Here is a 72,089-nt window from a genome sequence, read left to right as displayed (position 1 = left end):
ACAGTCACCCAAAGTGCTGTTTTACATCTGCAAGAAAAAAAAGAAAGATAAGAAGGAACGAGGATGTGGCTTGAGGGTGTTCTTCCCGATGAAGAGCTGCCTCCCTCATTCAACGTTTAGGCCCGAGGCAATTTTCTTACCCTGTGACTTTCATTTTCTTGTTGTTTTTTAAACAATATTTTTATTAATTCTTAATTTCACACAACACATTTTAAATAATTCACTCTTCCCCGCAACCCCCACCGCTCCCATAACCATCCTCTCCACCCTCCCATCCCTTCCTACCCAGCTTTGAGTCTTCCTCCAAGTCCACTTCAAGGCAGTTGTTAGATCTAGAACCCACTGCCCACCAAAAATGAGATGTCCAGAACCCTAGGCCACCCCCACTCCCCTGCCAGTCCCTCAAAGGATCTGAGGCTTTAACTACTGCCCTTAATATATCATGGGGATAAAGAATTTCTAGACTTTTTGAGAACTATTGAACACAGAATCTAAGTAAAATTGATATCTACAGACCTAAAACATCATGGTGGCCCTTGTGTTATCTAATTTGAAGACCAAGAAATAGGTCCTAAGGTTTTGGGCCTGTGTGGCAGGAGCTACCACAGTAAAGAAGGCCACATAGGAACTCTGAGATTTATCCTGTGAGCTAAGATAGTAAATCAAAGCAACATATACTTAAATGTGGGTGTGTGTAGAGTAATTCCATCTAGAGACCTAAAAGTTACAAGACCTATCACATGTCCATCCAATTCTCTAGTCTGGCCCCTGCAGAACCTGGATAGACCCCAAAGGATGCCCACAGATGACCATACCCTTGCCAAGCAGTGGTCCTCATTGCTGTGCTGTGCACAGTAGGAATGCCACCCAGCCTAATCAGGTCTTGGAGACGGGATATGTGGATAAGAATTTGGAAAATGCATCCTGTTCCATTCTGCATTCGCATGAGACCAATGCAATGTTCATCTATCTACACGGAAGGTGGCTGTGTGCCAGAGGCTTTGGTAAGACACACAGGGCAGGGTGTGGAAAATCAATTGCCACTCCATCCATCTCTCCAACAAATCAAACAGTCCTGGTGAGCCCCTTTGGAGCTTGTGGTCAACCAACTCCACGCCTGAGAGGACTGCTCTAGCCCTTGTCAGGTGACCTGAAAGCTGCCAACTGTGACCAGAGCCCAGAGCAGGAAAAGGCTGCTCATCATCTACAACAGAACTGTCCAGCTGCTTGTGTTAAACAACCCAGCCAACTCTATGATATAGGCATATCAGGGATGGACAAAAGATGAAATGTGGAGCCTGTGTCGTCATGCCCCAGAGGAGAGTCTTAATACCAGCCCTTGGGATCCTGGAGTAAGTCAGTGCCCCTACAGAGAACTGCATGCTCTTTGGAAAGTAGTCCTTTAGAGTTGGAGTACTTGCCTCTGAAGCAAGTGAGTAACCACACCTGCCCATTAAAAGCTGGATTCTGTTGAACATGCCAAGTGAAAAATATGTGACAGCCCCAGCAACATGCCATCACAAGACAGAAATCATACACCTGTGACCCAGCCTGAGCAGGAACAAGGCACAGGATGTAGCATGAACAGATTGCCCAGACTCTAGATCTCCATCACAGCATGCCAGCGCTTCCCTCTCAGCTCACACCCGTGGCCATTCAGGAAGTCCTACAAAACCCATTGGCAAGGTGGGAAACGGCCTAGGTCTGGCTTGCAAATGGCTAACAAAATGGTATGTGAATTATATGCTAGTTCTGTCTTGGTCAGAAGCCATATGTGGTTACATGTTGCAATGGCTAGAAACTGCGTTACAGCCACATTCAGAATCAGGCTTGAAGGAAGACAGAGCAGAGGGAAAGTCTTCCCAGTGGGTAGGTTCAAGCAACTCACTGGGTCATGCACCTTGTGAAGAAGTAAAAGTAGCCTTGGCCTGAAGTGAAACCATTTAAAGGTTTCTAAGCCACGGCCAAATTGCCTGACCATTACTCGGGAGTCTGGAAAGAGGTGTGGGGTGGTCCTCCTGGTCCTCCCGGCAAGGGGGTGACTGTCATCAGCTAGAGGGGTATGATTGTCAAGGGTTCAGAACCCTCAGAGGGAAAGCCTGAGTCACACAACCAGTAAGTTACTAAAACCTACCAAGGTGATGGTCAAGGCGGAGAGGGGCTTAGAATGGACAGTAGAGAAGAGAAAGAATGGGTACCAGTTATGACCCTCACCCAGTCACAGAAAGGGGGCCCATAGTTATCCCACCCACCTCTTTTAATTTTCCCCTTAGAAAAAGAGGCTTAGGGGAACTGTGAACACTCTCCGAGAAAGGTGGATTCGTGCATTGCAAGGAGTGGACACTGGCGGCCACAAAGAATGGATGGTCCATATCTCCTCCTTAAGAGTATGTGGCTGACGGACAGCCCCACCCAATGATTAGGTCTGTGGGATATCCCCACAGGCTCATTTGGGTAAGACATGGAACTCCTCTCAAAGGATGCTGACTGAACTCTCCCCACAGGCCAGGCTGAACCTCATCTGGAAATGCGTTGCAGGCTAGGACACTTTGTACCCAATCCTGTTTCCTTCCTTTCCTCACCCCACAGATGTCAGGCCTGCATCGAGGGCTGTGTCTCCAGTTCTCTCCCTTAAGGAATATCGAGCACGTCTAATCCCATCTTGGGATCTGCTTCCTGGTCGACTCCGAGTAACACGGGAGCTCTGTAGTCGGGCTAGTATCAAGTGAAGAATCGCTATGTTGAACGAGGCACTTTTGTGGCTAGAGAGAATTTTTATCATTACCCACTCTGCCCAAAATAGGTGTCATTATTACCTCCTGCCTGGAGTTGAGTGATTGAGTGAAGTGCGCTAGCTCCCATCTGAAGCACTAGAAATGATGAATGGGCTAAATCTGAAAGCTGTGTGTTATCAGCTCCCTTTATCCACTCAATTGCTACTGGGTAGACAGCGTGAATACCCGCACACTTCCTAGCGCACATCGCCAGGAGTGCTGGGACTTGGAAACCTCTTCTGTGTTTCATTGAAATTAGCAGAGCTGAATAAAGCATTGGTGGTTTGGGGCCTAACCAGAAAAACTAGGCAAGCACCCTAGTTACAGTAGGAAAGCTCCATGCTGCAAATCAGAGCAGGCCAATAAGTGACAGACCACTCATCTTAACTCCCTACCCAGTGAGGCAAGCGGTGCTGGGCGAGCCACACTAGGCAGCTTATTTTTAATAGCCTTCCTGGGACCCCTTGGTCACACCTGGAGGCTTCTCTGATGTGCCCTAGAGTGTGGATGAGTGATGGAAACCAAACAGGCTGTCTCTCTCAGGGACTGAACACTCCGAAGTGTTTAAGCGGGAACTCCATCACCTGGCCCTTGTTAACCGACACCTCCAGTATCCTGGAGGCGGGGCTGGGCGGCTGCAGCTTCTCAATCAGGGCTCGGTTTTCTCTCATCTAATGACTAAGGAGAGCCTCAAAGTGACAGACAAGAAGCAGGACAGGGATTGCCACTCCATTATCTAGAGAAAGAGGATTCATGGAGCACGTGCAGTCAGGCCCTGTTTTTCTCATTCCTTGCTTGTTTGCCTAACCGTCAAAAGCGTTCAGTCTTCGGGTCTTTTATTTACTCTTTAGTATTAAGATGAACACAGCTGGCTGTGGATGTAGCTCAGTGCTAGTGTGGGCAAGACCCTGGATTTGATCCCCAGTGCTACAAAAGAGAAAAAAAAAATAAGATGCTGACATCTACTTTTACATGTGTATGGCCATATATGTGGGGGCAGCCCACGGCTGATGTTCAATCTTCCTTGACCGCTTTCCATTTTATTCATTGAAGTGGGGTCTCTCCCTTGAACCCAGAGCTCTCTGGGACAGGTAGCTAGTCTAACTAGCCAGCTTGCACCAGGAATCCCATCTCTGCCTTCTGAAAACTGGAATGACAGGCAGGCTATCATGCCCACCCTGCATTTGCATGGGTGCTAGGTATCTGAGTTCTCACACTGTGTGGCAAGTATTTACCAATCTTGCCATCTCTCCAGTCCCTGATCACATCTATTTTATCAGCCAAAGCAGAGAAGTCAGCTGGTATTGGGTATTTCTACCCTTCACCTAATCTCCCTTTAAAAACCAATCACTGCCAGGCGGTGGTGGCGCGTGCCTTTAATCCCAGCACTCGGGAGGCAGAGGCAGGAGGATCTCTGTGAGTTCGAGGCCAGCCTGGGCTACCAAGTGAGTTCCAGGAAAGGCGCAAAGCTACACAGAGAAACCCTGTCTCGAAAAACCAAAAAAAAAAACCAATCACTTCTGACTTACTATCCCTAAAGGAGTGGGTTATAGCATCTTGACAAAGGCAAACACCCAAGACATGGGAGTTTAAGCTAAGCTCTCTTTCTCCAACTTCAGGTAATCAATCGCCAGGGGTCATCCCTTCATAGATTCTGAACTCCCCACTGGGCCAACTGAGGCCTCCACTGAGATTGTTTTTTGTCCCCAAAGCAATGTCTAATAACACCTACCACTAATCTTCACCTGGAGCCAGCAGCCTGAGAACAGCAGCCTGAGGTTAGGATTTTATACCCAGCTGGCAATGAAGCGCCCACAGCGGTGTGGGTGGCACAAAGAAACCCAGGTGAAGTGGATTGAATGCAGCAATGGAAAGTAAGGCACTGGCTGGCATGGCAGGTCAAGCATTAAGAGAAATATGGACGACACCATAACAATATGAAATCCAGTGGCTATATGACTAAACATAGTTGCCCTGTGGAAAAGGCAATGGAAAAGTGAGATGATTAACAACAAAGCAAAGCTAAGCGTGAAAACTGAACAGCCTCTTTCATGGCATGAAGAGGAGAGTTGGACTGACCAGATGGCTCAATGAGTAGAACTGACACACAGGCCTGACAACCTGAATCTGACTCCTGGATCCCACAGGCGGCAGGAGAGAATGGGCTCCCTGGAGTCGTACTCTGACAGGCATGCCATGTCTCTCTCTCTCTCTCTCTCTCTCTCTCTCTCTCTCTCTCTCTCTCTCTCTCTCTCTCTCACACACACACACACACACACACACACACACACACACACACACACACTAAATATTTCTTTTTTTTTTTTTAAGAAAAAAACAGGTCGGGCGGGGTGGCTCACGCCTTTAATCCCAGCACTCAGGAGGCAGAGCCAGGCAGATCTCTGTGAGTTCAAGGCCAGCCTGGTCTATAGGACAGGCGAAACCCTGTCTCAAAAACAAACAAACAGCCGGGCGGTGGTGGCGCACGCCTTTAATCCCAGCACTCGGGAGGCAGAGCCAGGCGGATCTTTGTGAGTTCGAGGCCAGCCTGGGCTACCAAGTGAGTTCCAGGAAAGGCGCAAAGCTACACAGAGAAACCCTGTCTCGAAAAACCAAAAAAACAAACAAACAAACAAACAAACAAACAAAAAACCAGAGTAAACCTAGCTCTTAATAAGAGCAGTTGAATTTCAAAGAGTGGAACCCTGGTCAGTGTCTTAGAGTTTCTTTCTATGGCTATGAAGAAACACCATGACCAAATGCAGCTTAGAGAGGAAAAGGTTTATTCCACTTATAATTTCAGATAACCATTCATCATTGAAAGCTTTGAGGACAGGAATTCAAAACAGAGCAGGAACTTGAAGACAGGAGCTGATTCAGAGACAGTGGAGGGGTGCTGCTTAATGGCTTGCTCCTCATGGCTTGCTCAGCCTGCTTTCTTATAGAACCCAGGACTACCAGCCCAGGGATGGCACCACCCACAGTGGGCTGGGCCCTCCCACATCAATCACTAAGAAAATGCCCTACAGTTTTACTTACAGCCAGATCTTACAAAGGCAGTTTCCTTTATTACAAAGGAAACAAAGAAATATTTATTCCTCAATTCCCTCCTCTCAGAAGAATCTAGTTTATGTCAAGTATACATAAACTAGCCAAAACAGTAGGTTTGCTTTGCCAAGGTCAAACTCGGGTAGAAAAGGATGGGGCAGTTACATGCAGGAAACATGAGTTCTTAAAAATGTTGAGGCAGCCTACTGCTCCCTACAGGACAATGCCTGCTTCTTCCAGGAAAACAACGTGTGTGTGTGTGTGTGTGTGTGTGTGTGTGTGTGTGTGTGTGTGTGTGTGTGTACATGCGCAAGCGCACACACGCACACCCCTCAACATGCGCTCTCATCCTCCCTCCTGGCCGCCATGTTGATATGGTTTAAGTCACAGCATAATCCAGCAACAAGTAAATATAAACACTGAAGGTTCCTTATGTGGAAGCAGCCCTCAGGGAAGTGTTAAGACAGGAGCAGACGCTTTGGGGTGCTGGGGTAGGGGATGGACACTCCACACAGGAGCTGTAGGACCTAGCCAGCACCTCCTGGCAAGAGTGCAGAGAGGCTGCAGGGGACTGGGTTCCAAGGGTGCTGGATCAAGAAAGGGAAACATAAGGATGAAGAATGGAGAGCTTATTGCTTCAGGAATACTCTCTGGGGATCCATGATATAAGTCCCTGGCAAGCATCCCAGGCAATGGGCCGCATTACGTGAAGCAGGCATACAAATATTGCCACGACAGAAGATGGAAAGGGGAATTAAAAGCCTGGGAGGTGGAATATCTACTACACGAGACTAGAAAACCTACCTAAGACTGTTTCTTGGGAGAACTCAGAGAGGCTGCACTGCTTCCCATGAATCACTGAGAAGTTAGAGGTGGCCTTCCCTGTGGGCCGGGGCCAAGAGCAGAGACTCCTCTCCCCTGTGGGCCGGGGCTGACTGCAGGAACTCCATTGCAGAATGGAGCTCATTGGCAGAAATGAAGAAAGAGATGAGGGGACCTTTCTCCTAGAACCCTACCCTGTCCTCAACAACAACAAAAAAGGCCAGGTGGTGGGCAATGCTTAATTATTAGAGACCCCATGAGTGTAATAATCATAGTGAGTGCTGAGCTTGGAGAGATGTGCTGGCAAGGGGTGGGCATGGGGGCTGTGAGACACAAAGTTATAGAAACTATTACTAGAACATGGGATCCCTAGGAACAAAGTAAGAAGAAAGCCAACAAGGATTTTTCTCAAGCTGTAAAACCCAAAGAAATCAAGACTAGATAATCAAGAGGCTGAGGGCCATGGCCCTCAACAGGAGGTCATGGCCCCCTTACCCAGTTTCTGAACCTGACAAGAGAAGACTGTCCCCATAAATGGAAGTATCCTGTAGCATCTTGACACTTGCACAGAGCAATGTTTTCAAATGAGCCTGTGGCCACTTACTCAGGTAACCTCATGCTCAAGAAAGAACATGTCAGCCGGGTGGTGGTGGTGCACACCTTTAATCCCAGCACTCGGGAGGCAGAGGCAGGAGGATCTCTGTGAGTTTGAGGCCAGCCTGGTCGACCAAGTGAGATCCAGGAAAGGCACAAAGCTACACAGAGAAACCCTGTCTCGAAAAACAAAAGAGAGAGAGAGAAAGAAAGAGAAAGAGAAAGGACGAAAGAAAGCAAGAAAGAAAGGAAGGAAGGAAGGAAGGAAGGAAGAAGGAAGGAAGGAAGGAAGGAAGGAAGGAAGGAAGGAAGGAAGGAAGAAAGAAAGAAAGAAAGAAAGAAAGAAAGAAAGAAAGAAAGAAAGAAAGAAAGAAAGAAAGAAAATGTAGTAAAAAGACAACCAGACACAGGGTCCAAGATGACATTCATTTCCAGAGTCCTAAAATAGCACCAAGCGCCCCTCGACACCCTCAACACACTCAGTGGGTGACAGGACATGTAGACAGGACATGCAGTTCTGGCCCAAGCCCAGGTCCCAGGAGGTCAAGTGAGTTTGCAATCCACACAATAGTCAGCTCTCTGATCCCCAAACGTGTTACCAGACAGGCATATTTAGTACTTAGAACAGCTACATTGTCCATTTGGCCTGTGGGGCAGAAGGTGGAAGGCCCTGGACACTTCCCACTCTTTATCATACATAGAGGCCAAGTTTGGGAGCCCAGATCAATACTGCCTCCGGGAGAAGTAATGAAAACGAGTGAACACAGATCAAAGGGGTGCAGAGGTCCTGGTCTATCCTTGACTTCACTTAACTCACCAGCCTGGTTTCTTCAAAAATGAAAACTGAGGCAGATCCTAAAGCTTCAACGTGGACTACTATAAAGTCAGCCGATTGGTTACCCCGACCGATTGCAACTGCTATGCCTGGAGTAACTTTGCTGGTGGGGCAGACTGAGAGGGCCTCGGGTATGTGGTAAGAGCTGGTCATTTCAGTGTCTTTCTCTTACAGAAGTGACAGTCAGAAACAGTTCAAGACCGCTTAGAACAAAGAACAGTATTCATAACCTTGTCTATGGTATACGTTTACAATCTTGACCCTCAGCCGTACAACTCGCCTACCAGCCTACCAGCCTCTCAGCCAGACCAGCCTGAAAATCCCACAAAGCATCATGCCGATTACTGTGTGTTTAACTAACTGCCCTGCCAGACTGGCCGGCTGGACAATTGCCTAGCACATTAAGACCTTAAGCAAGTTAAGTCCTCCAGAGGGAAGGGAGACACGTACTACAAATACTTGAATCTGCCTGCCAGTAAAATCAATTACTTTTGGTATGCCAACGTGTATCCATGTTAAGGACAAATGACTGTATCTTGTACCTCCCACTAAAAATAAAAAAGGAAATTTAAGTTTAAAAGAAAGAAACCATGCTCAGTAGGCTTCTTTAGGTTTGAAAAAACCATACTGCATACCATCGATGCTACTGTAACCCCTGTGCCGAGTGATGTGATTACTAGTTTTGAAGAATCCAGCACAGGCAACAGTCCTGTGGCAGGTCCAGGCTGCAACAGAAGTAGCTCTTCCTCTCTGTCCATACACCACAGCAAACTGAAAAGCCATCGGAAGGAGTTTAGGAAATTCACAGTGGGGAATTCACAACAGAAGAGCTTCAAGTTCTAGAACAAGGCGACACCCTCTGCTGCAGAGCTGCGTCCACTTTTTCAAAACCTGTTTCTGGGATGGTAGAGACGAAGCATCCAGGGGTGCTGCTCTAAGTGGAATTCTATCTAGAATCTGGTATGAATGGAGTTCTGTGAGACCCGTCCAATTAGAAGGTTACAGGTCCAGTGGGAATCCACTGAAGGATAGTAGTGCGTCTGAGAACGGATGCAAGCAGGACCAGAAATTATAGGCAAGCTGCGTCAGCAAGCACAGCAGAGCCTCCTCAGACTGTCCTGCTGCGCCAGGGGCCTGGCCCTCTGATCTCCAGTTTCTCATGCAGGGCTTTTCTTTTATGATCAGGGAAAGTCCAGCTCTGGTTATTGGTCAGCTTGTGATTCAAATGCAGGGTCTGGGTGTAATGGACACGGAGGGCAAAGACGAGCCAGCGAGACCCTCTCTCAAAAGGAAAGAAAAATAGGTGAATGAAAGTTTTTAAAAGGCTATATGTGCATCTCATTCACAGTAAGAAGATGGTAATATACAATGGCAAGTGTTCCAAGGTTAGACTAGGATACATACCTTGGTCCAAGGCCAGACTAAGATACCTTGGTCAGTGGCCAAGAATGGGGATGAAGACAAAAGTCTGCAACTAACCCTCAAAGATGAGGAGGCTGCTGACAATGTGTATAGACTTCATCATCTTCAGCTACGGTGTGCTGAGAGGCAAGTCCCATACCCACCCAACCTTGTACAAAACGTTAGCCCAGAGTAAATTAGAATGACCTCAAATTTTACCTGATAAAAAAATAATTGCACTGTGACATTTTAAAGAGAAAACAAGCCTGTTAAAACACAGCCACTGATTCAACATGACTGAGTCTATATTAAATTTAACCTGCTAAGAAGCATACAAAATCTTATTGAGGCCATATGATTCCTTTTTTTCTCTTATTTATTTTATACACCCATGAGGAAGGACATGCGTGTGCCACAGTGCTGGTGTGGAGGCCAGAGGACCCTGGCAGAAGTCTGTTCTCTCCTTCCACAATGTGGGCTCTGGGGATTGATCTCAGAGTTGGTGACAAGCTGACCCCCTGAGCCATCTCCCCGGCCCAAGGCCAGGTGATTCTTATCTGTCACTCTCATTGTCTCCTCCCCTTGATTTCCTTTTCGGACCCCTGGCTGAATGGGCCTGGATGCTAATCACATTACCCAGGGTCCCGTATCAAGCAGCAACTCCTGACATGCTCTGAGTAAGGAAGAAGGCATGAGAATAACTCACACCTCAACTCCAGGCCTCCAGGTTTTCTTTAGGACTAATGTTATAGATGAAGAGATATAGGGATATAAAGGAAAGAATTCTGCCAGAAATGATAAATGTTTGAAGAAAGAGAAATGCCAGTCATCCTAATGAAATCATTACATGTTGTGTACATGTGTGAGTTATCAGTCCAAATCCCTATAAATATGTACAAATAGTAAATGTCAATTAAAGTATGCAAATGAAAAAATTTAAATAGAAAGACGACTTTAAAACAAAAATTGTTCTGGACAAGAAATAAGGTCAGTTTGAGGTCCAGTGTTTACAAACTGGACTCTTAAGCGTATTATTTTGTCTATATTTCCCCTAAAGTAAGAACAGCAGCTCTCCCACCCAACAGTGTTCTCTGAGGACCAAGTAAGATGGTATATGGGGAAACACTTTGTAAATTAGAATGTATTAATACTTCCCAAAGTGGTTTTTGTTGTTGGTTTCTTTTGGAGACAGAGTTGTTGGGGGAGGATTTTGTTTGGATTTGGTTTTGGGTTTTCTTACTCAGAATCTTTCCATGTAGCCCAGGCTGGCCCTGAACTTGCAGCATCCTGACAAAGCTTTCCAAGTACCAGGCTTATAAGCCTGTACCACACATATGGCTAGGTTCTATTTTTATTATTGAAGGGTATTTCTCCTTCACCATTTCCCTGTGTCTTAGAGTTTCTATTGCTGTGAAAAGACCCTATGACCCCAGCAACTCTTACAAAGGAAAACATTTAATTCGGGCTGGCTTACAGTTTCAGAGGTTTACTCCATTATTGTCATGGTGGAAAGCAAGGTAGCGTTCAGGCAGACGTGGTGCTGGAGAGGTAGCTGAGAGTTCTACACCTTGATCCACAGGCAACAGGAAGTGAGTGAACTGTGTACCACATTGGGTGCTAGGTTGAACATAGGAGACCTCAAAGCCCACCTCCACAGTGACACACTTCCTGTAACAAGGCCACACCTCCTAATAGTGCCACTCCCTGTGCCCAAGCATGCAAACACATGAATCCATGGCGGCCATTCCTATTCAAACCACCACACCCTGTAAGATTTGAAATGTCCCTGACCTCTTCTGCCATCTGTCTCCAGCTGTCCTCTGGGTATCCCCAATATGTCTCATACATTCCACACGGTTCTATATGCACTGCCCTTTCCTGGTCACTGTTTCACACATGCAAGTCTTCTCCACAATTGGAAGGTAGGTTGGTCAGGAACAAAATGATGTCACACTCTGAAACCTCCTTATTTAGCTGAACTAAGGGTAAGTCCCCAGTAAATAAGAACCCAGCTAGCTGATCCTAAGGTATATATGAAAGAGCAACAGCCATAGGCTAGCCACGAGACTCCTGAAAGAGAACAGTATGCAGTGAGGAAGAGGACCTGCTCACCAGAACAGAAGACTTAGAAAGCTGTTGTGGTTAAGGCCATGTTTGTTGGCACACAGACAGACAGCCAATAACCTGCAGGTCAGTCCAAGCCTAGGCAGACATTTAGTTATCTTAAGAGTACCATTGCAGCACATCAGGAAGAGACAGGCTTCCCGGCATCGGTCGTCTACACGGGCCAAGGTTAAACTGGATTCCTATCCCACAGGAGACAGAAAAATCTATCCAGATAGATTAAATTTTCTTAAGACTGGGAAAGACAGAATTAAAACTTTAAAGGAGACTATCCTCATGTATTTGGGACAGAGAGAGTTTAAGGAAAATGGACATACACTAACATTTTTTTTTAAGATTTATTTATTTATTAGGTATACAGTGTTCTGTCTGCATGTATGCCTGCAGGACAGAAGAGGGCACCAGATCTCATTACAGATGGTTGTGAGCCACCGTGTGGTTGCTGGGAATTGAACTCAGGACCTTTGGAAGAGCAGTCAGTGCCCTTAACCGCTGAGCCATCTCTCCAGCCCTAACATTTTTAAACATCTGAAATTTTTTACTGCATAATTCATGGGGCTTAGTGGTAAGAATGCCCAACAAGTGAGAAACCCTGGATTTGATAACCAGCACCACCAAAAAATAAATAAAATTAATGATTTGTATTCACCAAGAGTTCACAAAGAAAGAACAAGCCATAAACTGAGAGAATGCCTTTGCAACATTCTGAAAACAAAGACTTTGTATCCAAAAACATATAAACAACAACAAACAAAAGGCCATTGGTCAGCCTTGACAAGATGTTCAGGGAAGGCAGAGTTGGGGACCTTAAGTTCTGCCAATATAGAGGTGCTGGGGTTGGCTTGCTGAAGGTAGAAGCATTCCACAAAAATGTAGACTACCAAAGCATCCGAGCAACACCAGGACATTAGCCAGAGCTCAGTGGAGCACCGTCATGTTTCTAATATATGGCGGTTAACACAGGGAAATCTACCCCTAAATGATGAAGCATCTAAGAAATCACATGGGATGATGACGTGATGGGAATGTCAGCAACAACAGGCAGCTGTTACCCTCCTTGAGCTTGATGGGTGTCGGCAAATCCTGGCCAAAGCCAGCCTGGCACCAGTTCTTAGAAACACAGACACATCTGTTCAAAGAGTCGAGTACAATGTAACAGAAAAGGTATAACTCACAAAGCCTGAAATTCGTATGCCTTGGCCCTTCCTAGTGCGGACCCTTAGGCTAGAGAGGCAGAGGAGGAAAGCCATGCTATGAAATTGCAAGGACAGTAGTCACGGGCCACCAGCTTGAGTCATGGTAGGGCTGCTCCAGATCTAGCTCGGTCATTGCTGTTTCCAGAGATACTGCTCAAGACAGGGCTGAGGGGTGAGGAGTACCTGGCTGTGCCCTTGAATCTTCCCACAGGCAGCACCTCCCACTTACCAACCCAGCAGAGACAAAAGCCAGAAACACACAGCCTGGGGTGTCAGCCGCCTGCAACACAAAGCAGAGCTGCAGGAAGCGAGCCATAGATCCCAGAACAAACCAAACCACAACGACAAATACCTCGGAGAAACCTTTCCACCTCTGCACTAGAAAACAAAACAAGTGTGTGTTACAGCCTTGTTAGCGCAGGTGGGAATAACGCTGGACACTACCAAAGTCTCCAGCGACAGGACAATGGCTAAAACACTGAGAGCCCCTGTAATGCAGTACCGCACAACAGTGGGAATACATGAATTCAGCGAGATAGAACATTTTAATCGTGTGTATGTGTGTGTGCGAATCAATAGACCCCAAAATGTACTGTATGATAACCAGGCCTACTAGGTAGCACACCTATAAGCCCAGTACTTAGAAGGCAAGAAGATCATGAGTTCCTGGGTTACTTAGTAAGAACTTGCCTTGCCGAGCGGCGGCGGCGGCGGCGGCGGCGGCGGCGGCGGCGGCAGCAGCAGCGGCGCACGCCTTTAATCCCAGCACTCGGGAGGCAGAGCCAGGCGGATCTCTGTGAGTTCGAGGCCAGCCTGGGTTACCAACTGAGTTCTAGGAAAGGTGCAAAGCTACACAGAGAAACCCTGTCTCAAAAAACAAAAAAAAACTAAAGTTCAAAACACACAACTAAATAATACATGATTTGTACAGTTTAAATCTATAAAGAAATGAGGAATAGAAAATCCTAGCTGGGCAGTGGTGATGCACACCTTTAATCTCAGCACTCGAGAGGCAGAGGCAAGTGGATCTTTGTGAGTCCGAGGCCAGCCTGGTCTATGGAGTAAGTTCCAGGACAGCCAGGGCTGTTTCACAGAGAACCTCTGTCTCAAAAAAAAAAAAATAAAAATAAAGAAAAAAAAATTCCAGGCAATAGTTTGGGGGTGGGGGGGGGTGGGGCAGAAGCAGTAGCCTTAACAGCATTGGCTAACTAAAACTTGGTTACTAAGTAGTTATGTACTGAGTCCATCGACATTCATTTTAGTATTAATCTTTACAACGTACCCATTTTTATGCTTTCATACTTACATCTGTAATTCTGTCTTTTCCCATAGGTATTCCAAAGACTGTGCTAAAGGAAAACTATTCCTTTAGGTTTGAAGACATAAAGAGAAGGCTTTATGACAAGACCTTTTGTCACCAAGACACCCAGCAGACTGTCCCCCACCATAATAATGTGGACAAAATGTGTCTTGAGACTCCACTCTCCCTGGGGAGATGAGATCTAGAAAAGCCCAGACACATTTTGGAAGGGAAGTAGGGAAGATTTAAAAAGAGACAAAAGTGTTGCCGTGGGAAGTCCCTGTGTGTAATAGCTGCTGCAGAGGCTGGAGGAGCCAGCAATTCACAATGACAGTGACACACACGAGGGTCTAGGGTCCGAGTGATGTAAGGCAGAGATGGGGAAACCAGGATGTCTGGGAAGAGGAAGCAACATGGAAGAGAAGGTTTTCAGGACCTTGAAGAAGGCATTAGGAACTTTTGCCTATTTTTTTAAGTGTGTGTGTGTGTGTGTGTGTGTGTGTGTGTGTGTGTGTGTGTGTGTGCCTGCAGAGACCAGAAGAGGAAAATGGATCCTCTAAAGCTGGAGTTGCCCATTGTGAGTTGTGAGTCACCCAGTGTGTGTGCTGGGAACTGAACTTGGGTCCTCTGAAAGAGCAGAATGCACTCAGTACATCTCTCTGGCCCCAAGATACCTTCATTTTCTGACACTTGGCATTGCAGTTCTGTCTGTGACTCATTATATGATCTTTTTTTTTTTAAGGTTAATTTATTTATTACATATACAGTGTAATGTCTGCATGTATCCCTGCAGGCCAGAAGAGGGCACCAGATCTCATTACAGATGGTTGTGAGCCACCATGTGGTTGCTGAGAATTAAACTCAGGACCTCTCAAAGAGCAGCCAGTGCTCTTAACTTCTGAGCCATCTCTCCAGTCCTTCACAGCTCTCCTTATTTTCTGCTTTTTCCATACTTTTCTCCCTCTCTTCTTCATTGTCCCTTGAGCCTTAGGATGGTATAGATGACTTGAATAGGACTCAACACCTTATGCAGTCATTAATATCTGCACTCACCACCATTTGCTAGAGAGTATTTTCTCATTAATATCGACAGTAATGTTTACCTATGGGTGTAAACATAAATATCTAGAGGGCTGCTTGGCACACTGAACTTAATTCAGATCCCACCTAGGATCTGATCTTCCCCACCAGGAATTTTGTTTTGTTTTTTGTTTTAACCAGGTTTCCTCCAGAGGTGTTAGCCTCAAATCCAACCAGAAAGCAGTTGGTTACTCCCATACCTGTAGTCCTGCTATAGCACAAGTGAGCACATCTTGCTTGGCACTTTGATCTCTGGAAACCAAATAAACAATAATAACAATAACAAAATATCTTGACTGATTTTTTTTTAATTCTAAAGAATGATCTCTCTTGATACTGCATTTGGGATCAGAGGTTATTTTGTTTTAACACTTGAAATTTTGAAAAATATTGTATCACTTCTCCATGACCTTCATGGTTTCAGAGGTGAAATCTGTTGCCCTTTAAAACTGTTTTTACATGGTTTCTGTGTGTAACAGCCCTGGAACTCACTCTGTAGACCAGGCTGGCCTCAAATTCATAGAGATTTGCCTGCCTCTGCCTCCCAAGTGCTGGGATTAAAGTCATGCGCCGCCACACCTTCATTTAGACTACTTTTAAGATTTTTTTCCTTTCTTGTCTTTTTTCAGAAGTTTAATTATAAGTCTTGATAAATTTCTCTTTGTGTTTATTCTATTGGGGTTTACTGGGTTCTGGAATATGTAGGTTTTCTCTTTCACCAAAATTCTTAGCAAGTAAATTCTTAGCAACTGCTATTACTTATAAATACACTGTCAACAATATTCCCTTCTTTCTCTTCTTATAGGACTCCTATGCACAAATGTTCATTATTTTGTTAATGTTCCATAGATCTCTAAGGCTCTGATAAAAAAGTTTTTCAGTCTATTTCCTTCTGGTTGTTCCGATAACTAAATTCTATTGGTTTATCTTCAAGTACATTGGTTGTATTCTCTGCCATATCCACCCCAGTACTCAATCTGTCCAGCAAAATTTTTATTTTAATTGCTAGATTTTTAAATTTTATGGTTTCTATTTGAATCTTTTTTGTAACTTTCTTTGGGGACATTATTTAATATTTTTGCTTGTTTAAAGAGCATTTGCAATTGATTGTTAAAGCATTTTTATGATGGTGACTAAAATCCTTGCCAAATAATTCCAACAACCGATTCATATCAGTATTGGCATCGATGCATCAGCTGATGGCCTTCTCTTATTGGAATTGTGCTTTTCCTAATTTTGGGGGTAATGCATAATTTTTGTCACTAGATATTTTGTTTCTATTGTCTATTAGATGAGGTTTTTTTTTGTTTTTGTTTTTTCCGTTTTTCGAGACAGGGTTTCTCTGTGTAGCTTTGCGCCTTTCCTGGGACTCGCTTGGTAGCCCAGGCTGGCCTCGAACTCACAGAGATCCGCCTGGCTCTGCCTCCCGAGTGCTGGGATTAAAGGCGTGCGCCACCACCGCCCGGCATTAGATGAGTTTTGATTCTATCTAAATCTTGTGAAATTTAGTCTCAGTGAGAATTTGGTTTTGAGAGGCCTTGCAGCACTGTTCTGGTCTGCTTCGTTCTTCTGATGTAACAGGGTTCCTGCTCAGTTCTTGCTGGTGCCATCTGTAGAAGCAGAACGCAAGTCTTTCAGCCACCTGCCATTGCAGAAGGATCTTCTGAGGCCACGGGGTGGGACGGAAGCCACTGGCATTGAGACTCCTGTGTCGATGGGTAGAAGGCAGGGAAACCCATGGAGAAGTGATACGGAAGGACAGGAGTCTCCAACAGTCACCGTTTTTAAAGTTCCCCATGGAGTTAACCAATCTGTTGTGGGTAATGCCTTCAGTGTATGGCATCTTGGGAAGTGCAAAGAAAAGACATTGTATTTCAGGTCTTGGCCAGGGTGAAGCTTAGAGAATATCCTAAAGTTGATAAGACCTGCGCATGACCTAGGGTTCAGAACAATGATAAGACAGCTCCAGTGTTGATCAGGAGAACATAAGCACACAGAAATCCACAGACCAAAAGGAGGAGAGGAGTCAAGTCAGCCTTCTATGTGTCTCTAAGAACTGTACAACTGCGACAGGTGAGCTGAGGCAATTAGATGGTAAGAGGCAACTGGCCATCTAGGACTGTCATTCTCTTGTATGATGTGGTTGACTACAAGACTATTATGTGAACATTTCTCATGGGTACCGATGATAATAGGAAACATTAGAGATGCAATGTCAACTATTTGGAGAGAAACAACACAGAGGGAGAGAAAAATATAACCCTCTGCAAAGATGCCATACTTGAATTCTGCAGATTGAAGAACAGCAATGTGTTTTGACTGGACCTTCCTTATTGTAATTATTAACATGTATTAATTGTACAAATTATTGAGATTTACTGTGACATTTCCGTACATGCATGTGTCATGTGTCCATCATGTCCACCACCCTTCTTCTACTCCTTCCTCTCCTCCTTTCTCTTCCCCATTTTCTTACTAATAGCTGTTCTAATGGAATGATGGTTAGTTTTATGTCACAAGTTAAAGTCACCTGAGAGACGGGAACCTCAATTAAGAATATGCCTCCATAAGATCAGGCAAGCCTGTAGGGCATTTTCTTAATTAGTGATTGATAAGGAGGGCCTAGCCCATAGTAGGTGGTGCCACCCCTGGGCTGTGGTCCTAGGTTCCATAAGAAAGTAGATTGAACAAACCATGATGAGCAAGCCAATAACCAGCACTCCTCCATGGCCTCTGCATCAGCTCCAGCCTCCAGACTCCTTCCCTGTTTGAGTTCCTGTCCTGACTTCCTTTGAGGATGAACTGTGATATGGAAGAGTAATCTAAATAAACCCTTTTCCTTCCCAAGTTGCTTTGGCCATGGTGGTCCATCACTGTAATAGTAACCCTGAAATAGACAAACAGGCATGAGATGAAATTTCACAAGGTGTCTACTGGATTTTGTTTGTTTTGTTAGTTTGTTTTTAAGTGAAGTGTTATTATGCAGCTGGAATTACAGGCATGAGCTATGATGGTATTTTATTTGTACTGAAATGTGATTTTAATTGTATGTTAATAAATAAAGTTGCCCGGGGGTCAGAGCTATTAGAGCCATAGCAAGAGCGTGGCAGTGGTGGCACACGCCTTTAATCCCAGTACTTGGTAGACAGAGCTAGGTAGATCTCTGTGGGTAAAAGGATACAGCCAGCATTGGAGACACACGCCTTTAATCTCAATCCCAACCATAGAAGACCTGGAAGTCTCTACAGACAGGCAGTGACGAGGCAGTCATGTGTTTAGGTTTACAACCAATGAGAAGGCAGAACAGAAAGACTATAAAGACAAACACACAGGAAGTAGGTCCCTTTCGGAGAGCTCTCTTGGCTGAAGAGGATCGCTGAAGCAGGAAGGGTAAGGTTCTTAGCTCTGACCTCTTGGTTTTCTTCTCTGAATCAGCTCTGTGTTTCTTATTTAATAAGACGGTTGGTTACATCTACACATGAGCTACCATATCTAGCTTTCTTTGTAGTTTTGACTTGCATTTCCCTGATAAAGATACTGAGAGGTTTGGTTTTGTTATGTTCCTTTTCAGAGACAGGTCTCACCATGTAGCTCTGGAATCTACTATATAGACCAGACAGGCCTCAAACTTATGGCAATCCTCCTGCCTCTGCCTCCATAGTACTGAGACTACAGATATATATCACCATGCCCAGCCATTGAGCATGTTTTTCATGTATGAGTTGGTCATTTTTATTTATTCTTTTGAGAAATGTCTGTTTGGATCATTTGCTCACTTGCTGGATTTTATTAATGGTTTTAAGTTTTCATATATTTTTGAATATTAATCTTCTATGAGATGGATAACTGGCAAATTCTCTCATTTTATAGGTTATCCATTCCCTCTGTCATTTCCCTTACTGTGCAAATGCTTTTTAAAGAGATGAAATCGTGTTTATCAATTCTTCATTTGCTAGTTTCAGATGCTCTTAAAGTCCTAGGAAATCCTCAACTGTGCCAAAATCCTCAAGCACTTCCCCTGTTTTTCCTCCACTAGTTTTGGGGTTTGGAGTCTGTCAACTTGTGTTGGTCATCAACTTGGCACACTTGAGAAGAGGAAGTCTCAGTTGAGAAATTGCCTCCATCCGACTGGCCTGTAGTCATGTCTGCAGGGCATTTTCTTGATTTCTAGTTAATATAGGTCAATTAATAAACTGTGGGCAGTGCCAACCCTGGGCAGGTCAGTCTATATGAAAGGTAGCTGAAAAAATATGCAAGCCCCCCTCCAAAGGAGAAAAAATAAAGGTAGATGAGCAAACCATTAAGCAACCTTCTTCATGGTCTCTGCTTCAGTTTCTACCTTGGATTCCCTTGAGGATGGAATGGAAACCCTTCCCCCAAGTTGATTTTTCTCAGTAACAGAGAAGTTTATTAATACAGAGTTTTGCATGAAGGTCTTTGGTCCATTTTGAGTTGGTTTTTGTGTAAAATGAAAGATAGAGCTCTAATTAGGACCTTCTGCATGTGGATATCCAAATTCTCCAGCACCATTTGTTGAAGCTCTAGTCTCTTACAAACAGAGAGACAGAGAGAGAATTTTTAATTTAAAAATCATCTTTAGAGAATAAAAGATCTGCTACAGTCAGCAAGCTATTTGATACACTGGTAAAAATCAAACAGAATTCCAGATTACTGAGCTAAATTCCAAAACCGCCAAGTTACACTCTTTAAAAGAAATGGAAGGTGTCTTCCTGCTCACCCCCAGAGAAAAGGTAGATCCAGCCCCTGTAAAAGTCTGGGGTGGGCCGAACCCATCATAAGGACTGCAGACCATGTTATACAGCAGAAATGGCTCAGGGGTGGCGGTGTGAAGACAATATCAGACAAAATAACTCAAGGGGAAACAAATAAGGAGACACCAATCACCGGCTGTATGGTATACAGGGTGCCCCAGTCTGTTCCATTAGTATGCCTGGATAATGAAAAGAACGGACTCATTTGGAGAATGATAAATAGAACAATCATGAGCATTTGCAAAGTATTGATTTCCTTGGGACCTCCAAGGCTTTCCTGGTAATAATGTAATTTATAATCAAGCCGCTCCCATGATGAGCCTGGTAGGCATTTCCTACACAGGTCTGTGCTATCTATGCTACACATCTCACGGAAAAGGAAACTGGAGAGAGAAGACACAGGCTTCATCGAGCCCACATGGAAATGTTCTAAATGGCTGGCCTCTAGAGGATGCTAGAACAAATGGCTTCAGATTACATGATGGGCCATGGTTAAGGCATTAGCTGCCTCCAATCCACCCTCCAATCTAATTAAGTCTAAATAAGTGTTGCTAATATAATTTAAAATATGGGCACAATTGTCAGATGGTTCTTGAAAGAAATAATACACAATGTAGAACAGTAATTTAATAAGGATAAAAGCAAGCACTTACTTACTATATACCAGGCACTATTCTAAATATTTTACATGTAATTCCTCATTAAGTTTCACAAGTACCACTTGATGACCATTATCTCCATCATTTGCAGAACAAAACTGAGGCAAAGAAGTAACTGAGATAATGGAAAGGCCCAAGAATAAAAGCTGGGCAGTCTAGCCCCAGAATCTTAATCACTGTTCTATGCCACCTCTCAATACACTCCAGTGATACCAGAGTATATCTTTAAAACTGAGATTTTCAGGGGAGTGAGAAAGGAATTCAAGAATACTTTTCCCTCATTTTGATCAAAATAAGATCAATTTCTTTCCCCCCCCCACACCTTCTCCTTCTTTTTTCCCCTTGAGATGGGGTTTGCCCAAGCTGTCCTTCAATTCTTAGTTCAAGAGATTCTCCTGACCTAATATTCCAAGATCTGGGATTGTAGGCATGGCACCATGCCCAAATCATTTCATCTTTGAGTTTGAAAGGGAAAAAAATACATTCAAACCTTAGAGACTTGGAAGTTTTGGGGTGATGGTTGTCTTCATAAGACTGTGAGTTACATGTCAAAACTCAGTGGAAATGAACACTCAGATATGTTCATTTCATTTTATATAAATTTTACACCACAAGGAAAAACAAATATTAAAGTAGTTGGTGCTGTAAAGGTAATACAGTACTGAGGGAAAAGAATATATCTGTAATTGACTTTGAAAAGTATCCAAAACTACCATGGACTAATGATCAGGTAGAGGGAAGGATGGACGCCCACATATGTGATGGAGTACAGTAAGAGCTTCAAAACAGAACTTTGGAAGAATATTATTATAATCACTACCTGAGTCAAGAACTAGTTTTTCCAGCTACATAAGAAACTCTTCCGTGTGCCCCACATCAGGCATAGCCATTTGCTCCCTCTTTTGACAAGTGACTTTTGTGCCATTTTGTTAGTTTACCATCCACGCATACATCCCTAAACACAGTGGTAGCTTGGTTTGATCCCTTTTAAACTGAATACATCTTCATTCAAGTCTTTCTGTTTCTTGCAGTGTATCTGTTTAAGGATCGGGGCCATTGTTACCTGTGATGTTTTCCCACACTATTGACTTTGATGGCTACATCTTTCTGGTACCTTCCAACATTGCCCTCTGTTCTCTATATTGCCTGAAAATGAGCAGCTGAAACCAGATGGACAAGAGTCAGATTCCATCCCTTTGGCAAAATTAGGCGATGGTATGTTCTCACCATCTCACTTCATGTCTGCTTTCCACTTTTTCTAAAAAAATTTTAAAGGTCAGTGCTTTCCCTACGTGAATGCATGTGAACCACATATGTGTCTGGTGTCCACAGAAGTCAGGAAAGGGCATCAGAGCCCCTGTGGCTGGAGTTAAGAGCCTGGGAGCCAGCACTTGGGTGCTGGGAATTGAGCCTGGATCCTCTGCATGAGCAACAAGTGCTCTTAAACCCTGAGTCATCTCTCCAGCCCTCAATTTTTTTTAAAATATTGGCAGTTGTGTTCTGTCAATATTAATTGAAGATGTGTTACATCTGTTTATGCTGTGGAACACTTGTTTAATGATGCAAAGGTGTGTTGCATTCTTTTATGTTGCATTTGTTTAACTCTGTGAAGCTGTATTACTTTGCCTGTCTAAAGCATCTAATTGGCCTAATATAAAGGGCTTAACGGTCAATAGCTAGGCAAAGATAAAAATGGGTGGGGCTGGCAGGCAGAGAGACTAAGGAGGAGGAGAAATCTGGGAAGAGAAGATGGAGGATCAAGAAAAGGAGAAGGAAAGAGGACACCAGGGGCCAGCCATACAGCCACACAGTCAGACACGGAATAAGAAGGAAAGAAAAGATATACAGAAAAAGGTAAAAGCACATAGGTGGTGCTGGAGAGATGGCCCAGGGGTTAAGATCACTGGCTGCTCTTCCAGAGGTCCTTGGTTCAATTCCCAGCAACCACATGGTGGTTCACAGCCATCTATCATGAGATCTGGTGTCCTCTTCTGGCAAACAAGCCTACATGTGGACAGAACACTGTATATGTAATAAATAATTTTTTTTTTAATTTTAAAGCCTAGAGGCAAAAGGTAGATGGGGTAATTTAAATTAATAAAAGTTGGCTAAAAACAAGCCAAGCTAAGGCCGGGCATTTATAAGTAAGAATATCATCTCCATGTGATTATTTGGGAGCTGGGTGGCAGACCCCACAAAGAGTAAAGAGTGAAAACAACCAACTACACAGATTCATTTGAGACAGGGTGATTGCTTTGGATATTGCTCTGTATAAATAAAATGTTGATTGGCCAGTAGCCAGGCAGGAAGTATAGGTGGGACAAGTAGAGAAGAGAATTCTGGGAACAGGAAGGCTGAGTCGAGAGATGCTGCCAGCCGCCACCATGAGAACCAACATGTAAGATACTGGTAAGCCATGAGCCATGTGGCAAGGTATAGATTTATAGAAATGGGTTAATTTAAGATGTAAGAACTAGATAGCTAGAAGCCTGAGCCATTAGGCCAAACAGTTTAAATAATATAAAGAGTCTGTGTGCTTATTTTATAAGTGGGCTGCGGGACTGCCGGGGCTTGACGGGAGCTGGAAAGTTCTCTCCAGCTCCAGGTGATACTATCCTAATTCTATTCCATTGTTTCCCTTTAATAGTCAATTATAAGGTTCAAAAGGGAAAGGGAAACCATGGACTGTTTTTATTTACAGTTTTAGAAAAATAAACTGATATAGGTTATCCAACTAGTCTTTCTTTTAAAATACTGTGAACTCCTGGGAGTTTTGTTTTGTTTTTTTCTGTTTGTTTTGTTTTGGGTGTTTTTTTGTATGTTTGTTTATTTTGTTATTTGAAACAGGGTCTCACTATATAAACTAGGCTGGCCTGGAGCTCTCTATGTACACTAGGCTGGCCTCGAACTCATAGAGATCCTCTTGCCTCTGCTTCTGGGTGCTGGGATTAAACACCTGTGCCACCACACACAGATGAAATCCTGGGTTTAAACATCTTCATTAAAGCTCAACTTGTTGGTTTGTAATCTGCAGGAGCCTCTTTCAATGGCCATAAATCTTCTGCCCACAACTCCAGTCACCTTTGCCAACTTCCCCACTGTGTGATAGTCAGAAAATCCCTTTTTTGTTTTTGTCTTTTGGGTTTTGTGCGTGTGTGTGTGTGTGTGTGTGTGTGTGTGTGTGTGTGTGTGTGTGTGTGTCGTTTTTTGAGACAAGGGCTTGCTATGTAAGACATCATCATTACCATGTAGATGAGATTGGCCTCATTTGCCGTCCGACTGCCTCTGTATCCTCAGTGCTAGGATTATAAGCAAGTTCAGCCATGCCCAGGCAGAACAAGGCATTTTGAAACTCTAAGCTGGGAACTAGGGTTATTTCCTAATGTGTTACTAGGGACTTTGTTACTAGGGACATCCTTGTTCTCCACGATTCAGAAGATGGTGGTTAGAGTGTCTCCTCAGATCTCCTGGAACTGGAGTTACAGACAGTTGTGAACTGCCATGTGGGTACCAGGAACTGAACCCGGTTCCTCTGGGAAAGCAGAGTGCTCTTAACCACTGAGCTGTCTCTCCAGCCCCCTCCAGAAGATTTTTTAAATAAAGGTCCATGAGAACCATTTTCCCAGGTTCTTGCAAGTTGATCAAAATTCATGTCAGTCTTTCTGCATATGAAAGCCCCTCGCTCATATGTTCCTTCCTGGAATATCTTCAGTATGTCATTTCCTTTTATTCTGGCATACAGTCTTGTCATCAAAGGATGATAACCATCCAATTTTCTTTGTTTCATAAGTCACATGCTATTTATGCCTAAAAGCTTTCAAGAAAAAAGTTTGTTTTCTTTAAAACTCAAGAACTACTCTGTAGTTTATCTTGGTGTTGGCATTCTGGGTCGACATGCTCAGGTGCATCGTGGGTTTTTTTGACAGGCAGTTCAAAGCACTCCAGTGAATGCTTGGGAAGTTCTCTCTCTCTCTTTTTTTTTTTTTTTTTTATTAAAACTGTTCGGCCATTAGCTCAGGCCTACCACTGACTACCTCTTGCACTTAAACTCAGCCCATTCCTGTCAATCTATATGTCACCAAGTGTTCCATGGCTTTACCTGTGTACTCTTACATGCTGCTCCCTGGTGGACTGGCATCGGCTGACTCAGCCTTCCTCTTCCCAGAATTCTCCTCTCTGTTTATCCTGCTTATACGTCTTGCGTGGCTACTGGCCAATCAGCATTTTATTTATCAACCAAATCAGAGCAACATACATTCACAGCATACAGAACAAGATTCCCATCATTTCCCCTTTTCTTTCTATTTAAAAGGAAGGTTTTAACTTCAACATAGTAAAATTATATATAACACAACAGTTATCAAGCAAGAATTACAGTTGCAATATCTGGTCTATTTATATTTGGCAAAATTAAAGAAAATATCCTATCTATCCTATATTTGTGAGTCTAAAGTTTCATATCTATCTTATCTCTTATTATAACCATGGAAAATTATAACTATCTAACCTTCAACTACATCAAAGACCCCAGAAGGATATAATATTATCTAAGTAAACAGGAAGAGCATTGTAAGCAAGGGAAGTTCTCTTGACTCTTGAGTTTTCTACTGGTTCTGTTCCCCTCCCTCCATCTTTCCTCTCCAGACTCTTCTACTACTAATGCATAAGTTCTTTTATCTTCTGTATCTGTCACTTCTTGAAAACGTTTTTTAATTGCCTCACTTCCTTTTGGTTTTTAAATTGTATTTCTCGGGCTGTGAGATGCCACGGTGGGTAACGGTACTTGCTGCCAAGCTTGACGACTTAAATTGCATCCCAGGGACCCACGGGGCGGAAGGAGAGAGCCAACTCCTGCCAGTATTTTTGTAGTTTGGATATGAAATGTTCCCTAAGGTTCATGTTTTGAAAGCTTGGTCCTCATCTGCTGGATCCAATCATTGAGAGGTGACCGGACCACTGAGATTGTGACTTAAACAGTGAATTAGTCAGTCCCTGGTGGCACTACTAAGAGGTGGTAGACACTGGGAGATGAGACAGATACTGCGAGCAATGCCCTGGAAGGGCATGTCTCCTCTCTCTTCAGGTCTCTGCCCTCATGAGGTAAACAGTCCTTCTTTGTCACACAATCCTGCCACCACGACCTTCCCTCGTCACCACAACAGCATCACAACGCAACCAGCTGGCTGTGTCCTGAAACCATGAGCCGAGAAGGCGCCCCTCCTTTTGTTTTTCTCTGGTAATTGTCACATAGTCAAAAAGCTGAGCGACATAATATTTTTCCTATCTTTTATCATGTTAATGCTGTTCAGTTCTTTTGAAATACTGGTACTGCACTCTGTCTTTTCAGCATGCATTCCAAAGTATTTTGTCCATGCTGCCTCCTGATGCCTGAAAACGTTGAAACTCTGAGAGCCTGATTGGCTCTTGAGGACTGCTCCACAGAGGGGAGGGGGAGGAGGGCTCCAACTCACCCCGGTACTGTAAGGCCACGTGACAATGCAGGTCGGGGGCCACTATAGACTGTCAACTGACTTCTCAACATCTAAACGTGTACCCAGGGACAGCTCTCTGCCTTAATCAGAGAAACTTCTCCTCACAGTGATCAGCAGTGAGTGCAGAGTCATAGCTGCCCAGGATGCAGAGGGTAAGTGATGGCTGTTGGCCCAGGCCAAACAAGGCATTTATCCCAGCCCCTCTAAGGCTCCGGGAACACTGCAGAAGGGGCAGGAAGTATGCAAGATCTAGGGGAAAGAGCTATGAAATGTCCTTCTCTAGACTTAACACAGCTACTGCAATTGTTCATCACAACACTTGCTTTCCTAAGCTGGGCCCCTATAAGACTGGCCGTGAAGGAGTCTGAGAACGAGAAGAGGCCCGCGAGGCCCTCCCTACCCTTTACCTTGGAACTATTCACGGCTGATAGACTTCGGGAGAGAGGGAGTTGTACCCACTGCTGAGCCTACCAGGTTCCAAACATCCAAACCCATGGTCACACAGAAGGCCCTGCTTAAACTGAGGTTAAACTCAATTAAACAAAACAAAATGAATATTGTGAAAGTGAGAAAGAGATTTGTGGGGAGGAGGGGGAGTTGGTGGGGTAGTAGAAAGGAGGGGACATAGGGAGGTAGTAGGGAGAATAGTTAGTATGTATTATATACATGCATGTAACTGTTTGAAAGCAGATTTAATTAACAAAAAAAATAGTGGTTTACCATTCAAGTCCACTTTTAAAAGTATGAAAAACAACATAATTTCAAAAACAAATCTGCAGGCTATTGTTTCCTTTGGAGAAAAGTAGGGAAAAGAAGTTAAAAAAAACCATCCAGTCAACTTTAGGCCAAAAATTCCAAAGTAGGCCATCCTTGCTCGAGACTGGAAGCTTGTTTTAAGGAACTTTCCCTTTTCACATTTCAAAAGCAAATAAGCTATCAGTGTCAAAAGAAACTGCTCCAAACAACACTCTATGAAAATCACAGTGTCAGCTCAGCCTCCGCTTTGAGGTCCTCCTTACAGATGAGAACTCTCTCTGACTCCTTCATGCAAATCAGAGAGATCATTGACGTTATGAGTTAATACGAAAGGGCATTTCAGAGACAGACACTATTCAGCATCAACACTGAACATACAGCTCTGCTTTTATTGAAATGTTTGATCAATTGTTTGATGTCAAACAATAATATTTAATTAGATATGTCTCTCTTGACATAAAAGGAAATTACAGAAAAATTAATTTAACGACTTCCCATCAATAAAAAAAAAAAAAAGAACTTTGCCCTCAAGCTGTTTTAATCATCTGACTTTTAAAATGCAAACTAGACTTTAATCCCACTCAGGAGGCCCAGGCAAGGAGCGCTCTCTGAGATCAAGGCCAGCCTGGTCTATGCAACAAATTCCAGAACAGCCAGAGCTACAAAGAGAGACCCTGTCTCAAAACTAATAAATAAGTAAAAATAAAGTAAAATGCAAGCCAGAGCTAAGGAAACGTCTCAGCAGATGAAAGCATTTGCCTCTAATTCTGACAGCCTGAGTCAAATCTCAAGAACCCACGGTGGAAGGAAGTACAGACTCCCAAAGTTGTCCTCTGCCCCCCTACACACACACACACACTGAGCACATGCACACCCACACTCACACACACACCAGCCCCCACGCACTAACAATAAATAAAATTAAGAGCATTGATACAAGCATCTCCACAACTATTTTCCACTTTCTTCAGATTAATAATGTACTTAATTGTGATAAACTTAACAACTTACATTAATATACATATTTAAGACAAGTGCCCATGAAAACAATCATCTTGCATAAGATATAGAAAAAGTCCAATCTTTTGATTGGAGGACACAAATCTCTGAACATTTGTATAAACAAATCCTACTATTACAGTAGAATCATAGGCTAGTAGTAGTAGTAGTAATTACAGTATATCATTTGTCGACAATGCTGCTTTCAGCCTTGCCACCTAAATAGAACTTTTGAAAGGTCAGAAAATTCCTCGTGACTTTTTTTTTCTTTTACAATCATTTCCTGTGACTTTCTACTTGTGCCCAAGTTCATTCCCAGAGTTAGCACAGGCTGCAGCACTGTCCTTGGGCGACAAGGCTCTAAACAGGGTTAGAGGAAGCACCAATAACGTGACAGCATGACTTGTGAGGAGGTGTCAAGAAAGAAAGGGACCCAGAGGAAAGAGAAAAACTAGAGAAAGACCCAAGGGGAGTCTGGGAAAAGACAAAATTGGAAGCAAATGTTTGGAGCCATCAAAATGTCACCTCCCCTTGCTGAAGAGACTTCTGCTGTTACTGTGACTATTCTCTGGATATGGAGTCACCATTTACTCTGTCACTGTGTACAAAGCACTGTGGTCCCCAGGAATCCTTTGTTCTCCTCACCACTATCCCAGGGAGCCATTCCACTTAACATCACAGATTTACTTATATGTAAAGTTCAAAGCAGTGTTATCCATAATGTCCAAAAAGTATTGACAATTCTAAGACCCATCAACTAATGGAATTATAAACAAAATTTAGGGTATTGATACAGAAGACTATTATTCAACACTAAATAGACAAGCATTGAAACGTGATAAAACCTGGTTAAATTTCAGAGACTATTCTATGTGAAGAGGGTGTGAAGGAGGATTGCCTATACCACAGGGCGGTTTATGTAAACATTCTAGGGTTGGCACATCTGTAGAGAAAGAAAGGAACTGGGAAATAATTTCTAATAGGTCTGGGATTTCTTTGGAGGTGATGAAACTGTTCTGATATTGATTGTAGGGATGCCTGCCCAATCTGTGAATATACTTAAAAACATTCAATAATACACTTAACTGGGAATATTATAAGGCACATGAATCATACAAGTCATAAACACAGTATTTTTTCAAATCACGGGTTGAATAAAGCCATCACCCTTGAGGAGAGGGGGTTAAGACTGACTTGTTTAAGCTTAAGAACTGGCCTATTCTTGAGACACTTAAAGAGAGCTAAAAATAAGAGAAAGTGTTCGTTTCTCTGCTGGGACTGCCAGCCAGAGATCTGAATGCTAGTAATCTCCATTAGTTAGCTGTACCCTTGAATAAAGAAATCTTGAACTATGGGAGGCACAAAATCCCTTGTTATGAAAATGCCACGGACGATCTTCTGTGCGCATGCCTCCCTGTGCTTCGAGCTCACCTAACCCATCACCAGGGAGCCTAACTCCTCAACTCTTCTCCCACCCGCTTCCTTTTCTGCATGTCCGGCTTCCACCACACACTGTCAGTCAGGTCTCCTGTCTTCATCATGTCTGGATGACTGGAACTGCTCCTGCTAGGTCTTGCTGCATCCATTCTGTGCCCTCTCCAGTCCCCACAACCACATTACCATCAGAATAATCTCCTTGAAACAAGGCTCTGTCAGTCCCCACCCGCTAGCCCTTCTGTGACTCCTTCTATATGCCAGAAATTTCATCCCAGCATGTTTTAAGAGGAAGACTAGGTGGAGGGATCTAGTGAAGAATGATTACGTCACTGAGGACATTGACTTTCGAAGGGTAAAAGTAATACTCCTGGGGCCCATGAGTTATTTCTCACAAGGAGGTGGTTAGAAAACTGTGAGCTTGTCCCTTGAATATTTCTTTATGGCTTCATGTCCCACTGTGTGACATCTCCCTCTTACACACATTCCCTCCATTCTGATGCTGCATACCATGAGATCCTCACTAAAGCCAAGATGATGCCAGGTCCATAGCCTTGAGTCTCTAGCACTCTGAGCCAAATAAACCTCTTCTTTATAAAGTGCTAGGCCTTGGGAATTTTGTTATAGCAACAGAAACACACTAATACACTTCACTTCCATTTTTCTCAAAGGATGAAAGTTAGTCGGTTCATTTTTCTACGCCCTGGTCACCTGGCTCCCAGTCTCATCTCTACCAAATGTCTACCCACCAGTGATGCCCTGCCTTTAGCCCTAGCAACAGGAGATCAGAGGCATGGGGGTCTCATATATATCACCTTTTTCACATATCCACACTGTCCTACACTGTTCTCCTCATGGAACTGCTCTTTCCCCAATTCTTTCTACCTACTAATAATGCCTAGACCAATGGTAGCTCATCTGATTGCCTTTAGGGTGGTAGCTGGGGTGAGGAACTGGCTAGAAAGAAATGCAAAGGAACTTTTTTCGGTGATCAAAACAGTTTGCATCTTGATTGGAGTGGGATTTTCAACATTCATTGAACTACATTACGATTTGCACTTTGTTTAAATTTTTTAAATGTTAAGAAACAACAACAAAAAGACACTTAGAAAGCATCATTTCCTAAAACAAGTTCCGTCAAGGAAGACACCTAACACAGACTGAGTTAGACATCATTCCTCAGTGGCCCCATGGCACCCTATGAATACTTTTATCACAGAGTTAACTTGTGCTACTATAGTGCACAGCTATAGAGTACACAGTATACATAGTACAGAGTGTCCTACAGTAGTACACAGTATATATAATACACAGTATACACAGTACACAGTATACATAGTACACAGTATACATAGTACACAGTATACATAGTACACAGTGTCCTACAACAGTACACAGTATACACAGTACACAGTATACATAGTACACAGTATACATAGTACACAGTATACATAGTACACAGTATACATAGTACACAGTATACATAGTACACAGTGTCCTACAGCAGTACACAGTATACATAGCACACAGTATACATAGTACACAGTATATATAATACACAGTATACATAGTACACAGTGTCCTATAGTAGTATACAGTATACATAGTACACAGTGTCCTATAGTAGTACACAGTATACATAGTACATAGTATACATAGTACACAGTGTCCTACAGCAGTACACAGTATACATAGTACACAGTATATGTAGTACACAGTATACATAGTACACAGTATCCTACAGTAGTACACATTATATATAATACACAGTATATATAGTACACAGTATATATAGTACACAGTATTAGTACATGGCTACTGTGTCTATCTTACCAAACTATGACCTTTAGGGTAAAAAATAAGTCTTAATGGTTGTGTATTACCAACAACTATACCTTTATGGTATCTCCAGCATAACACACACACACACACACACACACACACACACACACACACACACACACACACACTGCTCTCTTTGTCTTCCTTTTAAACAATTTTTTTTTTGTGGTTTTTTTTTTTTTCGAGACAGGGTTTCTCTGTGTAGCTTTGCGCCTTTCCTGGAACTCGCTTTGGAGACCAGGCTGGCCTCGAACTCACAGAGATCCGCCTGGCTCTGCCTCCCGAGTGCTGGGATTAAAGGCGTGCGCCACCACCGCCCGGCCCTTTTAAACAATTTAAACCAATACTTGTGTTGGGGTTGAAGGAGACACCTTCCCAATGAGGTTGAGCTTGCCTGTTTATTGCCCCTTTAGTGCCAATAGAAGTTCTGAACAGAGTCACCTAGAAGTGCAGCTGTGCCCCGTGAATGGCCAGCAGGAATGATAGCAAATCGATTTGCCAGGGGGAAAAAAATTCTGCTTGCTTCTGATTTAGACAATTCACCCTAATCTCCTCAAAACACGTGTCTAAGGGAGCTTTATCATCCCTATAATTAACTTAATTTAGATAAATATTAGTCACCAGAAATTTTACTTTATAAACTTAGCTATGGTTGAACGCTCCAAGAAGGCCCTAACGTGCTACAGGAATCAGTGAAATGTTAACAAGATCTGACAGCTTAGCGGGTGCTCCAAGGAGACCGGGACCCTAAAAGAACCGTGGCACAACGGCGTTCTGTCCCCTCAAGGTCGTCATCCTGCCACTGGTTCACATATTTATCGATCTAGATGCCTTAGCCGAGGTTGACACCAATTCCTCCTCGTATCATACCCCTTCCCTTTGCCCTCCCCAGTGGGCACCTCTGCCCCGAAAAACCTGTCAAGAAAGAACTGAGACCTCTTTGGTGGCAGAACAGACTGAGACAAGCTTGCTAGTCTCATCAGCAACTCTAAAGATCCAAAAGCTGAAAACCAAAAGGGTAATTTGATGTGAACTCATTTGGCAGCGCACCCTGACCTGAGTTAGCATGAGATTCTTTGTGTAAATTTAGTATAGAAAGACCATTTGGTACAAATATTCATCACTGTCCAATTACAGAGCTCTGTCCCGGACCATGTTGGCAGTATTACATACCAAATACTGTATGCAACATATCACCTTCCCCAAATCCAAAAATGTCTGAATGCCAAAATACTTCTGGCATCAAGTGTTCTAACTATGTGATTATGAGCCTAAGCCTACTTGAATGCCAACTGAATTGATTTGTTGTAGGCATTCAATGGCGTTTTTGTGTCTACCTGGGCAGAAAAAATACCACGGCAGCAAGGAGTGGGACCCCATTATCTGAGAGCACTATTTCTGCCTCTTCTAAGGGAGCTAACAGCCCACTAGAAGGACACCATAGTTATGACCCAGCTCTTGGAAACCTTGCTAGGTGATGGTCTGAAGAGCGGGACCCTGATACACAGCTGTGAGAACACCCACACAGGCCTGTCCATGGAAAAAGAACCTGACAGAACAGTCACTGTTAGCTGTGGTCCCCAAGCCATCAGCTCAGGGCCATAGATTCTTGTCCCCAGCTAGTCACCAAAGCTTGTTGGCAAAATATGCAAATACTGGGAGATTTAACTGAATCGCAAACTTGGTATTGAACTCCTCAGAAGAGGGTACAGTGCATCAGAGTAAACTGAATGACTTTTAGAAAATCAAACAAGACCTTGCAACCAGTATCTAGAGCCAAAAATCTAGTATCTCTAGTACTAAAGAGCCTCACATTGTATTCCCTTCCAAATTATTATCATACCCTCCCCCAACCAAAGACAACCGTAATCCTGACTTAGAAAAGTCTGGTGTTTCCAACTTGACTGGTCTTCCTTCCATCCTCCTTCCTTCCTTTCTTCGTTCCTAGGTTTCCACCATTAAGCTGTGTCCCCAAACCCTGCTTGATAGTGTTTCTAGGAATGAGAAGCAAACCCAGAGACTCACGTAAGCTGCTCAAACACTTCCCCATTGACCACCTCTCATCCCCAAGCCAACTTGATTTTTAAATTTAGGTTCACCAAATGTTTTGTCGTTAAGATGACTGTTAGGTGATGGCCAGGTTTCCCTCCTACCTCCTGAAGGTGTGAGGGAGTTGAAATACAGCCAGCACATACTAGTCAAGAACCACATAGCCAAGGACAGTGAGAAGATAGGGGCAGGGGGACCAGGAGTTCAAGGCCAGCCTCAACTACATAGCACATTCCAGACCAGCCTGGGATGCTAGAGTCTCTCTCTCTCTCTCTCTCTCTCTCTCTCTCTCTCTCTCTCTCTCTCTCTCTCTCTTTCTCTCTCTCTCTCTCTCTCTCTCTCTCTCTCTCTCTCTCACACACACACACACATACACACACACACACACACACTAATTCTGACTTTGAGTTGCCTTAAAATCAAACTCTGACAGGAAGCTGATTATGGAGGCTCTCAGAAGGCTGAAGCAGGAAGATGAGGAGATCAAAGACAAGCTGGGCTACAAAATAAGACCCTGAAAAAACAACAACAAAAATTAAAGACTGTGTCTTCATATAGAGGGGTGTGTGTGTGTGTGTGTGTGTGTGTGTGTGTATGTGTTTCCTGCATGTATGTCTGTACACCACGTGTGAGCCTGCTGCCTGTAGAGTTGAGAAGGGGGTTATACATCCCCTGGAACTGAAGTTACAGTCAGTTGTGAGCTGCTGTGTGGATGCTGGGAATCGAACCCCAGTCCTCTGGGAGAACAGAAAATGCTCTTAACCATTGAGTCACTGCTCTAGCCCCCAAAGGATATTTCTTTACATGATTCAAAAAGAAATCAAAGTTTGTTTACAACAAATATCACAGAAATTAAATGTAAACAAATTGATTCAACTATATACCATTCAATTTGTAGAATGCCAATTTTAATTAAGATAAAATTCACATACCATAAGATTCACCATTTTAACCATTTTAAAATGTGCGGTTCAGGACAATCATAGGGTTCTGCAACATACACCACTACCCAGTTGCAGAACATTTCCTTCCCGCCAGATGTAGTGTCACACTCCTGTAATTCCAGCACTTGGGAGGCAGGAAAATCAAGAGTTCCAGGGCAGATTTGACTACACAGCAAGATGGAAGCCAATCTGGGATATTTGGGATTTTGCCTCAAAAAAATTTTTTTTCATCTCATCAAAAAGCAGCCCTGTACCTAGACCAGTCACTCCCAATTCCTCCTTCCCCATCCCCTGGCAATAACTCTCCGAAGATACGCCCATTTGGATACTTCATATACACTCTCCAGCCTTTCTGTTTCTCTTAGCATGATGCTAACAAGTTTTATCCACTGCCCACTGAAATGTCATGTGTCAGAGCTTCATTGCTTTTTGTGGCTGCATAATCAAATTATGAAGATGTACCACATTTTCTTCATCTATGCATCAAAACGTAGACATATGGGTTGTGTTGTCCCTTAGGCTGCTGGAAACAATGCTTCTGTAAACATCTGTTTACAAGTTTGTGTGAAAAGGCATGCTTTCAATTCTCTTGTACATACCGGGAAATGGAATTTCTATGTTACATGGTAATTTTAACACCCTAAGGAACTGCAAATTATTTTCCAAGATGGCTACAACATCTTGTGTTGCTACCAGCAATGTGTGAGGTTCCAATTTCTCCACATCCTTGTCAGTACTTATAGTCTAATGCTATTATTATTGTTATTATTATTATTATTATTACTATCATCATCTTAGTGGTATCTCATTGTGATTTGTCTCAAAATAGCACTTGTCACACAAAGCATGATCAACAGATATTAGCTGCCATAATTTTATATATACATTATATTATACAATAAAATGTAAATTTTTAGTTATACAATGCGTATATTTATATATATAATTATAAATGGGTTTTTAGCAATTTTTAAAATAAATTTTGAAACGATCTTCTCTATCCTCTCTTGCCCGCAGAAGATTAGGCTTTATACACACTAAGGCGTGTGATAGTTTAAGATAAGATAAAAGGCCATGTGAGGAGTCTGGAGGGCTAGAGAGAAAATCTAGAAACATTAGAGAAGTTAAAGCAAAGATAGGTTTTTCGGTCTTTGTCCACTAGATCTAAGGTTCTGAGAGCGAGGCGGTTAACTTCTCCATTCTCCAGGAAGGTTTCATTCAATATCCTCCTGACCGTGCCCTTGTTTTCTGGGAAGGTAACACAATGGATTCCAAAAGAAATAAGAATCAAGAGACATGAGTCTGATTTCCCCACTAACTCTGTATCCCTGGAGATTCGCCCGTTCCTCTGACTCTTCGTGTCCTAGTTGAGGGAAGTATACAGCGGGAAAGGAAGCGAGATGCAGGAAAGAAACCGAGTGGAGAAGGAAGAGAAGGTGGGAGGGAGGAAACGGGGCAGGGAGAAAAAAAGAAGAGGACCCCAGTCCCACAGTCCGGCGATCAGGCATTGCATTCTGAAATCTCTTTGTAATTCCACGGTAAGCAGCATTGTTCCGGCCGCTGTTCCTATGTACGCTTGCTAACCTTGCTGAGAGCGCTCCTGTCAGGTTGATTTTAGTGAGCAACACAGAACGCCCCCCAAATAATCTCCTCTCCTTGTGGAATCTCAGCCCGAGAATCAAGCACCTGAAGGAGGAGCAGTTTCTCTGTCAAGCTCAGAGGTGGGCATGAGTGTCGACTCCCCAGAGGCCGCAGGGAAGATGTGCAGAACCAATGTCCCGGGGACATCATCGCTGTGTGAGCCCACAGGTTGGAGGAGCTGTGTCATAAGAAGTAAAGAGGAGGCTGCTGCCACGCCACGTGGTGTACAGCCAGCCCGTGCGCATCAAGCAGAAAGCAACCAATTTTGAAAGTGTTTCTCTTCTTGCCGTTTGCCTGAGAAGGGGTATCTCTATATGCTGACAACATACTATATATGTAAAACTATCCCAGTTACTGGGAATACAGCAGGGCACAAAATGAAGCCCCTGTACCCATGAAGTCTACAGGTAAATGGGGAAGAAATACAATAAAGCAAATAGGTGTGTGCGTGTATACATGTAGGTGCATTGTGTACATATGTGTGTACACCTAGGTGTGCACCTACTGAAGTATAAGCGTGTGTGTGTCCACTGGTACGTGCTTTGAAAACAGTTAAAGGACCAGAAAGTGGAATAGAGAATGCAGGGGAAAGCTAGGAGCAAGTTGCTTCTATGAACAGGAAGGACATGTTGGGTGCAGATATAGCCCATTTGGGAAAGTGTTGCCTAGCATGTACAAAGCTCTGGGTTCTGTTTTTGAGTACCTCGTAAACTAGGTATGTGATATACACCTGTAACCCCAGCACTTGGGAGGTGGCGACAGGAGGATCAGAAGTTCAAGGTCATTTTTGCCTAGGTAGCAAGTTTGAGACCAGTCTGGGATACATGAGACCCTGTGTCTAATCAATTAATTAATCAAAGTAGTTAGAGTGAGGTTGCATTGATTAAGTAACATATAAATGAAGAATTGAACAACAGGGACCTGAGGCATCTGGAGAAAGATCACTCTAGGCAGAAAGAACAGTAAGAGCAGACTGCGGGGTGTATATTCGAGAGAAGGAATTGTGAGGCAGCCACTGTGACCGACTCAGAGAAATCAAGGCAGCAACAGGAACGGTAAGATGGGGTTTGCGGCAAGCGTCGCTCGCAGGGCCGGAAGGACCATGTACAGACTTTGACTTTTATTCTGAGCAATGTGGTGATCTAGTGAATGATTCTTAGCAAAGACAGTCATGACTCAACTTGTCTTTAAACAATTCCTAAAGCTACTAAGAGCATCCGTAGAGGTAGTGGCAGAAACACCCGTCAGCAGTGTGTGCGTTACCCGATGGGCTAGGGAGATGGGTCTATGGGTAAGAGGGCTGGCTGTGCGGACAAGAAAATCTGAATTTGAATCCCCAGCACCCACATAAAAGCTGGCATAGCCATGTCTGTAACTCCAGCATGGGGGTGGGGAAGAGGAAGGGTAGGCAGAGACAGACAGGCAGGGGCAGATCCTGGGAACTCGGTGGCCAGCCAGAGTAGCTGAAATGACAAGTCTTGGGTTCAGCGAGAGACTTTGTCTCAAAAAAAAAAAAAAAAAAAAAAATCTGGATATCCATAAAGTAAAAACCTGAATCCTTCCAGGCCTCTCTAAATTCATATTCACACACACACACACACACACACACACACACACACACACACACACACACCATGCATGAAAATAGATAGGCCAGTGACGAGGAGCTGGATTCCGGGTAAATTTTGGAAGAGCCAGCAGACTGTGATGTAGATGCAATGTGGGGCAGGGTGTGAAGAAGGTAAGCATGACTGCAAAGTTTCTGAGCTGAACAGCTAGAGAGGAAACCGTGTGTGGGAGGAAGACCTGAGAGGGCAGGAGGATGACCCCCGAGGTCAGTGCTGGGTACACTGGTTGTGCAATGCCCGCTGGAACCAGAGAGCAGATGAACAAACAGTTCTGAAGTAGAGGGAAGTCCTCGCTAGAGGTATAAATTTAGGAACTGATGACATCATTTCTTGGCTAAGATCAAGTGTAGAAGTTGATAGCAAATGTACAGCACTTAAATCCACGGGCCCAGGGGTCCCCGGGGAGTGCTTGTGAAAAAGAGATCTCTCAGCTGAGGGGTAAAGGCTCCCCAACACTGAGAGAACGGAAAGATAAGGAGGACACATGGAAGAAGACAGAGAAATACCCCAAGCCAGGAGGCATGTGAAAGAGAGGATGCTCTGGAAGGCAGATGAAGGAAGAGGGCCTATCACAGACCAAGAGGAGAACTCGAGATCATGCGCACAATGACTCACTCCATTACAGAAGATGTCAGGAGGAGGCAGGTGGCAGTCTGTTCGTTGTTACCAGGAGCTGGGGCTAAGAACTAGAGTGATCCACGGTGGATCTCAAGTTTCTTTTGGAGATTAGGAGAATGTTCTGGGGTTAGAAAGTGCTGATGTGACTGAAGTTTTGTGAACAAACTAAAAATTTAGCTGGATGTGGTGGTGTGTAGCAAGGAGCCCAACACTCAGGAGGACCATGCAGTTAAGACTAGCTTGGGCTACAAAGTGAGACCTGACTCGAAAAAAAAAAGAAAGAAAAAAAAAAACTACTAAATTACACACTTTGGAAAAGTGAGTATTATGGTATATAAATTAGATCTCTCTCTCTCTCTCTTTTTTTTTTTTTTTGGCCCACTTACATACACTATCACATCATCTACAAATAAATATTCTTTGACTTCTTCCTTTCCAATTTGTATCCCCTAGATCTCCCACAGTTGTCTTATTGCTTATCTAAGACTTCCAGATCTATAATGAATAGATATGGTAAGAGCAGACAGCCTTGTCTTGTTCCTGATTTTAGGTGAATAACTTTGATCTCTTTTTTTTTAACTTTGCAAAAACACGAAGCCTCGGGTTTGACCATTGACTTTAGCTCTGTAAATGCCAATGACGAGTCTGAAAAAGCCGGTGGTGGTTGTTGGTTTGAAAAGAGGGAGGGGGGAGAATGATAACAACAAAACACAGGTGTTAGCAGCTGAGATCCCCTGGACACACCTGCCACGCTGAAACATGGGTTTATAATGAGACTCACAAAGAAATCACAAATGAAGAACTCAAAACTGAGAGAGGAGAGGAGAAAAAGTCACTATTTTGAGACTTGTAAATAAAGGGGGGAGATTATCTTGCCTCTTCCGTCTGAAGTGCTCCACGGAGTCCCCACTAGTAAATGAGGGTAAATGTCTCCTTTAAGAGGGCATTCTAGCTAATCTATGCACATCAGCATTTGAGGACCTGTAATGAATTAGTGCATCTATTCATTCATTCATTAATATTACTGATCATCAGCACCTATTAATATCTCACAAGGCTTTACAAGCTTCCTGATGGAAGAAGACACCACCACCACTTCTGAAGTCATCCTGGCACTATGCCTCCCCAAGATCACATGGTTTCCAGCTCTGGCTGCTTATCTGCCCCACAAGAATACAAGCATCAGAATCCAGATCATGAATTGAGTCCTGGTTCAAATAGATTTTTAAGGAATCACCACAGGGGCTAAGGAGGTTGTTTGGTAAGTAAAATGCTTGCCTTTTAAGAACAAATACCTGGGTTCAATTCCCCAGGGGAGCAGGGGTGGGGAGGGGGGTGAATTGCAGGATATGATAGCCTGCATTTGTAATCCTAGCACTGAGGAGGCAGAGACAGGTGGATCGATCCCTAGACTCACTAGTCAGCCAACCTAGTCTACTTGGAGAGTTTTGGGCCATTAAGAGACCCTGTCTCAAGCTGGGCAGTGGTGGCACACAGGCCTTCAATCCCAGCACTTGGGAGATAGAGTCAGGCAGATCTCTGAGTTGGGGCCAGCCTGGTCTACAGAGTGATTTCCAGGATAGCCAGGGCTGTTACACAGAGAAACCCTGTCTCGAAAAACAAACAAATAAGAAGAAAGAGGAGGAGGAAAAATAGACCTTGTCTCAAAAAAACAAAAACAGTTGGATGACACCTAAGGAATATTACCCACAGCTGTCCTGTGGTTTACATATTCATGCTCGCACACATGCACACTGATAGAGAGAAATAGGGGAGAGGCCCTGGGGAGAACAAGATCAGCAAAGGAGAAGGTACAAGGGAGGTAAGAAATGAGACCAAAGGAGGGCCCTGGGAAAGGGAGGATTTTCTATAACAATGCTCTAGTGCAAGCATCAGGTAATTCCCCCAAGCACATCCAACTGTGTGTTCTTCCAGAAATGTTATGGCAGAGAAGGGGATTTCTTAGCAGGGAAAACCTGTCGCCTAGCTGGTTACACTCAAGGGATGCCAAGACATGAGCCTGAGGCACTTCCCATCCTCAGGGAGCTCTTCCTGGAAAGCATTGCTTTCTCTGGGGGTCATGATTACGCTTCACCAACAACATCTCTACTTCATCAAAAACATCCACCACAGGACCTTTCTGTAATTCTTGAAAAACACGTGTATCTTTTTAAAGAGGAAATAATAGAGAAAACAAAGTCTATAATCCCATTACCCAGATTCCATTTCTCTTTTTAATAGATGTAATATGAGAAGTAGAAACCTCCCCAAACATTATTCTTTGAAGATAACCGTGACCCTTTATCTTTGAAGCAAATATTCAGACGCCTCTTATAAATATTTGAATTAAAATTCACTCGCAAGCCCCAGGATACTGCAATTCTCCACCTTGCCCTTTACGCTTCCAATCTTGGCAGTCCTTACCCGCACATTGATTTCCATGGCCACAGTGCACTTTTTAAGAATGCTTTGAACTTTATCATATCTAAGTCTCATCAAAATACAGTGAGAAAAGAATATCTCTATTTTGCAGATACGAAAACTGACCCAGAACGAGATTAAGTGGCCTGTCCCACGTCTCGAGGGAGATGGGAGTTGAGGTAACTTCCGACGCTGGTCTCCTCTCATTTACTGTACCACTGCGCCCCCTCGTGGCCCTCAGGTAACATTCCCCCCCCTTCCCCGCAGCAGAGGTGCCCCCTTCTTCCTCATAGTCCTTAGGAAACACTTCATCTGAATTAAGACCATCCCACACTCTCAGTTGTGTCTTTTTTTTGTTTTGTTTTGTTTTTTGTTTTTCGAGACAGTGTTTCTCTGTGTAGCTTTGCGCCTTTCCTGGATCTCGCTCTGTAGCCCAGGCTGGCCTTGAACTCACAGAGATCCACCTGCTTCTGCCTCCCGAGTGCTGGGATTAAAGGCATGCGCCACCACCGCCCGGCAAAAATGACAGTCTTTATTTTATTTTTGTTGTTGTTGTTGTTGTTCGAGACAGGGTTTCTCTGTAGCTTTGGAGCCTTTCCTGGAACTCACTTTGTAGACCAGGCTGGCCTCGAACTCACAGAGATCCGCCTAGCTCTGCCTCCCGAGTGCTGGGATTAAAGGCGTGCGCCACCACCGCCCCTAAGTTGTGTCTTTATCAGCTCCTCTGTCTGGAAATTTAGGGACGTCTCATTATAATCTTGGTTCTCACAACCAGAAAACTCTGAGATAGGAAGAAAAAGAAGAGGAGGAGGAGGAAGAAGATGGAGTGGAGGCACATGCCAATAACCCCAGTACTTGGAAGATGGAGGCAGAAAGATGAGGCATGAAAGGACAGACTCAGTTGCAAAGGAAATTTGAGACCATTCTGAACTACCGAAGATGCTGTCAAAATGCACCGTTCAAGAAGGCCCTAGCTTGGAGTGTAGCCCAGTAATAGGGACTTTGCCTAGCACATGTGAAGCTCTGGGTCTAATCCCCGGGACCAAAAAAAAAGGAAAAGGAAGATTGACTTACACAGTGGTATGCTCCTGTATGTGGTGAAGAGGTAGAGGCAGGAGGATCAGAAGTTCAAGGTCACCCTCCACTACATAGAGAGCTCTGGACCAGCCGGGGCTGCGGGATACTGTGTCTCAAAAATACAAATGAACTCATTAAATTTTCCATTGAAAATATGATTCATAGCCAGGTGTGGCAGTGCATGCTTGTAATCCTAGCAATTGGAGAGCAGAGGCAGGAGGATTATCGAAAGAAAGCTCACGGCCAGCCTACATAGGGTGTTCCAGACTAGTTATGGTTACATAACTAATAAAAATAATAAATCAAATAAATAATAATAATAAAAATAACTAATAAAAAGACTTTATTTTCAAAAATAATTCAATTTTAAAAGATACTTAAATTGAAATTTGACATAGATTATACAATAATTGCTTAATGTCAATTTCTACCTTCACTAAAAATCAAACCACACCAAGAGTCAGTTTTGCTTATGGTGAGGAGGGGCCATATGTATACAGGATTTGTTATGTCAATGAGTCAGTCATTTATGTTTGGACATAAAATAAACCTTAGGGGCAGACAAACTTTGCCGGGTGGCTTTGAGGCAGGGAAAATGTTCCCTAAAGCAAAGCCTCTCTTCTCCCGCTTCAATCCACCACTCTAATTAGGGTGTCCTTTTCTGAAGAGTCCTGAGCCTTCTTACACAGGCTCAGGTCCCCATTCAGATGAAGCTGACACAGGAATCACCTTTAAATAACAGTAAAATACTACAACAGCTTTCTTCTCCACATAGATAAGGCACTATTAGGGGCTGGAGAGATGGTCCAGTATCTAAGAGTACTTGCTGCTCTTCCGGAGGACCCAAGTTCAATTCCCAGCACACTCATCAGGTAGTTCCCAACTACATGTAACTCCAGCTGCAGTGGGTCTAATACCATCATCTGGCTACCACTGGCAGCCACATACATAGCATACAGACACACACACACACTCACTCTTAAAGGTAAGGACTTCTCTAATATGAGTCCCTGTGGTGATATTTTATTTGTGCTGAAATGTGATATTTTATTTGTATGTTAATAAATAAAGTTTGCCTGGAGATCAGAGGTCATAGTCAGTCATAAACAGAAGTCAGGCGGTGGTAGTACATGCCCTTAATCCGATCACATGACAGACAGAGTCTCCGTGTGTTCAAGGACACAGTCAAGTGTGGTGACACACGCCTTTAATCCCAGTACCAACCATAGAGACCTGGAGGTCTATATAGATAGGCAGTGAGGAGGAAGTGAAGAGGCTGGGCTTAGAGCCAATGAGAAAACAGAACAGCAAGGTAATAAAGGCATAGGTTAGACAGGAAGATGCTCTCTTGGGAAGCTAAGGCGAGGTAGTAAGCTAAGATTAGTTGGCGGCTATAGCTCTGATTTCTACGGCTTGCATCTCTGTATTTGGCTCTGTGTTTCTCATGTAATAAGACTGTTTAAAAGCCGGGCGGTGGTAGTGCACACCTTTAATCCCAGCACGTGGGAGGCAGAGGCAGGCGATCTCTGTGAGTTCAAGGCCAGCCTGGTCTACAGAGTGAGTTCCAGGAAAGGCACAAAGCTACACAGAGAAACCCTGTCTCAAAAGACTGTTTAGAAATTTGTCTACAAGTCCCCCTCTTTGAGTGCTAAGAGGAAACCGAAGCCCATGAGCTTAGAAAATGGTGCTGCAGAATGGAGACCACCCACTGGACAAACCTTCAGAACCACCCAAGTTCCTCCCACCCCATGCCAGCAGATGTTAATGAACAAAATAGAAGAGGATGTTGGATCTGCTTCTCTGACCAAAAATACTTGGTCGTCTGTTGTCTCTCACTCTTGTTACAGGATACTCTCAACAAAACCCTGGATCAAAAGGTCATAAGACCTGCTGGTTTTTATCTGATTCCCACTGACATATGTTTAGCTTTGTTTTGAAGACTATTATTTTATGTGAATTAGTGTTTTGCCTGTGTGTATGTGTGTGGACTGCACATATGCCTAGTGCTTGCAAAGGTCAGAAAAGAGTGTCAGATCCCCCTGGGAATAGAGTTAAAGATGGTTGTGAGCTGCCATGTAGGTGCTAGGAACCAAACTTGAGTCATCTGTGAGGGCCGTAAGTGCTCTTAAGCACTAAGCCATCTCTCTAGCCCCTACATTTATCTTTTTTTTTTTTTTTTTTTTTTTTTTTTTTTTTTTGGTTTTTCGAGACAGGGTTTCTCTGTGTAGCTTTGCGCCTTTCCTGGAACTCACTTGGTAGCCCAGGCTGGCCTCGAACTCACAGAGATCCGCCTGGCTCTGCCTCCCGAGTGCTGGGATTAAAGGCATGCGCCACCACCGCCCAGCTCCCTACATTTATCTTTTAAAAGGATGTTATTTAGAGAGCTGGGTGCATGTCTCTCACCCCAGCATTCAAGAGGCAGAAGCAGGTGGAGCTCTGTGAGTTCCAAGACAGCCAGAGCTACATAGAGAGACCCTGTTTCAGTGTCTCCGCCCACACAAATCGATGTTATTTAGCTTACAGGGGAGGAGGGCTACGATGATACAACCCCACCTTTCTTCAATGTCTAGTCTGAAAATAAACCCCAAACTCAGATTTTGATTATTTTTCTTACGATGACTTCTTTCTTAGTCCTGATTCATGAGCATGAAAAGCCATTTCTCCAAGTCTGTCTGCTACAGAAGGCAGGCTTTGCTGGCCTGTCTTCCCCATCTGACTGCCCTGTTCCTTCCTTCTAGAAGGCCATCCTGGAAAATACGCCTAAGAAAAACTGCTGTCCCCTGTGCTGGACCAGCTCACTGGAGAGCTTCTCATTACCTAGCAAGATGCACTTGTCCTTGGCTAACAGATATCCTCACTTTTTAACACATATGCCTAGACTCAGCATTTTGTAGCTCTAACATCTGACGTCCTCTCTCTCAGCAGCTGGCGTGTGTTAAGCAGCACTTGAGGCCTGTGGAGAGTATGGAAGTGTGAACTGCAGCCCCACTGTCCACTTCCCAGACAGAGATGAGGGTGTTTGAAGAGCTCCCCCACCCCCCGAGAGAGGTGAGGGGTGAGTTTGCAAGAAGGCTGAACCATATTCTAGATACAGGCATTTTAGCAGTTAACCATGATTTCTACATGGTGCCAAGAGCTGTACAGATTGTCCCCTACTCATAATACAAATCTACCACTTACGGTCCAGCAATGGGGGAGAGCACCTCATTATTGAATGAACCCTGGTATTAATTTGCTCATATTTTCCTAACATGGGCAAATTTTTCAATGTCTATGAGGCTAGGATATGGATATCTTTAAATCTGTAGCTTTCAGATGAGAAAACAGATCTAGAGAACTTCTGTGACTTGTAAGCTGCCACCCACTGGAGGGGCCCAGTTCTGCTGGGTAATCAGTGTTAAGATGCTGTCTTAGCAGAGCACCTGTGTGGCCTGGACAGGCGTCTCCATGACGGGTAAGGTGACCTGCTGACATCCCACGCAACCTAAGTCAGAAGCTCATTTATTAGTAAAAGGGGGACCTGTAGGGTCCTGGCCCCCGTTTTGGGTAACTGTTGCCTTGCTTGCTGACCTTGACCTTGACATCCTCCCTAAGCTGATTCACTCCCGGGTTTCAACCTCCTGAATGCTTAAGGGAAGTTCTTTGTCTGTGTATCCTGAATAATGGGCGTTAACAGCTTAGATACAAGATTGTAAAACATCAATAGCAAACTTCTCCCATTGTGCTGTAAGCCTGTATTTATGACCTCCTCCCAGCTGGGGGCGGGGGTGGCGCATGCCTTTAATCCCAGCACTCGGGAGGCAGAGGCAGGTGGATCTCTGTGAGTTCCAGGCCAGCCTGGGCTACAGAGTGAGTTCCAGGAAAGGCGCAAAGCTACACAGCGAAACCCTGTCTTGAAAAAAAACAAAAATTAATTAATTAAAAAAGACATGAATGAAATTTTATCATTTGTAAGGAAATGGGTGCAACTGTATATTATTATTAAGTGAAATAAATACAGACTCAGAAAGAAAAAAAAAGATGCTGTCTTAGTCTGTCAATAGGCAGAAAGGAAAAACATCCTTTCCAAGCATGTTCTGAGAAGCTGTACTCAAGAGTCAGGCATGGTGGTGGCATATGCCTATAAAAGGCAAGAGGATCAGAAGTTCAAAGTCATCCTCAACTACATGAGAGAATCCAAGCCATCTTGTGCTATATGAGACCTTGCCTTTAAAAATTAAAGTAAAAAAAAAAGTGGGGACTGGAGAGATGGTTCAGATGTTAAGAGCACTGGCTGCTCTTCCAAAGGTCCTGAGTTCAATTCCCTGCAACCATGTGGTGGCTCACAACCATCTGTAATGTGATCTGGTGCCCTCTTCTGGTGTGCAGACAGACATGCAGGCAGAACACCGTGTACATAACAAATAAATACATCTTTAAAGAAAAGAAAACAAATGCTAGAGAAATTGCTCTCAGTAAAGCGCTTGACTCAAAAACAGGAAGGCCTGACTTCAAACACCAGAACCCATGTGAACATGCCATACGTGTGGGGGCACACGTGTGCATTTGATGGGGACGGGAGACTCCCTCAACTGGCCGGCTAGCCTAGCTCGGTGAGCTTTGGGCCAGGAAGAAACTGTTTCAGAAGACATGGGTAGCACTTCAGGGATGACACTAAGGTAGTTCTCTGGCTTCCACACGTGTGTGCATCTACGCACATGGTCTCACACACACACACACACACCCCAACACATACACACCAACACACATGTATACCCACACATACATAAATATGCACATATGCATTTGTAAACATTTTAAAGTTCTGTTTTTACTTTATGTGTATAAGTGTTTTGCCTGCAGGTATATATATATATATATATATATATATATATATATATATATATATATATATATATATATATATATATATACCATGTGCATGCTTAGTGTCGGGGGAGGCCATAAGAGGGCACAAGATTTCCTAGAACTGGAGTCGCAGACTAGTGTGAGCCACCATGTGGGTGTTGGTAACCAAAGCTGGGTCCTCTGCAAGAACAGCAAGTGTCCTTAACCTCTGAGCCATCTCTCCAGCCCTGCAATGCGCGTTATTAGAAAAGAAAAAACATTATGCAAGAGCATCATCGTGAAGAGAATCTGTGTCTTTTTCTCTGAACTAAAAGCATGAAGAAAAACGGGGCTTGACTTTTCTGCTCTCAGTCCTCTCATCCTAATCCCTAATCTGTTTACCTGCTGCTCTCTCCTCTAGGAGGGAAGCAGCCAGACCAGAGGTTCTCAACCTGTGGATCGCTACCCCCCCTTGGGGGGAGTTGTCACACATCAGATATCCTGCATATCAGATATTTGTATTACAATTCATAACTGTAGCAAAATTGCAGTTATGAAGTAGCAACAAAATAATTTCATGGTTGGGGGGGTCATCACCACATGAGGAACTGTAGGGTGGCGGTGATAGGAAGGTTGAAAATCACTCATCTAGACACTCAGCACCATTATCATTTTTTTTTTTTTAAGATTTATTTTATTTATCGTGTATACAGTGTTCTGTCTGCATGTATGCCTGCATGCCAGAAGAGGGCACCAGATCTCATTACAGATTGTTGTGAGCCACCATGTGGTTGCTGGGAATTGAACTCAGGACCCCTAGAAGAACAGCCAGTGTTCTTAACCTCTGAGCCATCTCTCCAGCCCCACCGTTACCATTTCTTTCTCTCTTTTTATTGGGGGGGTGTGTTTTGGCTTTTTGTTTGTTTGTTTGTTTTTGTTTTGTATTTGTTTTTCCACGATAGGGTTTCTCTGTGTGACCCCAGCTGTTCTGGAACTCATTCTGTAGACCAAGTTGGCTTGAGCTCAGAGATCCACCTGGCCCTGCCTCCCGAGTGCTGGGATTAAAGGCAAAAAGCAAAGCTACTGGGTAGTCACAGACTGGGTCAGCAACCCCCAAGATAACCAGAGTTGACTTCATCGGAAGTGCGGTGATCTTGTTACAGTTCAGCTACAGGAAAAAAACAGGTCTTCCAGTATCCTATGCATGAGCTTCTCAACAGCAAGAGAGCCGGAGACAAGGACCAGCTCCAGCACAAAGCAAAGCAGGATCCAGCGACAACATTCAGAGTTAAGTCAAGCAGGTTCGACCTTAGAAACACTTCCCGAAGTTCCTTTACCACCTGATAAAATCTTACGGAGACAATTTTTGTTTATTCCTCCTTTCTTGCTCCACAACCCAGTTTCATTACTTTGACAGCACAAAACCATCTTTTATACTTTGGTAGGCGATCCACCATGCACGGTGGGATAGCTGGGGTAGTGTACGTATTACTGTGGAATGGACCTTTAGATCACCATGGTTTTATTCGCGTTGATTTATGAAGCTAAGTGACACCTTGGGAGCCAAAGAGCTGAGATCCTAGCTGAACCCACGGAGAGCGAGGCAAAGCAACCTTGTGCAAGGAGCACTGCGGTGGCAGGATTGGCTCCGCCTCTGTGAAGGCAGGTTGTCATTTTGCATATCAGAGCGTCTACTTTCTCCTTGACATCCTGGCCCTGCTCAGAATGAGCATGAAAGAAAATAATACATCTGGATAGCCTATGTATAAGTGAAGAATAGTATATGCCTATGATCGGGAATATACTGGAAATCACGACACCAAAAGCATGGTGCATTGATCATTGTGATAGAGGTCTGATATACTTTATCAGTGTTGGAAATATAGATTCTTTTATCCATACAAAACTGAACTGCCTAGTTACCAAATGGCAAAACTTTGGACTCTTTATTATCATCCTTACTCTTCTAGATACTTTCAGAAAACCAGAATGTGTTCTAATAAACCTGGGAAAGCACGGGGGCATTGAAATGCCTCCTGGGAGAAATGCTACTGTTTCATTCGACCTTTGTTGCATACTCCTTTGCTTTGAGTGTGTTTCCATGTGTTGGATACTGTTTGAACCTGGCAATCTCAGAAGGTGGGGCCTAATAGGAAGAATTTGGGTCACGGATATGGAGGACAGGATATGGAGGATTTGAGTGATATGCGTGGCTATGAGTCTTTCTTGTGGAAATAGGTGAGCGACCTGAGCAGCCAGCCCTTTATGCCATTCTTCCTTTGGTGTGCACACTTGTCACTCCATCTTTTTTCACTGTGAACTGAAACAACGTGAGGCCCTTACACTGATATATCCACCCTAGCCAGCCTCCAAAAATACAAACCAGGATAACCCCCTTGTTCCAGGCCAGCCAAGGCTACATAGTAAATCCTGTCTCAAACAAAGCTTAATCCCTAAGGCAGTGGTGCTTGGAGATGAGGGATCTGGGAGGTGATAAGGTCATGATGTGGATCCTCATGAATGGGATTAGAACCCTAATAAAAAAAATGGGATTTAACTAGGCAGTGGTGGCACATGTCTTTAATCCCAGCACCTGGGAGGCAGAGCCAGGCAGATCTCTGTAAGTTCAAGGCCAGCCTGGTCTACAGAGCGAGATCCAGGACAGACACCAAAACTATACAGAGAAACTCTGTCTCAAAAAAACAAACAAAAAACCCTGGGATTTATTAGAACCCTAGTAAAAGAGACTTGAGGGGAACCTCTTTCATGATGCTAATAGGTTAACCCTCCACTAGTTTTAAAAAGAAAGATATAAATTCACCAACTTTTGTGGTGATATTTTGTCTGTGCTCTAACAAATAAAGCTTGCCTGGAGATCAGAGTACTGAGCTAGCCACTAGAGGCCAGGCAGTGGTGGCACACACATTTTTTTGTTTGTTTGTTTGTTTTGTTTTTTTAAGACAGGGTTTCTCTGTATAGCTTTGAACCTTTCCTGGAACTCGCTTTGTAGACCAGGCTGGCCTCGAACTCACAGAGATCCGCCTGCTTCTGCCTCCTGAGTGCTGGGATTAAAGGCGTGCACTACCACCGCCCGGCTGGCACACACCTTTAATCCCAGCACTTGGGGACCTCCAACAGGGAGTGATAAGGCAGGCTGGAGACAGGAGCTCAGCCCTTTCAGTCTGAGGATTCCTAGTGTGGAGAGTCCCAAAACAGCTTGACCACACAGCAGCCATGACAGGCTTGGGGGCCTAGATACACCTTCTGTGACAGGCTTACTAGCAGGCAACACCCAGATCCAGGAAAAACCTTAAGCTGATACCACCCAGGATCCACCCAGGGATGAGGAAGTACCTAACATCCCAAACATTCCAACCCTTAGATGAGGATAACACCTAGAGGTAAGAAGTCTCTCTAGTGGCTAGCTGCTCTGCTTCTCTGATCTTTCAGCTTTCATTCTGAAATCTGACTCTGGGTTTTTATTATTATGACCAATTAGAATTAGTGCTACAAACTTTGCCTCTGAAAACTGTTTTCCAGTACAGTCAGTCACCAGTTTGGAAGGACAGAATTCAAAGAGTGGATCTTTTTATAGTCAATGATAGATTTATTTTAAAGACCTTCCTATTCATATCAGGAAAGATGCTATTCAAACTTTAAAAAGCAGTAGGTTCCACTGGGGAGGAGAAAGGCTCCTTGCTCCTTTTGAAAAGGCACAGCAAAGTACAACGTCGAAATTACCCGTCTGAAGGGGGAGGCTGGTGGGGGACGGGGGGTGGTCATGGTTGTATGGCTCATGGCTGTACTCCCAGCACCCAGGAAGCCGAGGCAGTAAGAGCATCTCAAGTTCAAAGACAATCTAGACCACAGAGTGAGTTCCAGCCCAACCTGAAGTACGGAGTAAGGCTGTCTCAAAAGAACAGCAAAAGACTGTTTGTCAATTCAGTCCTGCTGATCTATTTTCAACAATTCACAGCTACAAGGCTCTGCTTCTGTGGTATGACAGATGTCTCCGCAGCTTCCCACCCAGAGCTGTACCTCATGAGTTGAAGAATTGTATTTACGTCGGACTAAGATGTAGTTCAGTGGAAAGAGTGTCTACCTAGCACAAGGGGCCCTGGGTTCAATCCCCGGTAGTGCCAAAAGAAGAAAGGAAAAGGAAAACAGAACAGTTCAGTGGGTACAAGCATGAGAACCCCGGCTCCCATGCAAAAAGCCAGGCGCGGTGGTATGCACCTGTAATCCCTGCACTGAGAGGCAGAGAGTGGAGAATGCCGGGTGAACGGTGCTCACCGGCCAGCCGGCCTATGCAGGCAGTGAGTGTGAGGTCCAGTGAGTGATGCTGTCTCACAGAGCAAGGTAGAGAGATAGCAGACACTGGAGACTGACCTCTGGCCGCCACAGGCATACCTGCACACACATGACACAGACTCATGTACACAACATACATCTACAAAGAATTTAAAAATAAAGAACTCTATGTATGTTCCATTATTTTTCTCTCGTCTCAGTTCTCAATAGATTCCTGAACTGTTGGGATCTGCAGAAAGAAAAAAAAAAAGCCTGACCAGTAAGGTTTTCCTGAGAAATCATTTTAATCATCTTTACTGAAAAGGAAATTTAGCCCAACCAGACAAAGGGAAGGCTTGAAACTGTGCTTCATTACTGGACACTGAGAGGTCATCAAAGGAAAAAGATAGGAAAAGCAGCAACTTTTCTGTTAAAAAGCACCCATTTAGATCAACAATCCTTCGGATACAATGTCTAGACATTTATAGATAAGAAATTCCACTTTCAAGCCGGCCGGTGGTGGCGCATGCCTTTAATCCCAGCACCCGGGAGGCAGAGCCAAGTGGATCTTTGTGAGTTCGAGGCCAGCCTGGGCTACCAAGTGAGTTTCAGGAAAGGCACAAAGCTACACAGAGAAACCCTGTCTCGAAAAACAAAAAAAAAAAAAAAAAAAAAAGAAAGAAAGAAAAAGAAAAAGTAAGAAAGAAATTCTACTTTCCCAACATTTCTTAAGAGAAAGCTGCATATACTGCTAAATGGTTCTCTTAGGTTCTTTTCAGCATTAAACATATTTTACTATGACATAAAATAAATAAAAGACTGAGAAATGTCTAAAAAGTTAATGAAACATTAACAAGTAACTTTTCCAAACTCAATAAAGCCCTTTTATGAAGAAATGTTGGTAGTTTTGGCCGCTGGACTATTTGACAATAACTACCCTGTATTTTTCAACCAGAAAGACATTTATGATACATTTTAACATATGGAGCATAGAAAACACAATTCTATTTGATTCTTGTTTTGACATTACCTTTCTATGCCATCTGCTTCTGGATTGTCAGCAAAACTTTCCCTGGGGTTTGTGGATCTTCATCTTTGCAGAGAGTTTCTAGAGCTTCCCAAGCTGCCGTCCAAATGCAATCACAAAGTGAGATGGCGGCCCGTGGAGGGCGACACAAGAGAGCAGGTATTCTATTACATTTCTGCCCCCGATCATTGTTTCTAGAAGGTAATGCATACATTTTTAATCCTTCTTCTGTTCCCGAGCAATGTAAAAAGGCCCGCTCCTGACCTACTTCAATCTCCTATCACAGTAGCGCTGATGATTTTATTGTGCCAGGGAAACTGGTTATCCTGTGTTTTGTAAGTCAGTGCCTTTGAATAGCAAAGCATATGCTATGTCCTTCTCTTAACTAAATGAATATTGAGAGCTCCTTCAAGGTGTAGAACAGGTACTTTTCCTTTAGCTTCCTCAAGGCTGCAGGCAACGTACAGATGAGCAAATGTTTTTTCATATTGTAATAGTGCCGCTGTGATAAAATGCCACTGCATTAGACCATTTCAGCAACTCAAAGTAAGCTTTAATATATCCTGTTTCATATTAATTTATGTGCAAGTGAGGGAGCCCATGGGATAATGAATCAAGTTAAACAAAATATGGTTATTCCAGAAACCATATGAGTGGTTTGTCTGAGGAAGACTCCATCCAACACATCTTATGTCAGTTTGGTTCCAAGTAGACCTATGTGGGAAAATCCAAATGAAGACAGAAAACAAAAAAGCAACTGAGTGGGTAAAGAATGTGGCACTGTGGTTTTATCTCAGGACAGTAGAGTATGTTGAAGATAAATAATTAATCTCTATCTGAGATCCTGGACAAATTCAATCCATAGGCATTCAACAGCTTGTCAGTATGCCTTGGATCTGATACTCGGTCTTCAGTTAAAACTCATTAAGGGAATTAAAAACAAAAGTAAGACAAACCATGTTAATTTTGTTAGAAAAGCAAATTCTGGTAAGTGAATAATGCCAATATAAAAGCTGGGACACAAGAGTGTAGCTGACACCTCCCGGGTCAGCGAAGGAGGCTGCAGTTTCCAGAACTGAGGCAGCAGAAAGACACCTGTAATCAAATTGTTCCTGTTGTGTTCACTCAGAAACACACCTTCATTTGCCTGAGAAGCCGGGCGAAAGGTCCTCTGAGAGCAGCTGTGGATTTGACAGAGACCAGCACATTTTAAGTGGCAACCTCCCACTCTGCTTAGCAGATTGCTTCACAATGCAAAGGCAAAATCAATTGCTTAATAGTGTAGACAGAAAAATAATTTTTTTTTCTCTTTAGCCACTTTGTGACTCTGCAAATTTGTGGCTGCAGCTAATTGTAAATACAGAGCTGTGCCTGGAGTTCTTTTCAGATCTTGACTTATTGTCAAGGCACAAAGCAGTACGTTCTGCTAAATCATATGCTTAATTTCTATTCTACTTTAGAGTGAATTGTTTGGGGGTGGCTTAAGACAGGGTCTCTCTGTGTAGCTCTGGCCACTCTGTAAACCAGGCTGACCTCACTCAGAGATCCGCCTGCCTCTGCCTCCTGAGTGCTGGGATTAAAGGGGTGCGCCACCATCGCCTAGTACAGGTGGATTTTTGCTGCTGAGTTTCTAAACAATTTGAGCAGTAATAACTTCTTCAGATGGACATTAGGGTAAAAAGGAGACCTTACAGGCCTATCTTTCATTTATACAACTATCAGAGAAGAACATTTCCTCGCCCCCAGCAGGTCCCTCCACGTGGTGATTCGGATCCACTATCTCTACTTCCTATGCTATGACATTCTTTCTAGCCCCACCATGGCTGCCTGCCCACACTAAAGGAAGGTGAAATAAGAAATGTGGAAGGCCATGGGCTCCTTGAAAACCAAGCCTGGAGATGATATACATCACTTTCTCTAACAGTCCACTGGCCAGAATTGGGTCACAGAGCCACACCTAAACCAAAGAAATGACCCATCACAATGGAAAAGGATAAGAGGGATTGTCCTTGAACTTCAGACAACCTCTGCCACAGCAAGTCAACCAATCTCATGCCTCTGGGCTCTTTTCTTTATAAACAGGTGACAGAATACACACAGTACCCCTACTGAGAGCTTATTAACATATGTACCTATGAACAACCTTGGTGACAGTCTGCCAGTTGGCTGTGGGGCTATTATTTAGGACATTGATAATACTGCTGGCAGAGACAGTATGTTAGATTAAGTGACCGTAAAAAGCACAAAACTTTCGACCTGAGAATATTATCAAAAGTACTATGTTGTGTGATTTTGTCTGGAAATCAATGCATCAAGTAAACAATGCTCTATTGTTGTCCTAGCTTCTTTCTCTCTTCCTGACAGAAGCATCTGCATTTCTTTCCCATGTCCCAAACCCCCACCATGTGTGTGTGTGTGGGGGGGGGGGGGGGGGGGGGTTGGACATGTATAAATGTGAAAGTCAGTGATCCACTTGGGGCATGCTTCTGCCCGTGCCATATGCCTTGTGTTTGTTGTTGTTTTGAAACAGGGTCGGAGGTTTCAATACAGATCCTCAGCACCAGGGTGAAGAGAAGGGAAGACACTCAGGAAGAAAGGGAGACACACCCAAGAATGTGAATATGGGCTTCTCAAAGGAGACGCACCCTCACCGGGGTTTCTGAAACAGAAAACCTTGCTGGCCTGGAGCTCACCTAGACTGGTCCGGCCAGCTAGCCCCAGGAATCTACTTGTCTCTGCCTCCCCATAACTGGGATCATAAGCACGAGCCGCTAGACTCATGCTTTGTTTGCTGTTTGTGTGTATTAACTGAGTTCTGAAATGGAACTCAGATCTAAACATTCAAGACATACACTTTACTGATCAAGCTGTCTCCCCAGTCTCAAAATGTATATTTCTGCCGGGCGGTGGTGGCGCATGCCTTTAATCCCAGCACTCGGGAGGCAGAGCCAGGCGGATCTCTGTGAGTTCGAGGCCAGCCTGGGCTCCCAAGTGAGTTCCAGGAAAGGCGCAAAGCTACACAGAGAAACCCTGTCTCGAAAAACCAAAAAAAAAAAAAATCAAAATGTGTATTTCTATTCCAGAACCAACAGTCTAGACCAGGTCACATATCAGAACTCTAATTCTAGAAAATACTTGGCATTTAAAAAAAAAAAGAAAGAAAGAAAGAAAGAAAGAAAGAAAGAAAGAAAGAAAGAAAGAAAGAAAAGCTTGGCAGTGGTGACGCACACCTTTAATCAGAGGCAGGTGGATCTCTTTAATGACCTTTAAAGTAATGAAATAAGTACTCTTAAGTATCCGGTAAGGACTCAATTGTGAACCTCACAATAAGCTTGCCACCACTTGGACAGCAATCACACAAAAGGAATTAAAACGGGTGCAAGGATTATGTCCTTAATTACGTCACCAGCCTGCCACAGGGTTAGACGTGCCCTCTCTGTGCTCTCTTTTTCCGCACTTTCTCCGTCCGTACTCTGTCTCTCTGTCTCTCTGTCTCTCTGTGTCTTTCTCTGTCTCTCTCTCTCTCTCCCCCCATCTCTCTCTCTCCCTCTCTCCCCCTCTCTCTCCCAATAAAGCTCTAGAAAGGTAACCATGGCTCGTGATTCTTCCGCCACCACAGCATCCAGTAGTCAGCATGGCTGCTTCGGGCGGCGGCCAGCCACGAGCTCTGCCGCTTAACCAACAACGGGTATCGGTGATGAACAGCAGCATGGAGGTAACAAGTTCCACTCACGTGCAGCTAGCGTAATTCAAGAGTAAGCCATGCAGAATAGTAGCAAGATACATGATCTATCTGGACACCAGAGCTAAAAGATACTCATCCCAACTCAGCAAATGAATCATGATATGACCTTGGGAAAGTTAGCTTTCAATTCTCAAAAATGAAAACAGAAATAAACAGACACTTCTAGAATAAGCCTTTAAAAAAATCTAAGCTGGGGAACTTTTTTTTTTTTTGGTTTTTTCAAGACAGGATTTTTCCGTGTAGCTTTGCACCTTTCCTGGATCTCACTCTGTAGACCAGGCTGGCCTCGAACTCACAGAGATCCACCTGCCTCTGCCTCCCCAGTGCTGGGATTAACGGCATGTGCCACTGCCGCCCGGCATTCTCTCAGATTTTTGCCACACATCTGTGCCAAATAATGAACATATTTGCATAATGAACATAATGAACATTTCTGGGTGTGGTGATATTCAACTTTGCTCCCAGTACTCAGAAACCAGAAGCAGGAGAAATAAGAGTTTACAGCCACCCTGGGCTGCTTAGCAAGCTCCAGGCCAACTTGAACTACATATGGAGACCTGTCTAAAAAAGAGAGAGTGGAGTGCTTAGAAGGATAGCTCGGTGCTTGCCATACAAACAGAAAGATCTGAGTTCCACCCCCAGAATCCACATGAAAAAGACAAGCAAGGCAGCATGCCTATGACCGCAGCACTGGGGATGGGGAGAGAGGAGGATCCCTGGGGTTCAGTGGCCATCTAGTCTAGCCGAACTGGGGAACTCATGGTTCACTGAGAGACCCTGTCTCAAAAAAAAGAAGTTTGTGAGCAACTGAAGAAAACATCTGACTTCCACCTCTGGCCCCCACATGCATGCATATCCACTTGCCACACACATGGGGGAGGACACACAGAGGAGAAACAGAGAAAGAAAAACAGTAAGATGTGGGGGGTCCAAAACAGCTTGACTACACAGCTGCCAGGACAGCCTTACTGGCAGGCTACACCTGGATCCAGGAAAAGCCATAACTAGCACCACCCAGGAACGGGCCAGCACCTAAGGGGAAGTACCTGACATTCCAAACATTCCAGATGTCCCTGAGACCAGTACACACCTATTCCCCCTTTTGCCAAGACACCCCTAGACAAATGTCAGCCAATCAGGGGTCCTGAACCCTGGAAATCCGCTCACCCCAAACTTTGCTATGATAAAAACCCTACCCCACCCAGAGGTGCTTTCTCCTCTCACTGCTGCATTGGACAGACAGAGAGTCCAAGCTCAAGCTTGCAATAAAGGCTCTTTGCTTTTACATAGGACATTCTTTTTGGTGGTCTTTTAGGGGTCCCCAAGATCTGGGCATAACCAAGAGAGAAGGGACAGAGGTTGAGACGGGGTGGGGGCAAGTGAGAGTTGAGGGGAGAGAGGAAAGGTAAGAGGTGCTCCCATGAGCAAGCACACTGAATGGCGCAGTATCTCCCAGGTCTTAGCAAGGCCTTTGGATTTCACACTGGAGAACTGAGAAAGCTACGGCTCATTAACAAGGTTTTATATATACAGCAGTTAGATTTGAAACTAAAAGACAGTGTTCAACTTGTGTGATGGGTATTCCAGCATCTTTTATGGTAGACCCTATTATTTACCATATGTAGACCAGGCTGGCCTCAAAGTCACAGAGATCTGCCTGGCTCTGCCTCCCAAATGCTGGGATTAAAGGCACAAGCCACCGTACATGGCTCTGTCTCAGAATTCTGAGGAGTTAGAACTACAGTTGCACACCACTGCGTACAGTACAGATTAACCCCATAATTTTAAATGGCCATGTCCTGATTTCATTTCTGGTTGCTATGACAAAATATCCTAACAATGAAAACAAACATCATCACAGAAATGCTTCATGTTTTACCACAGAGCAGCTCACAGTAGAGCAGGGGTGAGATTGACTGCCTCTTAGGTTTTCGTTTGTAAATCATTTATTTATTTATTAGAGATTTATTTATTTATTATGTATATAACATTCTGTCTCCATGTGTGTCTGCACACCAGGAGGGGGGGCACCAGATCTCATTAAACATGGCTGTGAGCCACCATATGGTTGCTGGGAATTGAACTCAGGACCTCTGGAAGAATAGCCAGTGTTCTTAACCCTCTGAGCCATCTCTCCAGCCCTATTTATTTATTTTTTAATTATTGAAGCCATGTATGGAGGCACAAAACTGTAAGCTCACCATTCTGTAGGCTGAGAGGAGAATCACAAGTTTGAGATCAATCTGATATATATAATAAATTCAAGACTAGATTAGCCTCAAAATAATAACATCAGGGCTGGGGAGATAACTCAATAAAAACCTACATTTTTTTTTTTCCGGAGCTGGGGCGGAACCCAGGGCCTTGCGCTTGCTAGGCAAGCGCTCTACCACTGAGCTAAATCCCCAACCCCAAAACCTACATTCAAAATGACCTACATTCTGGCCCCAGAGCTCATATAAAAATGTAAGTTGTCAAGGCAGGCAGATCTCGGTGAGTTTGAGGCCAACCTGGTCTACAGAGTGAGTTCCAGGACAGCCAGGGCTATTACACAGAGAAACCCTGTCTCAAAAAGCCAAAAAAGCCGGGCGGTGGTGGCTCACGCCTTTAATCCCAGCACTCGGGAGGCAGAGGCAGGCGGATCTCTGTGAATTCGAGGCCAGCCTGGGCTCCCAAGTGAGTTCCAGGAAAGGCACAAAGCTACACAGAGAAACCCTGTCTCAAAAAAACAAAAAAAAAAGCAAAAAAAATAAAATCATCATCATCATCATCATCATCTTTGCCAGGTGGTGATGGTGCATGCCTTTAATCCCAGCACTTGGGAAGCAGAGGCAGATTGATCTTTGTGAGTTCGAGGCCAGCCTAGTCTACAAAGTGAGTTCCAGGACAGCCAAGGTTGTTACACAGAGAAACTCTCAAAACGAACAAAAAAGTCAGGTGTGGTAACACATTTGTAATCCTAGCTCTGGGGAGGCATATAAAGGGGACTCCCTGGAGCTCACCTAGCAGCTGGCCTAGCCTAATTGGTGAGTTTCATGCTAGCTTGGGCTACACAGCAACACCTTGTCTCGAAAAACAAAGCGTTTTGAAGAGAATTTTCTATTCCAAAATATGAAAGCTTGGCCTACTTCACAAGTTTAGCCTTGCTTGATCTGAAATAGTGGATTAAAAGGTGTTGCATTAGCTTTTCCTGGGGAGATGTGACCGAGTGTCTGTTTTCTCCAGGGTACAAACATTATACTGAAGAAGGACTTCTCCCCAGGTCTAACTTGCTTACTGACAGGTGTATGGATGAGGGATTATCCACAGCAGTTCCTCCCTGAGGTTTCTGCCAGGCCTCCCAGGTGGTCTCGTGAGCGATCGTGAGCCCGCCCTTCTCTCCAAGGGCACGTGTGTTAATAGGCTCAACCTTGTGAGGAGCTCAGAGGTAATCATTGTTTGCTCTGACTTTAAGATAGCAACAGCTCAATCATTCGTGGGGGACAACATCTCACAACGAAAGGAAAGAGTTTGGATTATTTTAGAACAGCTACATAAGAAAAAGGAAGCTAAAGACAGCAGCTCGTGTGTCTCTGAATTTAGTACCTAACTTAAAATAATATGTCAAGGGCTGGAGAGATGGTTCCACTGTTAAGAGCACATGCTGCTCAACCATGAGGGCCTGAGTCCAGATCCCAGCACCCAGGTCCAGAGGCTCACAAATGCCTCTAACTTACTAAGCTCCAAGGGCTTCAACACCCTCTTCTGGCCTCCACAGGCAGCCCTGCAAACATATGTTGGCATAAATTTATACAGACACATATGCACATATGTAAATTTAAAAATTTAAATAATAACATTAAAATTAGGGTACAGAGGGTAACTGAAGGTACAGAAAGTAACGGGGCTCCTGCCCTCCACCACTGGGTGAAAGAAAGGTGGCCCAGATGTGGAATAAAGGATCCCAGAGATTCTAACACCAGAATCCTCCTGACTGGTGTGAAACTTTGAGCCACTGACTTCTTCTCTGGAGTCTGAATTAAATCATCAATTAAATGGTGGGTTCCCTCTCACCACTGGGCTTTGAAACAAACCTTAGTTTTTGTTTTGATTTCCCAGGGAACACCTATTCACCCAAAGCACCCATTCAGACATTACCTCCTCCTAGGAAGCTTTTCTGCCTCCGATGGGATTAAGGGCTCCACCCTCTGGAATTCGAAGAGAAATGTCTAGCACCAGGTTATTTGCTTGCTTTCAGCTCCTCCCAGAGCCCAAACAGTTGGAAACTCAGAAGTGGCCACTACTCTATAAATTCATTTAAAATACACGTGAGGGAAGAGTGAATAAATAACAGGTTCCTTTCCCTGCTTTTGTACTTGCTCCACACACGATTCCATAAATGATCTTGGGGTGTAAAACCATAAGCAATTCAAATATGTGGTGGTGTTTTGATGAAAATGTAGAGTTTGTTCTTTCAAAAATGTTCAATTGCACCGAGGTGTCTTCAATAAAGGAAAACGTTGGTTTTTAAAGTAACTCAGTGAAAATAGGCTGGGCATTTTGTTTTACTTTTTAGTAGTACCTAACTTCTTAAGATGCCCAATAAATGTTTGGGGTTTGTTTTGTTGTTTTGAGACAGGGTTTCTCGGTGTTACGGCCCTGACTGTCCTGGAACTCGCTCTGTAGATCATACTGGCCTTGAACTCAGATCCACCTGTCTCTCTGCCTTCCCAGTGCTGGAATTAAAGGCCGGAGCCACCACCGCCCGGTTGCTTTTTGTTTGATTTTAAGTGATCTTCTTATAAAATAATGGTGTTCTTTAATCCGGAACGATCGAAATATTTACCGGGGACTCGGAAGAGAAAAAGCAAAGGGGTAAAGAAAGGGATAGACCAAGTCCTGGGTAGTTCCAGGCAAACTAGTTAGGCTGCTTTGAAACATTTCTTTCAAAATTTAGCGTTGTTAACAGTGAAGGTGCAGTCTGAGGTCGGAGGTTGACATGTAGCACACACATACACACACACTTTCTCGTTTGTTCTAAGTCTTCTAAACGGTCCGTGGAGACTCATTTCCCCCAGCAGCATTTCGATTCTGCGCCCGACCTCGAGACAGCCCCGGTGTCCGGGTCCCGCACAGCAGGCAGGAGGCGGGCGCGCTCGTGCACCGAGCTCCAACCCCGCCAGGTGACCGACTCGGCCCCGGGACGACTTAAGCGCCACGGCGCAGCCGCGGACGGACGCCGGGCCTTTCCGGCAGATGCGGCCTTAAGGAGGTCGGAACCAGGCTCCCAGGGCGTGGGAGCGGCGGAAGAGAATAGCTGCAGCACCACCCTCCGTGAGGCCAGGAGCAGAGGCGGAAGCGACGGGCTGACTGAGCTGGGGGAACTTTGCCTGGATGGCACTTTCCTGTTCTCGAGCCCGCCCCCGGCGGAGGGGCTCGGCTCCGGGATCCAAGATGGAGTCGTTGAGTCGAGCAGGGCAAGAGATGAGTCTGGCGGCCTTGAAGCGACACGACCCCTATATCACCAGCATCGCAGACCTTACGGGCCAGGTCGCTCTGTACACTTTCTGCCCTAAAGCCAACCAGTGGGTGAGTGAGGCCCAGCCGCGGCGGGGATGCCAGCCTGGCCGCTGTCGCCTCTTAAAGGGGCCGCGCAGGCAGTTTAGGATTGGGGGTGGGGGAGTGAAGCAGGGGACTGGGACCGCTAAGGCGAGGCCAGAACCTCTCCTAAAGGCCCGGGCAGAGCCAAAGGGCTGACACGCGGGATTGGAGGAAAGAAGCTCAAGAAGCAGGCTAGAGGCATAGCAGGGAAAATCAGATGGAGGGGAGGAATGAGGCAGGATCAGTCCTTTGGGCTCGGTTCTGGGGACTTGAGTGGTTCACCTCCTTTACATGTTGCATTGGAAGGATATAAGACAAGTTGGATTTTTTTAAAAAGTGACTGAAAACCTATGTTTGAGACGTTGAGAAGTATTAGGCAAATTACATGTATTTAATTGCAAAGTCCACCCCTCTCCCCCAACCGACCTAAATGAGATGATAGGGTTTGAAGCTTAAAAATCAGTTTCAAGAGTTAGTCCAGCTTCAGTCGAACTACTCTCTATCTCCAGAGTTTGGGGAAAGATTTCAAGGCATTTTGGGAAAGGGCTACTACAGTAAGAATTTGATTCCGTGGAGCCCTTTTGCAGGGAAAAGACACCAGTGATACATCTCCTTGATGGCTCACATCTGAGTACTTTTTGAATTTTGTGAGTGGCGATGGAGTTCCAAAAAAGTTACAGTGCCTACTCACTGACTCTGGTTAGCCCCAACTTAAAGCACCTGGAGCTGGTCACATGATTTTCCATTTTCTTGTGCTCGACTCTTCCTAATTTATTCATTCAGCTGTAGAAGCTTCATGATTTTTGTTTGTTTGTTTGTTTGGTTTTTCGAGACAGGGTTTCTCTGTAGCTTTGCTCCTTTCCTGGAACTCACTTGGTAGCCCAGGCTGGCCTCGAACTCACAGAGATCCGCCTGACTCTGCCTCCCGAGTGCTGGAATTAAAGGCGTGCGCCACCACCGCCCGGCTGAAGCTTCATGCTTTTTTGTTTTTTTTTTTTTTTTCCGTTTTTCGAGACAGGGTTTCTCTGTGTAGCTTTGCGCCTTTCCAGGGACTCGCTTGGTAGCCCAGGCTGGCCTCGAACTCACTGAGATCCACCTGGCTCTGCCTCCCGAGTGCTGGGATTAAAGGCGTGCGCCACCACCGCCCGGCAGCTTCATGCTTTTAATGGGCAACCGTTGGTTGGATAGACTTGATCAATGATTGTCGGTCACACTTCAACAAGTAATGAGGCCCTTAAACTAACAAAAACGTTGAAGTATTGTTGTAACTTTTATTCAGTGTGATACTGATACATAGATGTAATTTTGTGGAAACTTATTGTCACTTACGAAAGTTACTTGAGAAGAAGTTTCCATAATTTTCCTCCTCCTTCTGGAAGAGAAAAGGATATAGGAAGCCACCAAGAGTGAAATTATAAACTGTTCTACCCTTGTACCTCTTTTAAACAGGGCCTTAGCTTGAAGTATTTTGCATTGTTTTTCTTTGCTCGATCTATGTATGAATTTGTGAAATAGGAACTGCAGACAAATGGTGAGAATTTGTAGGTAGCATTTGTTACTGTTAGCTATTCATAGTTTTTCACAAAGGCTTACAACACTTGAGGATTTGAACCATGGAGTTGTGTAAAATGAAAACTAAGCTGCTGTTTATTTGGATCTTGATACATGGTGCGTCCACCATCTTTTCTCATAGTGAGTGGTGAGTTGTAGCTTTGCCTAATGTGTTTCGGGAGGCAAGTTTACTTTTACTGAGACAACTGGCTGCCATTTTCTTCTAATGAGAACACTTTTAAAGGCAAGAAAAGCCCTCAAGAAGGGAAAGTTTCATCGTGGCATAAAAGACTTGTATAAGAAACAGATCTTATTTATTTTTAATTTTTTATCACAATAAATTGATATAACTAACCTTAAATTTTGGTAATTTTTTGGTTACATTTAAAAATATCAAGATACAATGTAGGCCATGAACTCCGGACTGATAGGATTATTTTACTTTAGAAAAAAATTAAAAGCACCACGAGTGTGCCTAAAACCTGAGTAAACTTCTTTGTTTTTTTGTTTTGTTTTGAGACAGGGTTTCTCTGTGTAATAGTCCTGGCTGTACTGAAACTCACTTTGTAGACCAGGCTGGCCTTGAACTCACTGAGATCCGGCTGCCTCTGCCTCCCAAGTGCTGGGATTAAAGGCGTGTACCACCATTGCTCAGCCTACCTGACTAAACATTGATACAACAAATGAAAGAATACTAATAGGTTGTATTTTCTTGTTTTATTTCTTGCTGTGCAGAAGATCAAACCCAGGGCCTCATGATGCTGTGTAAGCATCATACCTCTACCACTGGGTTATATAGCCAGCCCAAGTTACAATTTCTTAATCAAAATTTCAGGTGCTTATTTTAAAAACCTACCAGAATTGCCTGAGTCAGAATGGTTTCTATCCATGATAATAGAAAAAAGTAAAAAGTTGTGTTTGGTAGTAGTCCTTAACTAACCACAAAATGTGTTACTAATGAAAATAATCCTAAATTCTCCAGAGATGAAACAAAGTATCTTATAAGAAAATTTCTAGAAGGTTAGGGATTTGGCTCAGTGGTATATAGCTGTGCATCATTAGCCCAGGGCCTGAGTTCAACCCTGGTATCAGTTTACTTTCTTTTTCTATTAACTTTGATAGACTTAAAGTTTGGGTTTTGTTGTTTTTGATTTTGATTTTGTTTTTTTGAGTTGCAACACAAAATACTTTGACTTGATATTAAGATACCTGGTTGAAAGGTTTTAGCTTTTGCAAAGTTAAAGCTGGGGCTGGAAAGATAGCTCAAGTAGTAGCTAAGAGCATTGAACCCGGAGGACATATCAGCTCACCTCCATCTGTAACTCCAGTTCCAAGGGATCCAATGCCCTCGTCTATCTTCTGTGAGCTCCAGGCCCACACATGGTGCACAGACTTATGTGCTGGCAAAACATGCATGCACATTTTTAATTAAAAGTTAATACATAAAAATAAAAAGTAAAACTAATTCTGTTTGTTGTTTTGGTTTTTTTTTTGGTTTGGTTTGGTTTGGTTTGGTTTTTTTCCAGACAGGGTTTCTCTGTGTAGCTTTGGAGCCTGTCCTGGATCTCACTCTGTAGACCAGGCTGGACTCAAACTCACAAAGATCCGCCTGGCTCTGCCTCCCGAGTGCTGGGATTAAAGGCGTGCGCCACCACCGCCCGGCTTGTTTTGTTTTTTAATGTTCCTTACTGTTAAAATAGAAAAATGCGCCGGGCGGCGGTGGTGGCACACGCCTTTAATCCCAGCACTCGGGAGGCAGAGCCAGGCGGATCTCTGTGAGTTCGAGGCCAGCCTGGGCTACCAAGTGAGTTCCAGGAAAGGCGCAAAGCTACACAGAGAAACCCTGTCTCGAAAAACCCAAAAAAAAAAAAAAAAAATAGAAAAATGCTACAGATGTAGACATGCTGGGCTGGACGTTGCATACACTCATATAAACACCTATAGAGTTGAATGGATGCACAATTTGTAAAGAACCTGAGGTACCCACATAAAAAGCTGGGTGAAGTATTGTGCTCCTCCAATCCAGCACTAGGGAAGTAGAGGCAGGTGATTCCCTGGGGCTCACTGACCAGCAAGCCTAGCTTAATTGTCTGGCCTCTGGCCAGTGAGAGACCCTGACTCAAGAACAAGATGGACAGTTCCTGAGGAGTGACACCTGAGGGTGACCACTGACCTCTACACAAACACCTGCATGCGCACACACACACACACACACACACACACACACACACACACACACACACCCTCTCTCTGTCTGTCTCTGTCTGTCTGTCTTGGTTTCACAATAAATAAAACAAGTTGGTCTGAAAGCATTTCTTCTCCACTAAAACCATTTGCCATTGGTTTATTAGTGGAAAACTAACAGAATTATTGTCTGTTACAGGAGAAGACTGATATAGAAGGGACCCTATTTGTGTATCGAAGGTAAGTTTTTAAGTCTGTTTCTATTTCACTTGAATGGGGCAGTCTCTTGTAGCATGGTCCGTTTCTGGTGTGCTTCTTTGGAGCTGTCCTGTCTCCTTCCAGCTTCATCCATGCAGGCTGTGCACTCCCTACCCTAGCTGCTTCTCCACTCAGCCTGACACAATTATCTCGGGATAGAAATCCTTTTCTAATAACGCATCCCAAAGAGAGGCTGCCCAGCTCTCCCATATTAAAGAGGATGAACATAGGAATGTCTGTGGATACAGTACATGTTAACTATAGTAGTTGAGACGTCAGTCTTGCTGATCTGCAGTTTCTAATGAGAGTTTGTCGTCTATGACTGGTTCTGCTCCTTTCCCACGTCTTCCCCAAAGTTCTGGGTTATATAGTCTTTATCATATCTATTTTAGTTTGAGAGTTTAGAATGCCTAGGGTGTTCATAATTGTATATATATTTACTTTAAGCTTCTGAAAATTCTTTAAATTGTTAATTTGCAATGGTTTACAGCATTGCCTTGTTTGGACAGACCACAGGATATGACTGTCATGGGACACTTGTCTTTGGAGATGCCTATAGGGCTTGTTCTTAGAGGCACATCTGTGGGGCGTCTACCCACCACCCCCACAGTTCCCCAGAGTTTTCTTGAGTGCGAGCAGCAGGAAATATTAGATAGAAGGATTTATTGCGGAGAATATCGCGGAGATAAACAGATAGAAAATAAAGGATAGCCTTGAGAGGGCCTGGAACCTATTCCAACGGCCCCGACTGTCTCTGCCCCAGGGTTTTTATAGAGATGCCAAGGGGTGGAGCAAAAGACCTCCTCCCCCAGCACAGCCAAGTGCAGACCATCTCAGACACCTGCACTCAGGCCCGTGGTCCTAATCATCCTCTATGCGGACCTGCTGGGTAAAGCCATGAGGAACCCGAGAACGGGCTCCCACACACATCCCTTGTTTTCTAGAACTTGGGGTGGTGGCAGCAAGATGATTGTCTGGTTCTGTTTGTATTGAGTTGGGTTAAAGAGTGTGTTATGTTAGCTTGAGGAACGTTCAGTGCATTGTGTGTTGAATCCCCTTAGTAAAGAAACTAAGAGTATTCTTACTGTAGGAGTCAAGTCCATCTAACTCAGGAAAAAACATACAAAAGACTAATGTAAGAAAGATTATTGCTGCTATGAGTGGCAGTCATAGACATACTTGTACCATATTAAAAAAAATGCTATTTCTTCCAGCATATATTACATGCATATGTCAATCTTATGTCAGTACATGCTTATGTATACATGTATGGGGGAAAAGGCAAAGCTCCTCAGATGCAGGGAGCTTACATTCTAGTAGTGGAGAAAGATGGTAAGTAGACAAACAGTAGGTGGGTATTGAGGTGAGAAGGTGACATTTGAGCAAATGCTTGCTGGAGGTAAGGGGGTGGTGCTCATTTGGGGGCAGTAGTTCAGACAGGTCTTTAGGTGGGAGCACACCTGCGGATGGTGACAGCCAGAGCAGCGGAAGCAGGAAAGAAATAGAGGAGCTGAAGTGGGGTGGGGACCTCGATGACTTGACTGTGACGCTGAGGAACTGAATCCTTATAACACTTAGGAGCAAACGGGTGGTCTGACTTTTAAGGGTTGAGGCCTAAACCCAGGACTTTGTTCATGCTAGGCAAACACTCTGCCACTGAGTTATATCCCTGCCTTGTGTTTTTGTTCATGGTTTCAAATGCTAATCGTGTCATGTGATGTGATAATGTAGGCTTTTTTTTTTTTTTTTTTAGTGAAAAAAATGTAGATGCCTTTTTTCCAGATTGAAAGGTAACATGTTCCCTTTCTTTAAATCTAAGGTCTGCTTCACCTTACCATGGTTTCACCATTGTCAACCGACTGAACATGCACAACCTGGTCGAACCAGTGAATAAAGATTTGGAATTTCAGCTCCATGAACCATTTCTTCTGTATAGAAATGCAAGCTGTGAGTATATCTGTTTGCATTGAACAGAGGCACTTCAGTTTCAGGACATTAGAGTTTGGAGTTTCAGATTATACAAAATATGGTCTATACTCTATGATTATAAATACGTGTCTTGGTAAAAGATGAAACTCTTCTAAATGTGTCTATGTATATAACTGTGAATTCGTGAGTGCACATACACCACAGCCCATGTATGGAGGTCAGAGGACAACTTTGAGTTCTCTAGTCCACCGTGTCAGGTCCAGGTATGGAACTCACTCGGGTCGTCAGGCTTGATGGCCAGTCCCTTCAACTGCATCATCTTAACCAGCCCCAAAAGCAAACATTTTCAGCTAGCTCTAAAATTGAAAAGACTTTTGCAAGTAGCTAACTTAGGTTATTTTAGTTAACTATACTATCTAGCCTAATTGTTATCATTGTATTTGTTTCTGTTATGAAATATTTAGTCCTTTGTTTTTGTTGTAGTGCCGATTCTTGTCAGTTCCTATCCCTGAGCAACAGAATTTAGTTCGAGAGACAAAATGAGAGCAGATACTCATGCTTTCCACAGGGAAAGTACTTTGCCATGGATGGTGGCACTTTTCAACCTACTAGTTTAATAGAATGTTTAGTAGGTACAAATACTGTGTCAAAAGCTGTTGTGCTTTAATGATAGAAAGTAACCTGTGTGGGATACAAGGTAGTTTGGTCAGCTAAGACTCAAAGGTGCATGGCATACTGTTGTTGGTTGGTTTTGGCTCTTTACTCTTTGGGGGTCACTACCTAGCTCCCAAATAAATCACACATGGAGACTTATTCTTGCTTATAAATGCCTGGCCTTAGCTTGGCTTGTTTCTTGCCAGCTTTCCTTAATTTAAAGTATCCCATCTATCTTTTGCCTCTGGGCTTTTGTCTTTCTTTTACTTCTGTATATCTTACTTTGTTTCTTACTTCATGGCTTGCTGTGTAGCTGGGTGACTGGCTCCTCCTTCTTTCCCAGATTTCTCCTATTTCTTCTTTCTGCCTGCCAGCCCAACCTATCCTTTCTCCTGCCTTGCTATTGACTGTTCAGCTCTTTATTAGACCATCAGGTGTTTTAGACAGGCAACATAACACAGCTTCACAGAGTTAAAAAATGGCAAGATAAACAAAAATAACACACCTTAAAATAATATCCCCAATAGCATACAGTTAGTTGGAGAGTTCCTAGTCCAAGACCTTTTCAAGCATTTTTACATGTTCTAATAGTGATTGAAATTCAGTCAACAAAGCTCAGAGTAACACTTTCAAAAAAGTAGAGTATACATGTTCTTCACCTCACATTGGAGTTACTTGCTGACAAATCTATCATAAATTGAAAATTCGCTAGTGTACTTAAGCTACCAGATATCATAACTCAGCAACACAGTACACTGTAGATTACTGTTTGTCCCCCTGTGGTCCTATGGAGTGGGAGCTGTGGTTGGTGGTTGTATACAGCGCTGCAGTAGAGTTGCCCGTTATTCCTACTCTGAAGGCAAGGTACAGTCAAAATACGGTTTTTATTCCATTCATGCTACTTCACAACATTTTGTAAGCAAAAGATCTTAAGTCAGATTATCATAAGTATGGGACCATCTGTTCAAAAACATATACTTAAAGGGCAAGGATATTGCTCAATGGTAGATGAATCCTTAGCCTTCATAGGCTTTGGGTTTGATCTCCAGCAACACACACACACACAAAATGTACATTGGATTCTGATAGTTCAGTATGGGTATTAGAAGTGTGGTTGAGGACAGAGGGGCAGTTTGTGTGTCTAACCCATAGGGTTATGAAAACAGCGCTTTAGAAAGCTGGAAGCCCCGAATTCTTTCTTGCTCTTTTTTAAGTAAGCAAAATAAGGTCTATCTCTTGATTTTTCGGTAAACTGTTCCTCAGGTTTTTACATCCTCTCAAATTTTAAATCCTCCATACATATTAGAGACACTTTTTGAGCCAGGAATGGTAGGTAGTCTACACTCGTAATCCCAGCACTTTGGAGGCTGGATAGCCCGTGCTATAAGCTCATAGCTCAAAGAGTCAAACAAAAAAAGCATGTTATTTAGTACCTGTAAGTTCAGGATTTATGTGAACTAGTGAGAAAGAGTGGAATGTTACAAAGGGCCACTTTATGTTAAATTTCCATTGTGGGAAATTCTTCAAAAGAACACCTACTTTTTTTTTTTTCTTTTTTTTCTTTGAGACAGGGTTTCTTTGTGTAGTTTTGTGCCTTTCCTGGAACTCCCTCTGTAGTCCAGGCTGGCCTTGAACTCGCAGAGATCTGCCTGCTCTGCCTCCCGAGTACTGGGATTGAAGGTGTGCGCCACCACCGCCTGGCCACTAACTAAATTTTTAAGATAGTCACTGGGGAAAATCATCAAGGGACTGGAGCACCTGATTACCTGTAGCATAAGCCTAAGTCCTTCACAGTTGCAGTCTTGTGAAACTGACTTACACTGGGCATCCTGGAGGTGGAGCACACACTTATTCCCAGCATTCAGGAGACAGAGACAGGTGGATCTCTGTGTGTTCAAGGCAGCCTGGTCCACACAGGCCAGCCAAGGCTACATAGTGAAACCCTGTCTTTAAAGCCAAACTAACAAAAAAGCAAATAGAACCTACCAGAGTTTGGGCTCTTTGGAAGTGATTCTCTAGTACTTGTGCAGAAAAACTAAAGGGAGATTTATAAGCAAACCAACTATCATCTGGCTTTGTTGTGTAAACACCTAGCAGCTATCTAGACTGTAACTGGGGTCAACATAAAATTGTCAGGGTTCTGTAAGTTTAACCCATTACAGTATCATAGATTAGTAGACCTTAATCATCAGCAGTATTCATAGCATTAATTGAAATATTCTTGTGGAGAAAAGTGAACTAATGCTTTTTGTTTGTGGTTTTGTTTTGTTCGTCTTTGTTTTTTAGAAAGCTTTCAAAGTATAGAAATATTTCCTTACTTGAACAGAGAGCTCACTTACCGGGGTCATCCTATTGGGGGCGACATTTAAATAAAGGAGGAGCTGTGTCAGAGGTGGCCCAACAGCATAGGGCAGTGGTTTTCAACCTTCCTCATACAACTGTATCAACCTTTGATACAGTTCCTCATGCTACTTCATAACTGTAATTTTGCTACTATTATGAGTCATAATGTAAATATCTGATATTTCCAATGGTGTTAGGCAACCCTGTGAAAGGGTCATTTGACCCACAGGTTGAGAACCACTGGCATAGGGTGATGTGGAGTCTTAGGACTCTCCTGAGTGTACGATTGTCTAATGAGTCATAAACATAGAACGTAGCTCTGTTGGGTCAGGAAACTGTTGAGCTGTTTGGGGATTTGTCCGTTAAATAAATGCTAGGATCTGATTCTGTGTGTGGGTAATTATACCTGATCCTGTAGCTATTCTTTCGTCATTCTCCCATGGGAGATGCCACCAAAATACCTGGCCCATTTAACTCAAATGATACTTTCATATCCAGCTTTTTCTCACTCAGGTTCAGTTTTAGAGTAAATGAGGGTGGGGAACAACCATTGAACTAAAACTTTTTCCAATTCTAAACTGTTGTATTTCTTTTTTAGCTTTTCTTTATACAAAATACTTGCTCACCTACTCCCCAAGAAAAAGGTCAAATCTTAGAAGATACTTTGATTGGAGTCAATGATTCTCATGAATCTCTGAGAAATACTGTATTTTCATTCTGTCTGGAGCCTTTTGGTAGCTACAGAAGGCTTTAATTGGACCTCATTGAGGGATTGAGGGGTTGCAGATTCTGCAGTTACTGAATAGCAGTGATGTTCCTATCTCCATCTCTCTGATTCCCATCTTAAAAGATGGACAAACAAGATACTCGGGTGTCTAAAAACTTGCCCAGGCGTTATGAAGCTGCTGAGAGATGTAGACTCCAGCATCATTGCTCTGCAGAGCCGGTGTCCTTCACCACTGCCACTGTAGAGTTACACAGCTCCCTGTAGAGCAGTGCGTGCTGTGTGCTGGAACTCTGCATGATGGAAGGCTTCTCTACCAGCGCTCTAACACTGACCGCCTGCCATATGTGACTGACTGCTGAGCACCAGGATGCGGCTAATAAATGTAAAGGATGATGTTTTTTATTTCCTTAAGCCATTTGAACTTGCCATGTTGAACTAGTGAAGCCCACAGCACAAATGGTACTCCAGCGTACCATTTACTGTGTCCTGTTTAAACAGGATATACACAAAGGAGGCTTTTATGCCTCCCTTTAGTCATTCCTTTCTGAAATTTATAAATGATTTCTGCGTTCAAAAGCTGCAGAATAAATCCCTAAGGAAGGCTTTACCATGGTAGTACTTCCTTAGAGTGGAGTTTGATTACAGACAGATGGAAGCTTTGCCATCTTACTGTGACCTTGTGTGAATCCCTTAAACCTGTTAAGTGTTGTATTGTAGCCCATCCTCGATTCAAGCCAGGTGATCTTATTAGTAAACAACTGTAAATACTTAAGTTTTAGCAAGATTCCCTCATAACCCAGGCCTGTAGTGTTTCCTTGATCACTTCACACAGGAACCAGCAGCAGCCTGCTTCTCAGGAAGTTCTCCCCACTCCTCTTCCCCTACTTTTTACAAGCCCAGTACTTTGCACATGCTAGGCAAGTATTCTTCCCTAAGCTACAGCCTCAACTCTCTTTGTTTCTCTTTACAAATATTATGTTCAAACATTTTAGATACAGACAGGTTGAGATATACATTGAAAAAAAAGATACATACGCTAAAAAAAATTTTTTTTTCCTCCAAGACAGGGTTTCTCTGTGTAGCTTTGCGCCTTTCCTGGAACTCACTCTGTAGCCCAGGCTGGCCTCAAACTCGCAGAGATCCGCCTGCCTCTGCCTCCCGAGTGCTGGGATTAAAGGCGTGCGCCACCACCGCCCGGCTAAAGTTAAATCTTTAAGGCTACTTTTTTATTCAAGTAATCAGATGTTAGCTGAAAGTTGAGTCCAGGGCTTTGTACATTCTACAGTAATGGGTACCACTGAGCTACAGCCTCTGCTCCCCAGCCTTTGGTTGTCATTGTTGTTTGAAATCGTGTTTTTTGTAGCACAGGGTGATCTCCAACTCACTGTATGACCTTAAACTCTTGATTCTCTGCTGGAATTATAGGTGTGCCTAGATTCCCAAATCTTTTTTTTTTAATACTCAATAG

The 72,089-nt window shown here is 43.8% G+C and overlaps 1 protein-coding gene and 1 long non-coding RNA gene across 3 annotated transcripts in view; both read left to right on the top strand.

Annotated features, from left to right (window-relative positions):
- The first annotated feature begins 26,141 nt into the window (after positions 1–26,141).
- Positions 26,142–40,663, top strand: LOC128107630 (uncharacterized). Its single transcript, XR_008217160.1, has 3 exons — positions 26,142–26,249; positions 39,065–39,269; positions 40,542–40,663. It is a non-coding gene; the product is annotated as an uncharacterized LOC128107630 (long non-coding RNA).
- A 20,103-nt stretch (positions 40,664–60,766) lies between these two features.
- The window catches only part of Dcp1a (decapping mRNA 1A), a 70,135-nt gene continuing 58,812 nt past the window's right edge, over positions 60,767–72,089 (top strand). The window contains exon 1 of one of the 2 annotated variants that reach the window (XM_052733770.1): positions 60,767–60,963. In XM_052733770.1, the coding sequence (XP_052589730.1) occupies positions 60,769–60,963 (195 nt within the window). In that variant the 5' untranslated portion in view covers positions 60,767–60,768. The remainder of the gene's footprint in view (positions 60,964–72,089) is intronic. The other variant, XM_052733771.1, reaches the window with a different exon arrangement.

This window comes from Peromyscus californicus, unplaced genomic scaffold, assembly GCF_007827085.1.
Source record: "Peromyscus californicus insignis strain IS unplaced genomic scaffold, ASM782708v3 Scaffold_12__1_contigs__length_115047231, whole genome shotgun sequence".
Taxonomy (NCBI): Eukaryota; Metazoa; Chordata; class Mammalia; order Rodentia; family Cricetidae; genus Peromyscus; species Peromyscus californicus.
The sequence above is the reverse complement of the archived record's forward strand: the minus strand, read 5'-3'. Positions and strand labels throughout refer to the sequence as shown.